Genomic DNA, 71,467 nt, shown 5'->3' with positions numbered 1-71,467 from the left:
GTGAGTGCTTTCCCAATTGAGTTGTATCAAACATTTTCGCTACATTTGAGAATGACGCTGTTAACGGTGTTTGAGAAAGCCCCGGAGCATGGTATTCTCCCAGAAACCATGCGTCAAGGCATGGTCTGCTTAATGCTTAAGCCTGGCGGAGATTCCGATGACCCCTCCTCTTATCGCCCGCTCACTATGCTCAATAGTGATGTCAACAATTCTGTGTACATTTTTGGCTAGTCGGCTACTATGGAGTGATTTGGGGTTTGGTACATGATGATCAATGTGGTTTTAATCTTGGTCGTAGTATGACTTACAACTTATGTCATTTGTCACATGTTTTTCATGAAATCATGTGGGCAGAGAATGAAATGGTGCTGGTGTCACAGGACATAGAGAAGACTTTTGAAACAGTGGAGTGGGGCTACTTGCTGGCGGTACTGCAGGGAATGGGATTTGGCCCCTATTTTTGTGCTTGGGTTCGTTTGTTGTTCACTGCTCTCACTGCTCGCGTTCGGGTAAGTGGAGAGCTTTCGGAATCCTGGGCGATTGGCAGGGGGAGCAAGCAGAGATGCCCACTTTCACTGCTTCTTTTTGCTTTAGTGGTGGAAGCCTTGGCAGTCTGGCTTCGTGAGGCATTGACATCCTGGGGCGTTCAGGTAGGAAAGGTTACTCATATTGTCTCCCACTCTAATGTCAATGGATGCTTGGAGAGTAGGAGGCTGCCTAGTGGCGGGTGACTTATACCCCAATGAGTTAATCTAAATTGCCTGGCGTGGGTGCTTTCCGAATTGAGTTGTATCAAACATTTTCGCTACATTTGAGAATGACGCTGTTAACGGTGTTTGAGAAAGCCCCGAAGCATGGTATTCTCCCAGAAACCAGGCGTCAAGGCATGGTCTGCTTAATGCTTAAGCCTGGCGGAGATTCCGATGACCCCTCCTCTTATCGCCCGCTCACTATGCTCAATAGTGATGTCAACAATTCTGTGTACATTTTTGGCTAGTCGGCTACTATGGAGTGATTTGGGGTTTGGTACATGATGATCAATGTGGTTTTAATCTTGGTCGTAGTATGACTTACAACTTATATCATTTGTCACATGTTTTGCATGAAATCATGTGGGCAGAGAATGAAATGGTGCTGGTGTCACAGGACCTAGAGAAGACTTTTGAAACGGTGGAGTGGGGCTACTTGCTGGCGGTGCAGCAGGGAATGGGATTTGGCCCCTATTTTTGTGCTTGGGTTCATTTGTTGGACACTGCTCCCACTGCTTGAGTTCGGGTAAGTGGAGAGCTTTCGGAATCCTGGGCGATTGGCAGGGGGACCAAGCAGGGATGCCCACTTTCACTGCTTCTTTTTGCTTTAGTGGTGGAAGCCGTGGCAGTCTGGCTTCGTGAGGCATTGACATCCTGGGACGTTCAGGTAGGAAAGTTTACTCATATTGTCTCCCACTCTAATGTCAATGGATGATTGGAGAGTAGGAGGCTGCCTAGTGGCGGGTGACTTATACCCCAATGGGGTCATCTAAATTGCCTGGCGTGAGTGCTTTCCCAATTGAGTTGTATCAAACATTTTCGCTACATTTGAGAATGACGCTGTTAACGGTGTTTGAGAAAGCCCCGGAGCATGGTATTCTCCCAGAAACCATGCGTCAAGGCATGGTCTGCTTAATGCTTAAGCCTGGCGGAGATTCCGATGACCCCTCCTCTTATCGCCCGCTCACTATGCTCAATAGTGATGTCAACAATTCTGTGTACATTTTTGGCTAGTCGGCTACTATGGAGTGATTTGGGGTTTGGTACATGATGATCAATGTGGTTTTAATCTTGGTCGTAGTATGACTTACAACTTATGTCATTTGTCACATGTTTTGCATGAAATCATGTGGGCAGAGAATGAAATGGTGCTGGTGTCACAGGACCTAGAGAAGACTTTTGAAATGGTGGAGTGGAGCTTCTTGCTGGCGGTGCTGCAGGGAATGGGATTTGGCCCCTATTTTTGTGCTTGGGTTCGTTTGTTGGACACTGCTCCCACTGCTCGAGTTCGGGTAAGTGGAGAGCTTTCGGAATCCTGGCCGATTGGCAGGGGGACCAAGCAGAGATGCCCACTTTCATTGCTTCTTTTTGCTTTAGTGGTGGAAGCCTTGGCAGTCTGGCTTCGTGAGGCATTGACATCCTGGGGCGTTCAGGTAGGAAAGGTTACTCATATTGTCTCCCACTCTAATGTCAATGGATGCTTGGAGAGTAGGAGGCTGCCTAGTGGCGGGTGACTTATACCACAATGGGGTAATCTAAGTCGCCTGGTGGGGGTGCTTTCCCAATTGAGTTGTATCAAACATTTTCGCTACATTTGAGAATGAGGCCGTTAACGGTGTTTGAGAAAGACCGGGAGCATGGTATTCTCCCAGAGACCATGCATCAAGGCATGGTCTGCTTAATGCTTAAGCCTGGCGGAGATTCCGATGACCCCTCCTCTTATCGCCCGCTCACTATGCTCAATAGTGATGTCATCAATTCTGTGTACATTTTTGGCTAGTCGGCTACTATGGAGTGATTTGGGGTTTGGTACATGATGATCAATGTGGTTTTAATCTTGGTCGTAGTATGACTTACAACTTATGTCATTTGTCACATGTTTTGCATGAAATCATGTGGGCAGAGAATGAAATGGTGCTGGTGTCACAGGACCTAGAGAAGACTTTTGAAATGGTGGAGTGGAGCTACTTGCTGGCGGTGCTGCAGGGAATGGGATTTGGCCCCTATTTTTGTGCTTGGGTTCGTTTGTTGGACACTGCTCCCACTGCTTGAGTTCGGGTAAGTGGAGAGCTTTCGGAATCCTGGGCGATTGGCAGGGGGACCAAGCAGGGATGCCCACTTTCACTGCTTCTTTTTGCTTTAGTGGTGGAAGCCGTGGCAGTCTGGCTTCGTGAGGCATTGACATCCTGGGACGTTCAGGTAGGAAAGTTTACTCATATTGTCTCCCACTCTAATGTCAATGGATGATTGGAGAGTAGGAGGCTGCCTAGTGGCGGGTGACTTATACCCCAATGGGGTCATCTAAATTGCCTGGCGTGAGTGCTTTCCCAATTGAGTTGTATCAAACATTTTCGCTACATTTGAGAATGACGCTGTTAACGGTGTTTGAGAAAGCCCCGGAGCATGGTATTCTCCCAGAAACCATGCGTCAAGGCATGGTCTGCTTAATGCTTAAGCCTGGCGGAGATTCCGATGACCCCTCCTCTTATCGCCCGCTCACTATGCTCAATAGTGATGTCAACAATTCTGTGTACATTTTTGGCTAGTCGGCTACTATGGAGTGATTTGTGGTTTGGTACATGATGATCAATGTGGTTTTAATCTTGGTCGTAGTATGACTTACAACTTATGTCATTTGTCACATGTTTTGCATGAAATCATGTGGGCAGAGAATGAAATGGTGCTGGTGTCACAGGACCTAGAGAAGACTTTTGAAATGGTGGAGTGGAGCTACTTGCTGGCGGTGCTGCAGGGAATGGGATTTGGCCCCTATTTTTGTGCTTGGGTTCGTTTGTTGGACACTGCTCCCACTGCTCGAGTTCGGGTAAGTGGAGAGCTTTCGGAATCCTGGCCGATTGGCAGGGGGACCAAGCAGAGATGCCCACTTTCATTGCTTCTTTTTGCTTTAGTGGTGGAAGCCTTGGCAGTCTGGCTTCGTGAGGCATTGACATCCTGGGGCGTTCAGGTAGGAAAGGTTACTCATATTGTCTCCCACTCTAATGTCAATGGATGCTTGGAGAGTAGGAGGCTGCCTAGTGGCGGGTGACTTATACCCCAATGGGGTAATCTAAATCGCCTGGTGGGGGTGCTTTCCCAATTGAGTTGTATCAAAAATTTTCGCTACATTTGAGAATGAGGCCGTTAACGGTGTTTGAGAAAGACCGGGAGCATGGTATTCTCCCAGAGACCATGCATCAAGGCATGGTCTGCTTAATGCTTAAGCCTGGCGGAGATTCCGATGACCCCTCCTCTTATTGCCCGCTCACTATGCTCAATTGTGATGTCAAGATTCTGTGTACATTTTTGGCTAGTCGGCTACTATGGAGTGATTTGGGGTTTGGTGCATGATGATCAATGTGGTTTTAATCTTGGTCGTAGTATGACTTACAACTTATGTCATTTGTCACATGTTTTGCATGAAATCATGTGGGCAGAGAATGAAATGGTGCTGGTGTCACAGGACCTAGAGAAGACTTTTGAAACAGTGGAGTGGGGCTACTTGCTGGCGGTACTGCAGGGAATGGGATTTGGCCCCTATTTTTGTGCTTGGGTTCGTTTGTTGTTCACTGCTCTCACTGCTCGCGTTCGGGTAAGTGGAGAGCTTTCGGAATCCTGGGCGATTGGCAGGGGGAGCAAGCAGAGATGCCCACTTTCACTGCTTCTTTTTGCTTTAGTGGTGGAAGCCTTGGCAGTCTGGCTTCGTGTGGCATTGACATCCTGGGGCGTTCAGGTAGGAAAGGTTTCTCATATTGTCTCCCACTCTAATGTCAATGGATGCTTGGAGAGTAGGAGGCTGCCTAGTGGCGGGTGACTTATACCCCAATGGGTTCATCTAAATTGCCTGGCGTGGGTGCTTTCAGAATTGAGTTGTATCAAACATTTTCGCTACATTTGAGAATGACGCTGTTAACGGTGTTTGAGAAAGCCCCGGAGCATGGTATTCTCCCAGAAACCATGCGTCAAGGCATGGTCTGCTTAATGCTTAAGCCTGGTGGAGATTCCGATGACCCCTCCTCTTATCGCCCGCTCACTATGCTCAATAGTGATGTCAACAATTCTGTGTACATTTTTGGCTAGTCGGCTACTATGGAGTGATTTGGGGTTTGGTACATGATGATCAATGTGGTTTTAATCTTGGTCGTAGTATGACTTACAACTTATATCATTTGTCACATGTTTTGCATGAAATCATGTGGGCAGAGAATGAAATGGTGCTGGTGTCACAGGACCTAGAGAAGACTTTTGAAACGGTGGAGTGGGGCTACTTGCTGGCGGTGCTGCAGGGAATGGGATTTGGCCCCTATTTTTGTGCTTGGGTTCATTTGTTGGACACTGCTCCCACTGCTTGAGTTCGGGTAAGTGGAGAGCTTTCGGAATCCTGGGTGATTGGCAGGGGGACCAAGCAGAGATGCCCACTTTCACTGCTTCTTTTTGCTTTAGAGGTGGTAGCCGTGGCAGTCTGGCTTCGTGAGGCATTGACATCCTGGGACGTTCAGGTAGGAAAGTTTACTCATATTGTCTCCCACTCTAATGTCAATGGATGATTGGAGAATAGGAGGCTGCCTAGTGGCGGGTGACTTATACCCCAATGGGGTCATCTAAATTGCCTGGCGTGAGTGCTTTCCCAATTGAGTTGTATCAAACATTTTCGCTACATTTGAGAATGACGCTGTTAACGGTGTTTGAGAAAGCCCCGGAGCATGGTATTCTCCCAGAAACCATGCGTCAAGGCATGGTCTGCTTAATGCTTAAGCCTGGCGGAGATTCCGATGACCCCTCCTCTTATCGCCCGCTCACTATGCTCAATAGTGATGTCAACAATTCTGTGTACATTTTTGGCTAGTCGGCTACTATGGAGTGATTTGGGGTTTGGTACATGATGATCAATGTGGTTTTAATCTTGGTCGTAGTATGACTTACAACTTATGTCATTTGTCACATGTTTTGCATGAAATCATGTGGGCAGAGAATGAAATGGTGCTGGTGTCACAGGACATAGAGAAGACTTATGAAACAGTGGAGTGGGGCTACTTGCTGGCGGTACTGCAGGGAATGGGATTTGGCCCCTATTTTTGTGCTTGGGTTCGTTTGTTGTTCACTGCTCTCACTGCTCGCGTTCGGGTAAGTGGAGAGCTTTCGGAATCCTGGGCGATTGGCAGGGGGAGCAAGCAGAGATGCCCACTTTCACTGCTTCTTTTTGCTTTAGTGGTGGAAGCCTTGGCAGTCTGGCTTCGTGAGGCATTGACATCCTGGGGCGTTCAGGTAGGAAAGGTTACTCATATTGTCTCCCACTCTAATGTCAATGGATGCTTGGAGAGTAGGAGGCTGCCTAGTGGCGGGTGACTTATACCCCAATGGGTTAATCTAAATTGCCTGGCGTGGGTGCTTTCCGAATTGAGTTGTATCAACAATTTTCGCTACATTTGAGAATGACGCTGTTAACGGTGTTTGAGAAAGCCCCGAAGCATGGTATTCTCCCAGAAACCATGCGTCAAGGCATGGTCTGCTTAATGCTTAAGGCTGGCGGAGATTCCGATGACCCCTCCTCTTATCGCCCGCTCACTATGCTCAATAGTGATGTCAACAATTCTGTGTACATTTTTCGCTAGTCGGCTACTATGGAGTGATTTGGGGTTTGGTACATGATGATCAATGTGGTTTTAATCTTGGTCGTAGTATGACTTACAACTTATATCATTTGTCACATGTTTTGCATGAAATCATGTGGGCAGAGAATGAAATTGTGCTGGTGTCACAGGACCTAGAGAAGACTTTTGAAACGGTGGAGTGGGGCTACTTGCTGGCGGTGCTGCAGGGAATGGGATTTGGCCCCTATTTTTGTGCTTGGGTTCATTTGTTGGACACTGCTCCCACTGCTTGAGTTCGGGTAAGTGGAGAGCTTTCGGAATCCTGGGCGATTGGCAGGGGGACCAAGCAGAGATGCCCACTTTCACTGCTTCTTTTTGCTTTAGTGGTGGTAGCCGTGGCAGTCTGGCTTCGTGAGGCATTGACATCCTGGGACGTTCAGGTAGGAAAGTTTACTCATATTGTCTCCCACTCTAATGTCAATGGATGATTGGAGAGTAGGAGGCTGCCTAGTGGCTTGTGACTTATACCCCAATGGGGTCATCTAAATTGCCTGGCGTGAGTGCTTTCCCAATTGAGTTGTATCAAACATTTTCGCTACATTTGAGAATGACGCTGTTAACGGTGTTTGAGAAAGCCCCGGAGCATGGTATTCTCCCAGAAACCATGCGTCAAGGCATGGTCTGCTTAATGCTTAAGCCTGGCGGAGATTCCGATGACCCCTCCTCTTATCGCCCGCTCACTATGCTCAATAGTGATGTCAACAATTCTGTGTACATTTTTGGCTAGTCGGCTACTATGGAGTGATTTGGGGTTTGGTACATGATGATCAATGTGGTTTTAATCTTGGTCGTAGTATGACTTACAACTTATGTCATTTGTCACATGTTTTGCATGAAATCATGTGGGCAGAGAATGAAATGGTGCTGGTGTCACAGGACATAGAGAAGACTTTTGAAACAGTGGAGTGGGGCTACTTGCTGGCGGTACTGCAGGGAATGGGATTTGGCCCCTATTTTTGTGCTTGGGTTCGTTTGTTGTTCACTGCTCTCACTGCTCGCGTTCGGGTAAGTGGAGAGCTTTCGGAATCCTGGGCGATTGGCAGGGGGAGCAAGCAGAGATGCCCACTTTCACTGCTTCTTTTTGCTTTAGTGATGGAAGCCTTGGCAGTCTGGCTTCGTGAGGCATTGACATCCTGGGGCGTTCAGGTAGGAAAGGTTACTCATATTGTCTCCCACTCTAATGTCAATGGATGCTTGGAGAGTAGGAGGCTGCCTAGTGGCGGGTGACTTATACCCCAATGGGTTAATCTAAATTGCCTGGCGTGGGTGCTTTCCGAATTGAGTTGTATCAAACATTTTCGCTACATTTGAGAATGACGCTGTTAACGGTGTTTGAGAAAGCCCCGAAGCATGGTATTCTCCCAGAAACCATGCGTCAAGGCATGGTCTGCTTAATGCTTAAGCCTGGCGGAGATTCCGATGACCCCTCCTCTTATCGCCCGCTCACTATGCTCAATAGTGATGTCAACAATTCTGTGTACATTTTTGGCTAGTCGGCTACTATGGAGTGATTTGGGGTTTGGTACATGATGATCAATGTGGTTTTAATCTTGGTCGTAGTATGACTTACAACTTATATCATTTGTCACATGTTTTGCATGAAATCATGTGGGCAGAGAATGAAATGGTGCTGGTGTCACAGGACCTAGAGAAGACTTTTGAAACGGTGGAGTGGGGCTACTTGCTGGCGGTGCAGCAGGGAATGGGATTTGGCCCCTATTTTTGTGCTTGGGTTCATTTGTTGGACACTGCTCCCACTGCTTGAGTTCGGGTAAGTGGAGAGCTTTCGGTATCCTGGGCGATTGGCAGGTGGACCAAGCAGGGATGCCCACTTTCACTGCTTCTTTTTGCTTTAGTGGTGGAAGCCGTGGCAGTCTGGCTTCGTGAGGCATTGACATCCTGGGACGTTCAGGTAGGAAAGTTTACTCATATTGTCTCCCACTCTAATGTCAATGGATGATTGGAGAGTAGGAGGCTGCCTAGTGGCGGGTGACTTATACCCCAATGGGGTCATCTAAATTGCATGGCGTGAGTGCTTTCCCAATTGAGTTGTATCAAACATTTTCGCTACATTTGAGAATGATGCTGTTAACGGTGTTTGAGAAAGCCCCGGAGCATGGTATTCTCCCAGAAACCATGCGTCAAGGCATGGTCTGCTTAATGCTTAAGCCTGGCGGAGATTCCGATGACCCCTCCTCTTATCGCTTGCTCACTATGCTCAATAGTGATGTCAACAATTCTGTGTACATTTTTGGCTAGTCGGCTACTATGGAGTGATTTGGGGTTTGGTACATGATGATCAATGTGGTTTTAATCTTGGTCGTAGTATGACTTACAACTTATGTCATTTGTCACATGTTTTGCATGAAATCATGTGGGCAGAGAATGAAATGTTGCTGGTGTCACACGACCTAGAGAAGACTTTTGAAATGGTGGAGTGGAGCTACTTGCTGGCGGTGCTGCAGGGAATGGGATTTGGCCCCTATTTTTGTGCTTGGGTTCGTTTGTTGGACACTGCTCCCACTGCTCGAGTTCGGGTAAGTGGAGAGCTTTCGGAATCCTGGCCGATTGGCAGGGGGACCAAGCAGAGATGCCCACTTTCATTGCTTCTTTTTGCTTTAGTGGTGGAAGCCTTGGCAGTCTGGCTTCGTGAGGCATTGACATCCTGGGGCGTTCAGGTAGGAAAGGTTACTCATATTGTCTCCCACTCTAATGTCAATGGATGCTTGGAGAGTAGGAGGCTGCCTAGTGGCGGGTGACTTATACCCCAATGGGGTAATCTAAATCGCCTTGTGGGGGTGCTTTCCCAATTGAGTTGTATCAAACATTTTCGCTACATTTGAGAATGAGGCCGTTAACGGTGTTTGAGAAAGACCGGGAGCATGGTATTCTCCCAGAGACCATGCATCAAGGCATGGTCTGCTTAATGCTTAAGCCTGGTGGAGATTCCGATGACCCCTCCTCTTATTGCCCGCTCACTATGCTCAATTGTGATGTCAAGATTCTGTGTACATTTTTGGCTAGTCGGCTACTATGGAGTGATTTGGGGTTTGGTGCATGATGATCAATGTGGTTTTAATCTTGGTCGTAGTATGACTTACAACTTATGTCATTTGTCACATGTTTTGCATGAAATCATGTGGGCAGAGAATGAAATGGTGCTGGTGTCACAGGACCTAGAGAAGACTTTTGAAACAGTGGAGTGGGGCTACTTGCTGGCGGTACTGCAGGGAATGGGATTTGGCCCCTATTTTTGTGCTTGGGTTCGTTTGTTGTTCACTGCTCTCACTGCTCGCGTTCGGGTAAGTGGAGAGCTTTCGGAATCCTGGGCGATTGGCAGGGGGAGCAAGCAGAGATGCCCACTTTCACTGCTTCTTTTTGCTTTAGTGGTGGAAGCCTTGGCAGTCTGGCTTCGTGAGGCATTGACATCCTGGGGCGTTCAGGTAGGAAAGGTTTCTCATATTGTCTCCCACTCTAATGTCAATGGATGCTTGGAGAGTAGGAGGCTGCCTAGTGGCGGGTGACTTATACCCCAATGGGTTCATCTAAATTGCCTGGCGTGGGTGCTTTCCGAATTGAGTTGTATCAAACATTTTCGCTACATTTGAGAATGACGCTGTTAACGGTGTTTGAGAAAGCCCCGGAGCATGGTATTCTCCCAGAAACCATGCGTCAAGGCATGGTCTGCTTAATGCTTAAGCCTGGCGGAGATTCCGATGACCCCTCCTCTTATCGCCCGCTCACTATGCTCAATAGTGATGTCAACAATTCTGTGTACATTTTTGGCTAGTCGGCTACTATGGAGTGATTTGGGGTTTGGTACATGATGATCAATGTGGTTTTAATCTTGGTCGTAGTATGACTTACAACTTATATCATTTGTCACATGTTTTGCATGAAATCATGTGGGCAGAGAATGAAATGGTGCTGGTGTCACAGGACCTAGAGAAGACTTTTGAAACGGTGGAGTGGGGCTACTTGCTGGCGGTGCTGCAGGGAATGGGATTTGGCCCCTATTTTTGTGCTTGGGTTCATTTGTTGGACACTGCTCCCACTGCTTGAGTTCGGGTAAGTGGAGAGCTTTCGGAATCCTGGGCGATTGGCAGGGGGACCAAGCAGAGATGCCCACTTTCACTGCTTCTTTTTGCTTTAGTGGTGGTAGCCGTGGCAGTCTGGCTTCGTGAGGCATTGACATCCTGGGACGTTCAGGTAGGAAAGTTTACTCATATTGTCTCCCACTCTAATGTCAATGGATGATTGGAGAGTAGGAGGCTGCCTAGTGGCGGGTGACTTATACCCCAATGGGGTCATCTAAATTGCCTGGCGTGAGTGCTTTCCCAATTGAGTTGTATCAAACATTTTCGCTACATTTGAGAATGACGCTGTTAACGGTGTTTGAGAAAGCCCCGGAGCATGGTATTCTCCCAGAAACCATGCGTCAAGGCATGGTCTGCTTAATGCTTAAGCCTGGCGGAGATTCCAATGACCCCTCCTCTTATCGCCCGCTCACTATGCTCAATAGTGATGTCAACAATTCTGTGTACATTTTTGGCTAGTCGGCTACTATGGAGTGATTTGGGGTTTGGTACATGATGATCAATGTGGTTTTAATCTTGGTCGTAGTATGACTTACAACTTATGTCATTTGTCACATGTTTTGCATGAAATCATGTGGGCAGAGAATGAAATGGTGCTGGTGTCACAGGACATAGAGAAGACTTTTGAAACAGTGGAGTGGGGCTACTTGCTGGCGGTACTGCAGGGAATGGGATTTGGCCCCTATTTTTGTGCTTGGGTTCGTTTGTTGTTCACTGCTTTCACTGCTCGCGTTCGGGTAAGTGGAGAGCTTTCGGAATCCTGGGCGATTGGCAGGGGGAGTAAGCAGAGATGCCCACTTTCACTGCTTCTTTTTGCTTTAGTGGTGGAAGCCTTGGCAGTCTGGCTTCGTGAGGCATTGACATCCTGGGGCGTTCAGGTAGGAAAGGTTACTCATATTGTCTCCCACTCTAATGTCAATGGATGCTTGGAGAGTAGGAGGCTGCCTAGTGGCGGGTGACTTATACCCCAATGGGTTAATCTAAATTGCCTGGCGTGGGTGCTTTCCGAATTGAGTTGTATCAAACATTTTCGCTACATTTGAGAATGACGCTGTTAACGGTGTTTGAGAAAGCCCCGAAGCATGGTATTCTCCCAGAAACCATGCGTCAAGGCATGGTCTGCTTAATGCTTAAGCCTGGCGGAGATTCCGATGACCCCTCCTCTTATCGCCCGCTCACTATGCTCAATAGTGATGTCAACAATTCTGTGTACATTTTTGGCTAGTCGGCTACTATGGAGTGATTTGGGGTTTGGTACATGATGATCAATGTGGTTTTAATCTTGGTCGTAGTATGACTTACAACTTATATCATTTGTCACATGTTTTGCATGAAATCATGTGGGCAGAGAATGAAATGGTGCTGGTGTCACAGGACCTAGAGAAGACTTTTGAAACGGTGGAGTGGGGCTACTTGCTGGCGGTGCAGCAGGGAATGGGATTTGGCCCCTATTTTTGTGCTTGGGTTCATTTGTTGGACACTGCTCCCACTGCTTGAGTTCGGGTAAGTGGAGAGCTTTCGGAATCCTGGGCGATTGGCAGGGGGACCAAGCAGAGATGCCCACTTTCACTGCTTCTTTTTGCTTTAGTGGTGGAAGCCGTGGCAGTCTGGCTTCGTGAGGCATTGACATCCTGGGACGTTCAGGTAGGAAAGTTTACTCATATTGTCTCCCACTCTAATGTCAATGGATGATTGGAGAGTAGGGGGCTGCCTAGTGGCGGGTGACTTATACCCCAATGGGGTCATCTAAATTGCCTGGCGTGAGTGCTTTCCCAATTGAGTTGTATCAAACATTTTCGCTACATTTGAGAATGACGCTGTTAACGGTGTTTGAGAAAGCCCCGGAGCATGGTATTCTCCCAGAAACCATGCGTCAAGGCATGGTCTGCTTAATGCTTAAGCCTGGCGGAGATTCCGATGACCCCTCCTCTTATCGCCTGCTCACTATGCTCAATAGTGATGTCAACAATTCTGTGTACATTTTTGGCTAGTCGGCTACTATGGAGTGATTTGGGGTTTGGTACATGATGATCAATGTGGTTTTAATCTTGGTCGTAGTATGACTTACAACTTATGTCATTTGTCACATGTTTTGCATGAAATCATGTGGGCAGAGAATGAAATGGTGCTGGTGTCACAGGACCTAGAGAAGACTTTTGAAATGGTGGAGTGGAGCTACTTGCTGGCGGTGCTGCAGGGAATGGGATTTGGCCCCTATTTTTGAGCTTGGGTTCGTTTGTTGGACACTGCTCCCACTGCTCGAGTTCGGGTAAGTGGAGAGCTTTCGGAATCCTGGCCGATTGGCAGGGGGACCAAGCAGAGATGCCCACTTTCATTGCTTCTTTTTGCTTTAGTGGTGGAAGCCTTGGCAGTCTGGCTTCGTGAGGCATTGACATCCTGGGGCGTTCAGGTAGGAAAGGTTACTCATATTGTCTCCCACTCTAATGTCAATGGATGCTTGGAGAGTAGGAGGCTGCCTAGTGGCGGGTGACTTATACCCCAATGGGGTAATCTAAATCGCCTGGTGGGGGTGCTTTCCCAATTGAGTTGTATCAAACATTTTCGCTACATTTGAGAATGAGGCCGTTAACGGTGTTTGAGAAAGACCGGGAGCATGGTATTCTCCCAGAGACCATGCATCAAGGCATGGTCTGCTTAATGCTTAAGCCTGGCGGAGATTCCGATGACCCCTCCTCTTATCGCCCGCTCACTATGCTCAATAGTGATGTCAACAATTCTGTGTACATTTTTGGCTAGTCGGCTACTATGGAGTGATTTTGGGTTTGGTACATGATGATCAATGTGGTTTTAATCTTGGTCGTAGTATGACTTACAACTTATGTCATTTGTCACATGTTTTGCATGAAATCATGTGGGCAGAGAATGAAATGGTGCTGGTGTCACACGACCTAGAGAAGACTTTTGAAACAGTGGAGTGGGGCTACTTGCTGGCGGTGCTGCAGGGAATGGGATTTGGCCCCTATTTTTGTGCTTGGGTTCGTTTGTTGTACACTGCTCCCACTGCTCGTGTTCAGGAAAGTGGAGAGCTTTCAGAATCCTGGGCGATTGGCAGGCGGACCAAGCAGGGATGCCCACTTTCACTGCTTCTTTTTGCTTTAGTGGTGGAAGTCTTGGCAGTCTGGCTTCGTGAGGCATTGACATCCTGGGGCATTCAGGTAGGAAAGCTTACTCATATTGTCTCCCACTCTAATGTCAATGGATGCTTGGAGAGTAGGAGGCTGCCTAGTGGCGGGTGACTTATACCCCAATGGGGTAATCTAAATCGCCTGGCGGGGGTGCTTTCCCAATTGAATTGTATCAAACATTTTCGCTACATTTGAGAATGAGGCTGTTAACGGTGTTTGAGAAAGCCCGCGAGCATGGTATTCTCCCAGAGACTATGCGTCAAGGCATGGTCTGCTTAATGCTTAAGCCTGGCGGAGATTCTGATGACCCCTCCTCTTATCGCCTGTTCACTATGCTCAATAGTGATGTCAAGATTCTGTGTACATTTTTGGCTAGTAGGCTACTATGGAGTGATTTGGGGTTTGGTACATGATGATCAATGTGGTTTTAATCTTGGTCGTAGTATGACTTACAACTTACAACTTATGTCATTTGTCACATGTTTTGCATGAAATCAAGTGGGCAGAGAATGAAATGGTGCTGGTGTCACAACACATAGAGAAGACTTTTGAAACGGTGGAGTGGGGCTACTTGCTGGCGGTACTGCAGGGAATGGGATTTGGCCCCTATTTTTGTGCTTGGGTTCGTTTGTTGGACACTGCTCCCACTGCTCGAGTTCGGGTAAGTGGAGAGCTTTCGGAATCCTGGGCGATTCACAGGGGGACCAAGCAGAGATGCCCACTTTCACTGCTTCTTTTTGCTTTAGTGGTGGAAGCCTTGGCAGTCTGGCTTCGTGAGGCATTGACATCCTGGGGCATTCAGGTAGGAAAGGTTACTCATATTGTCTCCCACTCTAATGTCAATGGATGCTTGGAGAGTAGGAGGCTGCCTGGTGGCGGGTGACTTATACCCCAATGGGATCATCTAAATTGCCTGGCGTGGGTGCTTTCCGAATTGAGTTGTATCAAACATTTTCGCTACATTTGAGAATGACGCTGTAAACGGTGTTTGAGAAAGCCCCGGAGCATGGTATTCTCCCAGAAACCATGCGTCAAGGCATGGTCTGCTTAATGCTTAAGCCTGGCGGAGATTCCGATGACCCCTCCTCTTATCGCCCGCTCACTATGCTCAATAGTGATGTCAACAATTCTGTGTACATTTTTGGCTAGTCGGCTACTATGGAGTGATTTGGGGTTTGGTACATGATGATCAATGTGGTTTTAATCTTGGTCGTAGTATGACTTACAACTTATGTCATTTGTCACATGTTTTGCATGAAATCATGTGGCAGAGAATGAAATGGTGCTGGTGTCACAGGACCTAGAGAAGACTTTTGAAACGGTGGAGTGCGGCTACTTGCTGGCGGTGCTGCAGGGAATGGGATTTGGCCCCTATTTTTGTGCTTGGGTTCGTTTGTTGGACACTGCTCCCACTGCTCGAGTTCGGGTAAGTGGAGAGCTTTCGGAAACCTGGGCGATTGGCAGGGGGACCAAGCAGAGATGCCCACTTTCACTGCTTCTTTTTGCTTTAGTGCTGGAAGCCTTGGCAGTCTGGCTTTGTGAGGCATTGACATCCTGGGGCGTTCAGGTAGGAAAGGTTACTCATATTGTCTCCCACTCTAATGTCAATGGATGCTTGGAGAGTAGGAGGCTGCCTAGTGGCGGGTGACTTATACCCCAATGGGGTAATCTAAATCGCCTGGCGGGGGTGCTTTCCCAATTGAGTTGTATCAAACATTTTCGCTACATTTGAGAATGAGGCCGTTAACGGTGTTTGAGAAAGCCCGGGATCATGGTATTCTCCCAGAGACCATGCATCAAGGCATGGTCTGCTTAATGCTTAAGCCTGGCGGAGATTCCGATGACCCCTCCTCTTATTGCCCGCTCAGTATGCTCAATAGTGATGTCAAGATTCTGTGTACATTTTTGGCTAGTCGGCTACTATGAAGTGATTTGGGGTTTGATGCATGATGATCAATGTGGTATTTATCTTGGTCGTAGTATGACTTACAACTTATGTCATTTTTCACATGTTTTGCATGAAATCATGTGGGCAGAGAATGAAATGGTGCTGGTGTCACAGGACATAGAGAAGACTTTTGAAACGGTGGAGTGGGGCTACTTGCTGGCGGTACTGCAGGGAATGGGATTTGGCCCCTATTTTTGTGCTTGGGTTCGTTTGTTGGACACTGCTCCCACTGCTCGAGTTCGGGTAACTGGAGAGCTTTCAGAATCCTGGGCGATTGGCAGGGGGAGCAAGCAGAGATGCCCACTTTCACTGCTTCTTTTTGCTTTAGTGGTGGAAGTCTTGGCAGTCTGGCTTCGTGAGGCATTGACATCCTGGGGCATTCAGGAAGGAAAAGTTACTCATATTGTCTCCCACTCTAATGTCAATGGATGCTTGGAGAGTAGGAGGCTGCCTAGTGGCAGGTGACTTATACCCCAATGGGGTAATCTAAATCGCCTGGCAGGGGTGCTTTCCCAATTGAATTGTATCAAACATTTTTGCTACATTTGAGAATGAGGCTGTTAACGGTGTTTGAGAAAGCCGCGAGCATGGTATTCTCCCAGAGACTATGCGTCAAGGCATGGTCTGCTTAATGCTTAAGCCTGGCGGAGATTCCAATGACCCCTCCTCTTATTGCCCGCTCACTATGCTCAATAGTGATGTCAAGATTCTGTGTACATTTTTGGCTAGTCGGCTACTATGGAGTGATTTGGGGTTTGGTGCATGATGATCAATGTGGTTTTAATCTTAGTCGTAGTATGACTTACAACTTATGTCATTTTTCACATGTTTTGCATGAAATCATGTGGGCAGAGAATGAAATGGTGCTGGTGTCACAGGACATAGAGAAGACTTTTGAAACGGTGGAGTGGGGCTACTTGCTGGCGGTACTGCAGGGAATGGGATTTGGCCCCTATTTTTGTGCTTGGGTTCGTTTGTTGTACACTGCTCTCACTGCTCGCGTTCGGGTAAGTGGAGAGCTTTCGGAATCCTGGGCGATTGGCAGGGGGAGCAAGCAGAGATGCCCACTTTCACTGCTTCTTTTTGCTTTAGTGGTGGAAGCCGTGGCAGTCTGGCTTCGTGAGGCATTGACATCCTGGGGCGTTCAGGTAGGAAAGGTTACTCATATTGTCTCCCACTCTAAGGTCAATGGATGCTTGGAGAGTAGGTGGCTGCCTAGTGGCAGGTGACTTATACCCCAATGGGGTCATCTTAACTGCCTGGCGTGGGTGCTTTCCGAATTGAGTTGTATCAAACATTTTCGCTACATTTGAGAATGACGCTGTTAACGGTGTTTGAGAAAGCCCCGGAGCATGGTATTCTCCCAGAAACCATGCGTCAAGGCATGGTCTGCTTAATGCTTAAGCCTGGCGGAGATTCCGATGACCCCTCCTCTTATCGCCCGCTCACTATGCTCAATAGTGATGTCAACAATTCTGTGTACATTTTTGGCTAGTCGGCTACCATGGAGTGATTTGGGGTTTGGTACATGATGATCAATGTGGTTTTAATCTTGGTCGTAGTATGACTTACAACTTATGTCATTTGTCACATGTTTTGCATGAAATCATGTGGGCAGAGAATGAAATGGTGCTGGTGTCACAGGACCTAGAGAAGACTTTTGAAACAGTGGAGTGGGGCTACTTGCTGGCGGTGCTGCAGGGAATGGGATTTGGCCCCTATTTTTGTGCTTGGGTTCGTTTGTTGGACACTGCTCCCACTACTCGAGTTCGGGAAAGTGGAGAGCTTTCGGAATCCTGGGCGATTGGCAGGGGGACCAAGCAGAGATGCCCACTTTCACTGCTTCTTTTTGCTTTAGTGCTGGAAGCCTTGGCAGTCTGGCTTTTTGAGGCATTGACATCCTGGGGCGTTCAGGTAGGAAAGGTTACTCATATTGTCTCCCACTCTAATGTCAATGGACGCTTGGAGAGTAGGAGGCTGCCTAGCGGCGCGTGACTTATACCCCAATGGGGTAATCTAAATCGCCTGGCGGTGGTGCTTTCCCAATTGAGTTGTATCAAACATTTTCGCTACTATTGAGAATGAGGCCGTTAACGGTGTTTGAGAAAGCCGGGGAGCATGGTATTCTCCCAGAGACCATGCATCAAGGCATGGTCTGCTTAATGCTTAAGCCTGGCGGAGATTCCGATGACCCCTCCTCTTATTGCCCGCTCACTATGCTCAATAGTGATGTCAAGATTCTGTGTACATTTTTGGCTAGTCGGCTACTATGGAGTGATTTGGGGTTTGGTGCATGATGATCAATGTGGTTTTAATCTTGGTCGTAGTATGACTTACAACTTATGTCATTTTTCACTTGTTTTGCATGAAATCATGTGGGCAGAGAATTAAATGGTGCTGGTGTCACAGGACATAGAGAAGACTTTTGAAACGGTGGAGTGGGGCTACTTGCTGGCGGTACTGCAGGGAATGGGATTTGGCCCCTATTTTTGTGCTTGGGTTCGTTTGTTGTAAACTGCTCTCACTGCTCGCGTTCGGGTGAGTGGAGAGCTTTCGGAATCCTGGGCGATTGGCAGGGGGAGCAAGCAGAGATGCCCACTTTCACTGCTTCTTTTTGCTTTAGTGGTGGAAGTCGTGGCAGTCTGGCTTCGTGAGGCATTGACATCCTGGGGCATTCAGGTAGGAAAGGTTACTCATATTGTCTCCCACTCTAATGTCAATGGATGCTTGGAGAGTAGGAGGCTGCCTAGTGGCGGGTGACTTATACCCCAATGGGGTCATCTAAATTGCCTGGCGTGGGTGCTTTCCCAATTGAGTTGTATCAAACATTTTCGCTACATTTGAGAATGATGCTGTTAACGGTGTTTGAGAAAGCCCCGGAGCATGGTATTCTCCCAGAAACCATGCGTCAAGGCATGGTCTGCTTAATGCTTAAGCCTGGCGGAGATTCCGATGACCCCTCCTCTTATCGCCCGCTCACTATGCTCAATAGTGATGTCAACAATTCTGTGTACATTTTTGGCTAGTCGGCTACTATGGAGTGATTTGGGGTTTGGTACATGATGATCAATGTGGTTTTAATCTTGGTCGTAGTATGACTTACAACTTATGTCATTTGTCACATGTTTTGCATGAAATCATGTGGGCAGAGAATGAAATGGTGCTGGTGTCACAGGACCTAGAGATGACTTTTGAAACGGTGGAGTGGGGCTACTTGCTGGCGGTGCTGCAGGGAATGGGATTTGGCCCCTATTTTTGTGCTTGGGTTCGTTTGTTGGACACTGCTCCCACTGCTCGAGTTCGGGTAAGTGGAGAGCTTTCAGAATCCTGGGCGATTGGCAGGGGGACCAAGCAGAGATGCCCACTTTCACTGCTTCTTTTTGCTTTAGTGGTGGAAGTCTTGGCAGTCTGGCTTCGTGAGGCATTGACATCCTGGGGCATTCAGGTAGGAAAGGTTACTCATATTGTCTCCCACTCTAATGTCAATGGATGCTTGGAGAGTAGGAGGCTGCCTAGTGGCGGGTGACTTATACCCCAATGGGGTAATCTAAATCGCCTGGCGGGGGTGCTTTCCCAATTGAATTGTATCAAACATTTTCGCTACATTTGAGAATGAGGCTGTTAACGGTGTTTGAGAAAGCCCGCGAGCATGGTATTCTCCCAGAGACCATGCGTCAAGGCATGGTCTGCTTAATGCTTAAGCCTGGTGGAGATTCTGATGACCCCTCCTCTTATCGCCCGCACACTATGCTCAATAGTGATGTCAAGATTCTGTGTACATTTTTGGCTAGTCGGCTACTATGGAGTGATTTGGGGTTTGGTACATGATGATCAATGTGGTTTTAATCTTGGTCGTAGTATGACTTACAACTTATGTCATTTGTCACATGTTTTGCATGAAATCATGTGGGCAGAGAATGAAATGGTGCTGGTGTCACAGGACATAGAGAAGACTTTTGAAGCGGTGGAGTGGGGCTACTTGCTGGCGGTACTGCAGGGAATGGGATTTGGCCCCTATTTTTGTGCTTGGGTTTGTTTGTTGTTCACTGCTCTCACTGCTCGCGTTCGGGTAAGTGGAGAGCTTTCGGAATCCTGGGCGATTGGCAAGGGGAGGAAGCAGAGATGCCCACTTTCACTGCTTCTTTTTGCTTTAGTGGTGGAAGCCTTGGCAGTCTGGCTTCGTGAGGCATTGACATCCTGGGGCGTTCAGGTAGGAAAGGTTACTCATATTGTCTCCCACTCTAATGTCAATGGATGCTTGGAGAGTAGGAGGCTGCCTAGTGGCGGGTGACTTATACCCCAATGGGTTCATCTAAATTGCCTGGCGTGGGTGCTTTCCGAATTGAGTTGTAACAAACATTTTCGCTACATTTGAGAATGACGCTGTTAACGGTGTTTGAGAAAGCCCCGGAGCATGGTATTCTCCCAGAAACCATGCGTCAAGGCATGGTCTGCTTAATGCTTAAGCCTGGCGGAGATTCTGATGACCCCTCCTCTTATCGCCCGCTCACTATGCTCAATAGTGATGTCAACAATTCTGTGTAAATTTTTGGCTAGTTGGCTACTATGGAGTGATTTGGGGTTTGGTACATGATGATCAATGTGGTTTTAATCTTGGTCGTAGTATGACTTACAACTTATGTCATTTGTCACATGTTTTGCATGAAATCATGTGGGCAGAGAATGAAATGGTGCTGGTGTCACAGGACCTAGAGAAGACTTTTGAAATGGTGGAGTGGGGCTACTTGCTGGCGGTGCTGCAGGGAATGGGATTTGGCCCCTATTTTTGTGCTTGGGTTCGTTTGTTGGACACTGCTCCCACTGCTCGAGTTCGGGTAAGTGGAGTGCTTTCGGAATCCTGGGCGATTGGCAGGGGGAGCAAGCAGAGATGCCCACTTTCACTGCTTCTTTTTGCTTTAGTGGTGGAAGCCGTGGCAGTCTGGCTTCGTGAGGCATTGACATCCTGGGGCGTTCAGGTAGGAAAGGTTACTCATATTGTCTCCCACTCTAATGTCAATGGATGCTTGGAGAGTAGGAGGCTGCCTAGTGCCGGGTGACTTATGCCCCAATGGGGTCATCTAAATTGCCTGGCGTGGGTGCTTTCCCAATTGAGTTGTATCAAACATTTTTGCTACATTTGAGAATGACGCTGTTAACGGTGTTTGAGAAAGCCCCGGAGCATGGTATTCTCCCAGAAACCATGCGTCAAGGCATGGTCTGCTTAATGCTTAAGCCTGGCGGAGATTCCGATGACCCCTCCTCTTATCGCCCGCTCACTATGCTCAATAGTGATGTCAACAATTCTGTGTAAATTTTTGGCTAGTCGGCTACTATGGAGTGATTTGGGGTTTGGTACATGATGATCAATGTGGTTTTAATCTTGGTCGTAGTATGACTTACAACTTATGTCATTTGTCACATGTTTTGCATGAAATCATGTGGGCAGAGAATTAAATGGTGCTGGTGTCACAGGACCTAGAGAAGACTTTTGAAACGGTGGAGTGGGGCTACTTGCTGGCGGTGCTGCAGGGAATGGGATTTGGCCCCTATTTTTGTGCTTGGGTTCGTTTGTTGGACACTGCTCCCACTGCTCGAGTTTGGGTAAGTGGAGAGCTTTCAGTATCCTGGGCGATTGGCAGGGGGACCAAGCAGAATTGCCCACTTTCACTGCTTCTTTTTGCTTTAGTGGTGGAAGTCTTGGCAGTCTGGCTTCGTGAGGCATTGACATCCTGGGGCATTCAGGTAGGAAAGGTTACTCATATTGTCTCCCACTCTAATGTCAATGGATGCTTGGAGAGTAGGAGGCTGCCTAGTGGCGGGTGACTTATACCCCAATGGGGTAATCTAAATCGCCTGGCGGGGGTGCTTTCCCAATTGAATTGTATCAAACATTTTCGCTACATTTGAGAATGAGGCTGTTAACGGTGTTTGAGAAAGCCCGCGAGCATGGTATTCTCCCAGAGACCATGCGTCAAGGCATGGTCTGCTTAATGCTTAAGCCTGGCGGAGATTCTGATGACCCCTCCTCTTATCGCCCGCTCACTATGCTCAATAGTGATGTCAACAATTCTGTGTACATTTTTAGCTAGTTGGCTACTATGGAGTGATTTGGGGTTTGGTACATGATGATCAATGTGGTTTTAATCTTGGTCGTAGTATGACTTACAACTTATGTCATTTGTCACATGTTTTGCATGAAATCATGTGGGCAGAGAATGAAATGGTGCTGGTGTCACAGGACCTAGAGAAGACTTTTGAAATGGTGGAGTGGGGCTACTTGCTGGCGGTGCTGCAGGGAATGGGAATTGGCCCCTATTTTTGTGCTTGGGTTCGTTTGTTGGACACTGCTCCCACTGCTCGAGTTCGGGTAAGTGGAGTGCTTTCGGAATCCTGGGCGATTGGCAGGGGGACCAAGCAGAGATGCCCACTTTCACTGCTTCTTTTTGCTTTAGTGGTGGAAGCCTTGGCAGTCTGGCTTTGTAAGGCATTGACATCCTGGGGCGTTCAGGTAGGAAAGGTTACTCATATTGTCTCCCACTCTAATGTCAATGGATGCTTGGAGAGTAGGAGGCTGCCTAGTGGCGGGTGACTTATACCCCAATGGGGTAATCTAAATCGCCTGGCGGGGGTGCTTTCCCAATTGAGTTGTATCAATCATTTTCGCTACATTTGAGAATGAGGCCGTTAACGGTGTTTGAGAAAGCCCGGGAGCATGGTATTCTCCCAGAGACCATGCATCAAGGCATGGTCTGCTTAATGCTTAAGCCTGGCGGAGATTCCGATGACCCCTCCTCTTATTGCCCGCTCACTATGCTCAATAGTGATGTCAAGATTCTGTGTACATTTTTGGCTAGTCGGCTACTATGGAGTGATTTGGGTTTGGTGCATGATGATCAATGTGATTTTAATCTTGGTCGTAGTATGACTTACAACTTATGTCATTTTTCTTATGTTTTGCATGAAATCATGTGGGCAGAGAATGAAATGGTGCTGGTGTCACAGGACATAGAGAAGACTTTTGAAACGGTGGAGTGGGGCTACTTGCTGGCGGTACTGCAGGGAATGGGATTTGGCCCCTATTTTTGTGCTTGGGTTCGTTTGTTGTACACTGCTTTCACTGCTCGCGTTCGGGTAAGTGGAGAGCTTTCGGAATCCTGGGCGATTGGCAGGGGGAGCAAGCAGAGATGCCCACTTTCACTGCTTCTTTTTGCTTTAGTGGTGGAAGCCGTGGCAGTCTGGCTTCGTGAGGCATTGACATCCTGGGGCGATCATGGAAGGAAAGGTTACTCATACTGTCTCCCACTCTAATGTCAATGGATGCTTGGAGAGTAGGAGGCTGCCTGGTGGCGGGTGACTTATACCCCAATGGGGTCATCTAAATTGCCTGGCGTGGGTGCTTTCCCAATTGAGTTGTATCAAACATTTTCGCTACATTTGAGAATGACGCTGTTAACGGTGTTTGAGAAAGCCCCGGAGCATGGTATTCTCCCAGAAACCATGCGTCAAGGCATGGTCTGCTTAATGCTTAAGCCTGGCGGAGATTCCGATGACCCCTCCTCTTATCGCCCGCTCACTATGCTCAATAGTGATGTTAACAATTCTGTGTACATTTTTGGCTAGTCGGCTACTATGGAGTGATTTGGGGTTTGGTACATGATGATCAATGTGGTTTTAATATTGGTCGTAGTATGACTTACAACTTATGTCATTTGTCACATGTTTTGCATGAAATCATTTGGGCAGAGAATGAAATGGTGCTGGTGTCACAGGACCTAGAGAAGACTTTTGAAACTGTGGAGTGGGGCTACTTGCTGGCGGTGCTGCAGGGACTGGGATTTGGCCTTTATTTTTGTGCTTGGGTTCGTTTGTTGGACACTGCTCCCACTGCTCGAGTTCGGGTAAGTGGAGAGCTTTCGGAATCCTGGGCGATTGGCAGGGGGACCAAGCAGAGATGCCTACTTTCATTGCTTTTTTTTGCTTTAGTGGTGGAAGCCTTGGCAGTCTGGCTTCGTGAGGCATTGACATCCTGGGGCATTCAGGTAGGAAAGGTTACTCATATTGTCTCCCACTCTAATGTCAATGGATGCTTGGAGAGTAGGAGGCTGCCTAGTGGCGGGTGACTTTTACCCCAATGGGGTAATCTAAATCGCCTGGCGGGGGTGCTTTCCCAATTGAGTTGTATCAAACATTTTCGCTACATTTGAGAATGAGGCCGTTAACGGTGTTTGAGAAAGCCCGGGAGCATGGTATTCTCCCAGAGACCATGCATCAAGGCATGGTCTGCTTAATGCTTAAGCCTGGCGGAGATTCCGATGACCCCTCCTCTTATTGCCCGCTCACTATGCTCAATAGTGATGTCAAGATTCTGTGTACATTTTTGGCTAGTCGGCTACTATGGAGTGATTTGGGGTTTGGTGCATGATGATCAATGTGGTTTTAATCTTGGTCGTAGTATGACTTACAACTTATGTCATTTTTCACATGTTTTGCATGAAATCATGTGGGCAGAGAATGAAATGGTGCTGGTGTCACAGGACATAGAGAAGACTTTTGAAACGGTGGAGTGGGGCTACTTGCTGGCGGTACTGCAGGGAATGGGATTTGGCTCCTATTTTTGTGCTTGGGTTCGTTTGTTGTACACTGCTCTCACTGCTCGCGTTTGGGTAAGTGGAGAGCTTTCTGAATCCTGGGCGATTGGCAGGGGGAGCAAGCAGAGATGCCCACTTTCACTGCTTCTTTTTGCTTTAGTGGTGGAAGCCGTGGCAGTCTGGCTTCGTGAGGCATTGACATCCTGGGGCGATCATGGAAGGAAAGGTTACTCATATTGTCTCCCACTCTAATGTCAATGGATGCTTGGAGAGTAGGAGGCTGCCTGGTGGCGGGTGACTTATACCCCAATGAGGTCATCTAAATTGCCTGGCGTGGGTGCTTTCCGAATTGAGTTGTATCAAACATTTTCGCTACATTTGAGAATGACGCTGTTAACGGTGTTTGAGAAAGCCCCGGAGCATGGTATTCTCCCAGAAACCATGCGTCAAGGCATGGTCTGCTTAATGCATAAGCCTGGCGGAGATTCCGATGACCCCTCCTCTTATCGCCCGCTCACTATGCTCAATAGTGATGTTAACAATTCTGTGTACATTTTTGGCTAGTCGGCTACTATGGAGTGATTTGGGGTTTGGTACATGATGATCAATGTGGTTTTAATCTTGGTCGTAGTATGACTTACAACTTATGTCATTTGTCACATGTTTTGTATGAAATCATGTGGGCAGAGAATGAAATGGTGCTGGTGTCACAGGACCTAAAGAAGACTTTTGAAACGGTGGAGTGGGGCTACTTGCTGGCGGTGCTGCAGGGAATGGGATTTGGCCCCTATTTTTGTGCTTGGTTTCATTTGTTGTACACTGCTCCCACTGCTCGCGTTCGGGTAAGAGGAGAGCTTTTGGAATCCTGGGCGATTGGCAGGGGGACCAAGCAGAGATGCCCACTTTCACTTCTTCTTTTTGCTTTAGTGGTGGAAGCCTTGGCAGTCTGGCTTCGTGAGGCATTGACATCCTGGGGCGTTCAGGTAGGAAAGGTTACTCATATTGTCTCCCACTCTAATGTCAATGGATGCTTGGAGAGTAGGAGGCTGCCTAGTGGCGGGTGACTTATACCCCAATGGGGTAATCTAAATCACCTGGCGGGGGTGCTTTCCCAATTGAGTTGTATCAAACATTTTCGCTACATTTGAGAATGAGGCTGTTAACGCTGTTTGAGAAAGCCTGGGAGCATGGTATTCTCCCAGAGACCATGCGTCAAGGCATGGTCTGCTTAACCCCTTCTGAGCCCAGGACGTAATGATTATGTCCTGAGGCACAGTGCTGCTGTGCCCAGGACGTAACCATTATGTCCTGTGCACAGAGCCCAGAGGGAGCGCTCTCGCTCCCTCTGTGGGGTTCCCCCCCACCCCCCCAAGTCAGGGATGGAAGAGGAAGCCCTTCCCCTCCCACCCCCGACCCCCCCAACCCCCCCTGTGACGTCAGCGCGCGAGCGCGTGCTGATTAGTCACAGGGTCTCCCCCATCGCGCTGGAAGCAGAGCTTCCAGCGCGATTGAAAAAGAAATGCTTTTGCATTTCTTTTTCAATCCCATGGGGGAGGCCCTGAGAGGCTTCAAAGGGAAGGAAATGTATTTCCTTCCCTTTGAAGTCTCTCACAGGTTTCAAAAGCCGGATTGCTTGCAATCCGGCTTTTGAAACCCCACTAGACACCAGGGATTTTTTTTTTTTCCTTGAAATTGGCAAAAGGGAGCGACCCCTTGGGCAAGGGTCGCTCCCAGGGGGGCATTTTTTTAGGAAGGCCTGATTGGCCTATTATTAGGCCGATCTGTCCCCAGGGGGGGCAGAAACCTCTAGGCACCAGGGACCTTTTTTTTTTTTGTGATGATTTCTTTTTTTTTAGGTGGGGAGCTATCCCTTAGGCAAGGGTCGCTCCCCTACTGGGCAATATATATTTAGGCCATTTCTGCCCCCCTTGGGGGCAGATTGGCCTATTTTGATAAGGCCAATCTGCCCCCAAGGGGGGCAGAAACCATTAGACACCAGGGAGTTTGTTTTTGCGCGTGAATGTCACGCAACAAAGCGACCCCTTTGGCAAGGGTCGCTCCCAGGGGGGGCATTTTTTTGGGAAGGCCTTTTCTGCCCCCCCGGGAACAGATCGGCCTATTATTAGGCCGATCTGCCCCCAGGGGGGGCAGAAACCTCTAGGCACCAGGGATCTTTTTTTTTTTTTTTTTTTTTGTTATGTTTTCTTTTTTTTTTAGGTGGGGAGCGACCCCTTAGGCAAGGGTCGCTCCCCTAGGGGGCAAATTATATTTAGGCCATTTCTGCCCCCCTTGGGGGCAGATTGGCCTATTTTGATGAGGCCAATCTGCCCCCAAGGGGGGCAGAAACCATTAGACACCAGGGAGTTTTTTTTTTTTGTGTGAATTTCACGCAAGGGGAGCGACCCCTTAGGCAAGGGTCGCTCCCTGGGGGGGGGGTGGGGGGGGGATTATTTTAGGCCATTTCTGCCCCCCTGGGGGGGTAGATCAGCCTATTTTGATTCGGCTGATCTGCCCCCAAGGGGGGCAGAAACCACTAGGCACCAGGGATTTTTTTGTTTTTCTGTTTTACAGATGGGGAGCGACCCCCTTGGACAAGGGTCGCTCCCCTGGAGGGGCAAAATGTATTTAGGCCATTTCTGCCCGCTTTGGGGGCAGATCAGCCGATATTAGGTCAATCTGCCCCCAAGGGGGGCAGAAACCACTAGGCACCAGGGATCTTTTTTTTGCGCCGTCACACAAGGGGAGCGACCTTGTAGTCAAGGGTCGCTCCCCGGGGGGGGGTAGGGGTTGGGGGGGCAAAATTATTTTAGGCCATCTCTGCCCCCCCTGGGGGCAGATCGGCCTATTGGTATTAGGCCGGTCTACCCCCAGGGGGGGCAGAAACCTCTAGGCGCCAGGGCAATTTTTTTTTTGTGTTTTTTTTATTGGTTTGGTGTTTTTTTTAGAGAAGGGGAGCGACCCATCAGGCAAGGGTCGTTCCCCTGTGGGGCAAATTCTGTTTAGCCCATTTCTGCCCCCCTTGGGGGCAGTTTGGTCGATTTTAGGTCAATCTGCCCCAAGGGGGCAGAAATCACTAGGCATCGGGGATTTGTTTTTTGGCGCCAATGTCACGCAGGGGGAGCGACCCCGTAGGCAATGGTCGCTCCGGGGGGGGGGTGGGGGTTCAGGGGGCAAATTTATTTTAGGCCATTTCTGCCCCCCCTGGGGGCAGATCGGCCTATTATTAGGCCGATCTGCCCCCAGGGGAGGCTGAAACCTCTTGTTGCCAGGGCAAAAAAAAAAATTGAGTTTTTTTTTTGTTTGTTTGGTTTTTTTTATAGATGGGGAGCGATCCATCAGGCAAGGGTCGCTCCCCTGGGGGGCAAATTGTGTTTAGACCATTTTTGCCCCCCTTGGGGGCAGATTGGTAGATTTTAGGTCAATCTGCCCCAAGGGGGCAGAAACCACTAGGCACCGGGGATTTGTTTTTTGGCGCCAATGTCACGCAGGGGGAGCGACCCCGTAGGCAATGATCGCTCCGGGGAGGGGGTGGGGGTTCAGGGGCAAATTTATTTTAGGCCATTTCTGCCCCCCCTCGGGGCAGATCGGCCTATTATTAGGCCGATCTGCCACCAGGGGGGGGGCAGAAACCTCTAGGCGCCAGGGCAAATTTTTTTGGTGTGTTTTTTTTTTTTGTATGTTTGTTTTTTAAGAGATGGGGAGCGACCCATCAGGCAAGGGTCGCTCCCCTGGGGGGCAAACTGTGTTTAGACCATTTCTGCCCCCCTTGGGGGCAGATTGGTCGATTTTAGGTCAATCTGCCCCCAAGGGGGCAGAAACCACTAGGCACCGGGAATTTGTTTTTTGGCGCCAATGTCACGCAGGGGTATCGACCCCGTAGGCAAGGGTCGCACCTGGGCAGGGGGGGTTTGGGGGGGTGGGGGGTCAAATTTATTTTAGGGCATTTCCCCCCCCCCCGGGGCCGGCTGAGCTAGAGGCCAAAATCCACAGGTAGGCACTTTGCAAAAAACACCTCTGTTTTCTGTGAAAAAATATGTTGTGTCCATGTTGTGTTTTGGGCCATTTCCTTTTGTGGGCGCTAGGCCTACCCACACAAGTGAGGTACCATTTTTATGGAGAGACTTAGGGGAACGCTGGGTGGAAGGAAATTTGTGGCTCCTCTCAGATTCCAGAACTTTCTGTCACCGAAATGAGAGGAAAAAGTGTTTTTTAGCCAGATTTTGATGTTTGCAAAGGATTCTGGGTAACAGAACCTGGTCAGAGCCCCGCAAATCACCCCATCTTGGATTCCCCTAGGTCTCTAGTTTTCAAAAATGCGCTGGTTTGCTAGGTTTCCCCAGGTGCCGGCTGAGCTAGAGGCCAAAATCCACACGTAGGCACTTTTTTCTATGAAAAAATGTGATGTGTCCACGTTGTGTTTTGGGCCATTTCCTGTCGCGAGCGCTAGGCCTACCCACACAAGTGAGGTATCATTTTTATCGGGAGACGTGGGGGAACGCTGGGTGGAAGGAAATTTGTGGCTCCTCTCAGATTGTAGAACTTTCTGCCACAAAAATGTGAGGGACATGTGTTTTTTTAGCCAAATTTTGAGGTTTGCAAAGGATTCTGGGTAACAGAACCTGGTCCGAGCCACACAAGTCACCCCATCTTGGATTCCCCTAGGTCTCTAGTTTTCAGAAATGCACAGGTTTGGTAGGTTTCCCTAGGTGGCGGCTGAGCTACAGGCCAAAATCTACAGGTAGGCACTTTGCTAAAAACAGGTCTGTTTTCTGTGATGTGTCCACGTTGCGCTTTGGGGTGTTTCCTGTTGCGGGCGCTAGGCCTACCCACACAAGTGAGGTATCATTTTTATCGGGAGACGTGGGGGAACGCTGGGTGGAAGGAAATTTGTAGCTCCTCTCAGATTCCAGAACTTTCTGCCACAAAAATGTGAGGGACATGAGTTTTTTTAGCCAAATTTTGAGGTTTGCAAAGGATTCTGGGTAACAGAACCTGGTCCGAGCCCCGCAAGTCACCCCTCCTTGGATTCCCCTAGGTCTCTAGTTTTCAGAAATGCACAGGTTTGGTAGGTTTCCCTAGGTGCCGGCTGAGCTAGAGGCCAAAATCTACAGGTAGGCACTTCGCAAAAAACACCTCTGTTTTTTTCCAAAATTTAGGATGTGTCCACGTTGCGCTTTGGGGTGTTTCCTGTCGCCGGCGCTAGGCCTACCCACGCAAGTGAGGTATCATTTTTATCGGGAGACTTGGGGGAACGCTGGGTGGAAGGAAATTTGTAGCTCCTCTCAGATTCCAGAACTTTCTGCCACAGAAATGTGAGGGACATGTGTTTTTTTAGCCAAATTTTGAGGTTTGCAAAGGATTCTGGGTAACAGAACCTGGTCCGAGCCCCGCAAGTCACCCCTCCTTGGATTCCCCTAGGTCTCTAGTTTTCAGAAATGCACAGGTTTGGTAGGTTTCCCTAGGTGCCGGCTGAGCTAGAGGCCAAAATCTACAGGTAGGCACTTCGCAAAAAACACCTCTGTTTTTTTCCAAAATTTAGGATGTGTCCACGTTGCGCTTTGGGGTGTTTTCTGTCGCCGGCGCTAGGCCTACCCACGCAAGTGAGGTATCATTTTTATCGGGAGACTTGGGGGAACGCTGGGTGGAAGGAAATTTGTAGCTCCTCTCAGATTCCAGAACTTTCTGCCACAGAAATGTGAGGGACATGTGTTTTTTTAGCCAAATTTTGAGGTTTGCAAAGGATTCTGGGTAACAGAACCTGGTCCGAGCACCGCAGGTCACCCCTCCTTGGATTCCCCTAGGTCTCTAGTTTTCAGAAATGCACAGGTTTGGTAGGTTTCCCTAGGTGCCGGCTGAGCTAGAGGCCAAAATCTACAGTTAGGCACTTCGCAAAAAACACCTCTGTTTTTTTTCCAAAATTTAGGATGTGTCCACGTTGCGCTTTGGGGTGTTTCCTGTCGCCGGCACTAGGCCTACCCACGCAAGTGAGGTATCATTTTAATCGGGAGACTTGGGGGAACGCTGGGTGGAAGGAAATTTGTAGCTCCTCTCAGATTCCAGAACTTTCTGCCACAGAAATGTGAGGGACATGTGTTTTTTTAGCCAAATTTTGAGGTTTGCAAAGGATTCTGGGTAACAGAACCTGGTCCGAGCCCCGCAAGTCACCCCTCCTTGGATTCCCCTAGGTCTCTAGTTTTCAGAAATGCACAGGTTTGGTAGGTTTCCCTAGGTGCCGGCTGAGCTAGAGGCCAAAATCTACAGGTAGGCACTTCGCAAAAAACACCTCTGTTTTTTTCCAAAATTTAGGATGTGTCCACGTTGCGCTTTGGGGGGTTTCCTGTTGCCGGCGCTAGGCCTACCCACGCAAGTGAGGTATCATTTTTATCGGGAGACTTGGGGGAACGCTGGGTGGAAGGAAATTTGTAGCTCCTCTCAGATTACAGAACTTTCTGCCACAGAAATGTGAGGGACATGTGTTTTTTTAGCCAAATTTTGAGGTTTGCAAAGGATTCTGGGTAACAGAACCTGGTCCGAGCCCCGCAAGTCACCCCTCCTTGGATTCCCCTAGGTCTCTAGTTTTCAGAAATGCACAGGTTTGGTAGGTTTCCCTAGGTGCCGGCTGAGCTAGAGGCCAAAATCTACAGGTAGGCACTTTGCAAAAAACACCTCTGTTTTTTTCCAAAATTTAGGATGTGTCCACGTTGCGCTTTGGGGTGTTTCCTGTCGCCGGCGCTAGGCCTACCCACGCAAGTGAGGTATAATTTTTATCGGGAGACTTGGGGGAACGCTGGGTGGAAGGAAATTTGTAGCTCCTCTCAGATTCCAGAACTTTCTGCCACAAAAATGTGAGGGACATGTGTTTTTTTAGCCAAATTTTGAGGTTTGCAAAGGATTCTGGGTAACAGAACCTGGTCCGAGCCCCGCAAGTCACCCCTCCTTGGATTCCCCTAGGTCTCTAGTTTTCAGAAATGCACAGGTTTGGTAGGTTTCCCTAGGTGCCGGCTGAGCTAGAGGCCAAAATCCACAGGTAGGCACTTCGCAAAAAACACCTCTGTTTTTTTCCAAAATTTAAGATGTGTCCACGTTGCGCTTTGGGGTGTTTCCTGTCGCCGGCGCTAGGCCTACCCACGCAAGTGAGGTATCATTTTTATCGGGAGACTTGGGGGAACGCTGGGTGGAAGGAAATTTGTAGTTCCTCTCAGATTCCAGAACTTTCTGCCACAGAAATATGAGGGACCTGTGTTTTTTTAGCCAAATTTTGAGGGTTGCAAAGGATTCTGGGTAACAGAACCTGGTCTGAGCCCCGCAAGTCACCTCTCCTTGGATTCCCCTAGGTCTCTAGTTTTCAGAAATGCACAGGTTTGGTAGGTTTCCCTAGGTGCTGGCTGAGCTAGAGGCCAAAATCTACAGGTAGGCACTTCGCAAAAAACACCTCTGTTTTTTTCCAAAATTTAGGAGGTGTCCACGTTGCGCTTTGGGGTGTTTCCTGTCGCCGGCGCTAGGCCTACCCACGCAAGTGAGGTATCATTTTTATCAGGAGACTTGGGGGAACGCTGGGTGGAAGGACATTTGTAGCTCCTCTCAGATTCCAGAACTTTCTGCCACAAAAATGTGAGGGACATGTGTTTTTTTAGCCAAATTTTGAGGTTTGCAAAGGATTCTGGGTAACAGAACCTGGTCCGAGCCACACAAGTCACCCCATCTTGGATTCCCCTAGGTCTCTAGTTTTCAGAAATGCACAGGTTTGGTAGGTTTCCCTAGGTGGCGGCTGAGCTACAGGCCAAAATCTACAGGTAGGCACTTTGCTAAAAACAGGTCTGTTTTCTGTGATGTGTCCACGTTGCGCTTTGGGGTGTTTCCTGTTGCGGGCGCTAGGCCTACCCACACAAGTGAGGTATCATTTTTATCGGGAGACGTGGGGGAACGCTGGGTGGAAGGACATTTGTAGCTCCTCTCAGATTCCAGAACTTTCTGCCACAGAAATGTGAGGGACATGTGTTTTTTTAGCCAAATTTTGAGGTTTGCAAAGGATTCTGGGTAACAGAACCTGGTCCGAGCACCGCAGGTCACCCCTCCTTGGATTCCCCTAGGTCTCTAGTTTTCAGAAATGCACAGGTTTGGTAGGTTTCCCTAGGTGCCGGCTGAGCTAGAGGCCAAAATCTACAGTTAGGCACTTCGCAAAAAACACCTCTGTTTTTTTTCCAAAATTTAGGATGTGTCCACGTTGCGCTTTGGGGTGTTTCCTGTCGCCGGCACTAGGCCTACCCACGCAAGTGAGGTATCATTTTAATCGGGAGACTTGGGGGAACGCTGGGTGGAAGGAAATTTGTAGCTCCTCTCAGATTCCAGAACTTTCTGCCACAGAAATGTGAGGGACATGTGTTTTTTTAGCCAAATTTTGAGGTTTGCAAAGGATTCTGGGTAACAGAACCTGGTCCGAGCCCCGCAAGTCACCCCTCCTTGGATTCCCCTAGGTCTCTAGTTTTCAGAAATGCACAGGTTTGGTAGGTTTCCCTAGGTGCCGGCTGAGCTAGAGGCCAAAATCTACAGGTAGGCACTTCGCAAAAAACACCTCTGTTTTTTTCCAAAATTTAGGATGTGTCCACGTTGCGCTTTGGGGGGTTTCCTGTTGCCGGCGCTAGGCCTACCCACGCAAGTGAGGTATCATTTTTATCGGGAGACTTGGGGGAACGCTGGGTGGAAGGAAATTTGTAGCTCCTCTCAGATTACAGAACTTTCTGCCACAGAAATGTGAGGGACATGTGTTTTTTTAGCCAAATTTTGAGGTTTGCAAAGGATTCTGGGTAACAGAACCTGGTCCGAGCCCCGCAAGTCACCCCTCCTTGGATTCCCCTAGGTCTCTAGTTTTCAGAAATGCACAGGTTTGGTAGGTTTCCCTAGGTGCCGGCTGAGCTAGAAGCCAAAATCTACAGGTAGGCACTTTGCAAAAAACACCTCTGTTTTTTTCCAAAATTTAGGATGTGTCCACGTTGCGCTTTGGGGTGTTTCCTGTCGCCGGCGCTAGGCCTACCCACGCAAGTGAGGTATAATTTTTATCGGGAGACTTGGGGGAACGCTGGGTGGAAGGAAATTTGTAGCTCCTCTCAGATTCCAGAACTTTCTGCCACAAAAATGTGAGGGACATGTGTTTTTTTAGCCAAATTTTGAGGTTTGCAAAGGATTCTGGGTAACAGAACCTGGTCCGAGCCCCGCAAGTCACCCCTCCTTGGATTCCCCTAGGTCTCTAGTTTTCAGAAATGCACAGGTTTGGTAGGTTTCCCTAGGTGCCGGCTGAGCTAGAGGCCAAAATCCACAGGTAGGCACTTCGCAAAAAACACCTCTGTTTTTTTCCAAAATTTAAGATGTGTCCACGTTGCGCTTTGGGGTGTTTCCTGTCGCCGGCGCTAGGCCTACCCACGCAAGTGAGGTATCATTTTTATCGGGAGACTTGGGGGAACGCTGGGTGGAAGGAAATGTGTAGTTCCTCTCAGATTCCAGAACTTTCTGCCACAGAAATATGAGGGACCTGTGTTTTTTTAGCCAAATTTTGAGGGTTGCAAAGGATTCTGGGTAACAGAACCTGGTCTGAGCCCCGCAAGTCACCTCTCCTTGGATTCCCCTAGGTCTCTAGTTTTCAGAAATGCACAGGTTTGGTAGGTTTCCCTAGGTGCCGGCTGAGCTACAGGCCAAAATCTACAGGTAGGCACTTTGCTAAAAACAGGTCTGTTTTCTGTGATGTGTCCACGTTGCGCTTTGGGGTGTTTCCTGTTGCGGGCGCTAGGCCTACCCACACAAGTGAGGTATCATTTTTATCGGGAGACTTGGGGGAACGCTGGGTGGAAGGACATTTGTAGCTCCTCTCAGATTCCAGAACTTTCTGCCACAAAAATATGAGGGACATGTGTTTTTTTAGCCAAATTTTGAGGTTTGCAAAGGATTCTGGGTAACAGAACCTGGTCCGAGCCACACAAGTCACCCCATCTTGGATTCCCCTAGGTCTCTAGTTTTCAGAAATGCACATGTTTGGTAGGTTTCCCTAGGTGCCGGCTGAGCTAGAGGCCAAAATCTACAGGTAGGCACTTCGCAAAAAACACCTCTGTTTTTTTCCAAAATTTAGGATGTGTCCACGTTGCGCTTTGGGGTGTTTCCTGTCGCCGGCGCTAGGTCTACCCACGCAAGTGAGGTATCATTTTTATCGGGAGACTTGGGGGAACGCTGGGTGGAAGGAAATTTGTAGCTCCTCTCAGATTCCAGAACTTTCTGCCACAGAAATGTGAGGGACATGTGTTTTTTTAGCCAAATTTTGAGGTTTGCAAAGGATTCTGGGTAACAGAACCTGGTCCGAGCCCCGCAAGTCACCCCTCCTTGGATTCCCCTAGGTCTCTAGTTTTCAGAAATGCACAGGTTTGGTAGGTTTCCCTAGGTGCCGGCTGAGCTAGAGGCCAAAATCTACAGGTAGGCACTTCGCAAAAAACACCTCTGTTTTTTTCCAAAATTTAGGATGTGTCCACGTTGCGCTTTGGGGTGTTTCCTGTCGCCGGCGCTAGGCCTACCCACGCAAGTGAGGTATCATTTTTATCGGGAGACTTGGGGGAACGCTGGGTTGAAGGAAATTTGTAGCTCCTCTCAGATTCCAGAACTTTCTGCCACAGAAATGTGAGTGACATGTGTTTTTTTAGCCAAATTTTGAGGTTTGCAAAGGATTCTGGGTAACAGAACCTGGTCCGAGCCCCGCAAGTCACCCCTCCTTGGATTCCCCTAGGTCTCTAGTTTTCAGAAATGCACAGGTTTGGTAGGTTTCCCTAGGTGCCGGCTGAGCTAGAGGCCAAAATCTACAGGTAGGCACTTTGCAAAAAACACCTCTGTTTTTTTCCAAAATTTAGGATGTGTCCACGTTGCGCTTTGGGGTGTTTCCTGTCGCCGGCGCTAGGCCTACCCACGCAAGTGAGGTATCATTTTTATCGGGAGACTTGGGGGAACGCTGGGTGGAAGGAAATTTGTAGCTCCTCTCAGATTCCAGAACTTTCTGCCACAAAAATGTGAGGGACATGTGTTTTTTTAGCCAAATTTTGAGGTTTGCAAAGGATTCTGGGTAACAGAACCTGGTCCGAGCCCCGCAAGTCACCCCTCCTTGGATTCCCCTAGGTCTCTAGTTTTCAGAAATGCACAGGTTTGGTAGGTTTCCCTAGGTGCCGGCTGAGCTAGAGGCCAAAATCCACAGGTAGGCACTTCGCAAAAAACACCTCTGTTTTTTTCCAAAATTTAAGATGTGTCCACGTTGCGCTTTGGGGTGTTTCCTGTCGCCGGCGCTAGGCCTACCCACGCAAGTGAGGTATCATTTTTATCGGGAGACTTGGGGGAACGCTGGGTGGAAGGAAATTTGTAGTTCCTCTCAGATTCCAGAACTTTCTGCCACAGAAATATGAGGGACCTGTGTTTTTTTAGCCAAATTTTGAGGGTTGCAAACGATTCTGGGTAACAGAACCTGGTCTGAGCCCCGCAAGTCACCTCTCCTTGGATTCCCCTAGGTCTCTAGTTTTCAGAAATGCACAGGTTTGGTAGGTTTCCCTAGGTGCCGGCTGAGCTAGAGGCCAAAATCTACAGGTAGGCACTTCGCAAAAAACACCTCTGTTTTTTTCCAAAATTTAGGAGGTGTCCACGTTGCGCTTTGGGGTGTTTCCTGTCGCCGGCGCTAGGCCTACCCACGCAAGTGAGGTATCATTTTTATCAGGAGACTTGGGGGAACGCTGGGTGGAAGGACATTTGTAGCTCCTCTCAGATTCCAGAACTTTCTGCCACAAAAATGTGAGGGACATGTGTTTTTTTAGCCAAATTTTGAGGTTTGCAAAGGATTCTGGGTAACAGAACCTGGTCCGAGCCACACAAGTCACCCCATCTTGGATTCCCCTAGGTCTCTAGTTTTCAGAAATGCACAGGTTTGGTAGGTTTCCCTAGGTGGCGGCTGAGCTACAGGCCAAAATCTACAGGTAGGCACTTTGCTAAAAACAGGTCTGTTTTCTGTGATGTGTCCACGTTGCGCTTTGGGGTGTTTCCTGTTGCGGGCGCTAGGCCTACCCACACAAGTGAGGTATCATTTTTATCGGGAGACGTGGGGGAACGCTGGGTGGAAGGACATTTGTAGCTCCTCTCAGATTCCAGAACTTTCTGCCACAGAAATGTGAGGGACATGTGTTTTTTTAGCCAAATTCTGAGGTTTGCAAAGGATTCTGGGTAACAGAACCTGGTCCGAGCCCCGCAAGTCACCCCTCCTTGGATTCCCCTAGGTCTCTAGTTTTCAGAAATGCACAGGTTTGGTAGGTTTCCCTAGGTGCCGGCTGAGCTAGAGGCCAAAATCTACAGGTAGGCACTTCGCAAAAAACACCTCTGTTTTTTTCCAAAATTTAGGATGTGTCCACGTTGCGCTTTGGGGTGTTTTCTGTCGCCGGCGCTAGGCCTACCCACGCAAGTGAGGTATCATTTTTATCGGGAGACTTGGGGGAACGCTGGGTGGAAGGAAATTTGTAGCTCCTCTCAGATTCCAGAACTTTCTGCCACAGAAATGTGAGGGACATGTGTTTTTTTAGCCAAATTTTGAGGTTTGCAAAGGATTCTGGGTAACAGAACCTGGTCCGAGCACCGCAGGTCACCCCTCCTTGGATTCCCCTAGGTCTCTAGTTTTCAGAAATGCACAGGTTTGGTAGGTTTCCCTAGGTGCCGGCTGAGCTAGAGGCCAAAATCTACAGTTAGGCACTTCGCAAAAAACACCTCTGTTTTTTTTCCAAAATTTAGGATGTGTCCACGTTGCGCTTTGGGGTGTTTCCTGTCGCCGGCACTAGGCCTACCCACGCAAGTGAGGTATCATTTTAATCGGGAGACTTGGGGGAACGCTGGGTGGAAGGAAATTTGTAGCTCCTCTCAGATTCCAGAACTTTCTGCCACAGAAATGTGAGGGACATGTGTTTTTTTAGCCAAATTTTGAGGTTTGCAAAGGATTCTGGGTAACAGAACCTGGTCCGAGCCCCGCAAGTCACCCCTCCTTGGATTCCCCTAGGTCTCTAGTTTTCAGAAATGCACAGGTTTGGTAGGTTTCCCTAGGTGCCGGCTGAGCTGGAGGCCAAAATCTACAGGTAGGCACTTCGCAAAAAACACCTCAGTTTTTTTCCAAAATTTAGGATGTGTCCACGTTGCGCTTTGGGGGGTTTCCTGTTGCCGGCGCTAGGCCTACCCACGCAAGTGAGGTATCATTTTTATCAGGAGACTTGGGGGAACGCTGGGTGGAAGGAAATTTGTAGCTCCTCTCAGATTACAGAACTTTCTGCCACAGAAATGTGAGGGACATGTGTTTTTTTAGCCAAATTTTGAGGTTTGCAAAGGATTCTGGGTAACAGAACCTGGTCCGAGCCCCGCAAGTCACCCCTCCTTGGATTCCCCTAGGTCTCTAGTTTTCAGAAATGCACAGGTTTGGTAGGTTTCCCTAGGTGCCGGCTGAGCTAGAAGCCAAAATCTACAGGTAGGCACTTTGCAAAAAACACCTCTGTTTTTTTCCAAAATTTAGGATGTGTCCACGTTGCGCTTTGGGGTGTTTCCTGTCGCCGGCGCTAGGCCTACCCACGCAAGTGAGGTATAATTTTTATCGGGAGACTTGGGGGAACGCTGGGTGGAAGGAAATTTGTAGCTCCTCTCAGATTCCAGAACTTTCTGCCACAAAAATGTGAGGGACATGTGTTTTTTTAGCCAAATTTTGAGGTTTGCAAAGGATTCTGGGTAACAGAACCTGGTCCGAGCCCCGCAAGTCACCCCTCCTTGGATTCCCCTAGGTCTCTAGTTTTCAGAAATGCACAGGTTTGGTAGGTTTCCCTAGGTGCCGGCTGAGCTAGAGGCCAAAATCCACAGGTAGGCACTTTGCAAAAAACACCTCTGTTTTTTTCCAAAATTTAAGATGTGTCCACGTTGCGCTTTGGGGTGTTTCCTGTCGCCGGCGCTAGGCCTACCCACGCAAGTGAGGTATCATTTTTATCGGGAGACTTGGGGGAATGCTGGGTGGAAGGAAATTTGTAGTTCCTCTCAGATTCCAGAACTTTCTGCCACAGAAATATGAGGGACCTGTGTTTTTTTAGCCAAATTTTGAGGGTTGCAAAGGATTCTGGGTAACAGAACCTGGTCTGAGCCCCGCAAGTCACCTCTCCTTGGATTCCCCTAGGTCTCTAGTTTTCAGAAATGCACAGGTTTGGTAGGTTTCCCTAGGTGCCGGCTGAGCTAGAGGCCAAAATCTACAGGTAGGCACTTCGCAAAAAACACCTCTGTTTTTTTCCAAAATTTAGGAGGTGTCCACGTTGCGCTTTGGGGTGTTTCCTGTCGCCGGCGCTAGGCCTACCCACGCAAGTGAGGTATCATTTTTGTCAGGAGACTTGGGGGAACGCTGGGTGGAAGGACATTTGTAGCTCCTCTCAGATTCCAGAACTTTCTGCCACAAAAATGTGAGGGACATGTGTTTTTTTAGCCAAATTTTGAGGTTTGCAAAGGATTCTGGGTAACAGAACCTGGTCCGAGCCACACAAGTCACCCCATCTTGGATTCCCCTAGGTCTCTAGTTTTCAGAAATGCACAGGTTTGGTAGGTTTCCCTAGGTGGCGGCTGAGCTACAGGCCAAAATCTACAGGTAGGGACTTTGCTAAAAACAGGTCTGTTTTCTGTGATGTGTCCACGTTGCGCTTTGGGGTGTTTCCTGTTGCGGGCGCTAGGCCTACCCACACAAGTGAGGTATCATTTTTATCGGGAGACGTGGGGGAACGCTGGGTGGAAGGACATTTGTAGCTCCTCTCAGATTCCAGAACTTTCTGCCACAGAAATGTGAGGGACATGTGTTTTTTTAGCCAAATTTTGAGGTTTGCAAAGGATTCTGGGTAACAGAACCTGGTCCGAGCCACACAAGTCACCCCATCTTGGATTCCCCTAGGTCTCTAGTTTTCAGAAATGCACATGTTTGGTAGGTTTCCCTAGGTGCCGGCTGAGCTAGAGGCCAAAATCTACAGGTAGGCACTTCGCAAAAAACACCTCTGTTTTTTTCCAAAATTTAGGATGTGTCCACGTTGCGCTTTGGGGTGTTTCCTGTCGCCGGCGCTAGGTCTACCCACGCAAGTGAGGTATCATTTTTATCGGGAGACTTGGGGGAACGCTGGGTGGAAGGAAATTTGTAGCTCCTCTCAGATTCCAGAACTTTCTGCCACAGAAATGTGAGGGACATGTGTTTTTTTAGCCAAATTTTGAGGTTTGCAAAGGATTCTGGGTAACAGAACCTGGTCCGAGCCCCGCAAGTCACCCCTCCTTGGATTCCCCTAGGTCTCTAGTTTTCAGAAATGCACAGGTTTGGTAGGTTTCCCTAGGTGCCGGCTGAGCTAGAGGCCAAAATCTACAGGTAGGCACTTCGCAAAAAACACCTCTGTTTTTTTCCAAAATTTAGGATGTGTCCACGTTGCGCTTTGGGGTGTTTCCTGTCGCCGGCGCTAGGCCTACCCACGCAAGTGAGGTATCATTTTTATCGGGAGACTTGGGGGAACGCTGGGTGGAAGGAAATTTGTAGCTCCTCTCAGATTCCAGAACTTTCTGCCACAGAAATGTGAGTGACATGTGTTTTTTTAGCCAAATTTTGAGGTTTGCAAAGGATTCTGGGTAACAGAACCTGGTCCGAGCCCCGCAAGTCACCCCTCCTTGGATTCCCCTAGGTCTCTAGTTTTCAGAAATGCACAGGTTTGGTAGGTTTCCCTAGGTGCCGGCTGAGCTAGAGGCCAAAATCTACAGGTAGGCACTTTGCAAAAAACACCTCTGTTTTTTTCCAAAATTTAGGATGTGTCCACGTTGCGCTTTGGGGTGTTTCCTGTCGCCGGCGCTAGGCCTACCCACGCAAGTGAGGTATCATTTTTATCGGGAGACTTGGGGGAACGCTGGGTGGAAGGAAATTTGTAGCTCCTCTCAGATTCCAGAACTTTCTGCCACAAAAATGTGAGGGACATGTGTTTTTTTAGCCAAATTTTGAGGTTTGCAAAGGATTCTGGGTAACAGAACCTGGTCCGAGCCCCGCAAGTCACCCCTCCTTGGATTCCCCTAGGTCTCTAGTTTTCAGAAATGCACAGGTTTGGTAGGTTTCCCTAGGTGCCGGCTGAGCTAGAGGCCAAAATCTACAGGTAGGCACTTCGCAAAAAACACCTCTGTTTTTTTCCAAAATTTAGGATGTGTCCACGTTCCGCTTTGGGGTGTTTCCTGTCGCCGGCGCTAGGCCTACCCACGCAAGTGAGGTATCATTTTTATCAGGAGACTTGGGGGAACGCTGGGTGGAAGGACTTTTGTAGCTCCTCTCAGATTCCAGAACTTTCTGCCACAGAAATGTGAGGGACATGTGTTTTTTTAGCCAAATTTTGAGGTTTGCAAAGGATTCTGGGTAACAGAACCTGGTCCGAGCCCCGCAAGTCACCCCTCCTTGGATTCCCCTAGGTCTCTAGTTTTCAGAAATGCACAGGTTTGGTAGGTTTCCCTAGGTGCTGGCTGAGCTAGAGGCCAAAATCTACAGGTAGGCACTTCGCAAAAAACACCTCTGTTTTTTCCCAAAATTTAGGATGTGTCCACGTTGCGCTTTGGGGTGTTTCCTGTCGCCGGAGCTAGGCCTACCCACGCAAGTGAGGTATCATTTTTATCGGGAGACGTGGGGGAACGCTGGGTGGAAGGAAATTTGTGGCTCCTCTCAGATTGTAGAACTTTCTGCCACAGAAATGTGAGGAACATGTGTTTTTTTAGCCAAATTTTGAGGTTTGCAAAGGATTCTGGGTAACAGAACCTGGTCCGAGCCACACAAGTCACCCCATCTTGGATTCCCCTAGGTCTCTAGTTTTCAGAAATGCACAGGTTTGGTAGGTTTCCCTAGGTGGCGGCTGAGCTACAGGCCAAAACCTACAGGTAGGCACTTTGCTAAAAACAGGTCTTCCAAAAATTTGGATGTGTCCACGTTGCGCTTTGGGGCGTTTCCTGTCGCGGGCGCTAGGCCTACCCACATAAGTGAGGTATCTTTTTTATCGGGAGACTTGGGGGAACATAGATTAGCAAAACAAGTGTTATTGCCCCTTGTCTTTCTCTTCATTTTTTCCTTCCAAATATAGGAGAGTGTGTAAAAAAGACATCTATTTGAGAAATGCCCTGTAATTCACATGCTAGTTTGGTCACCCCGGAATTCAGATATGTGCAAATAACCACTGCTCCTCAACACCTTATCTTGTGCCCTTTTTGGAAATACAAAGGTTTTCTTGATAGCAATTTTTTACTCTTTATATTTCAGCAAATGAATTGCTTTATACCCGGTATAGATTGAAAACGCATGTCAGGGTGCAGCTCATTTATTGGCTCTGGGTTCCTTGGGTTCTTGATGAACCTACAAGCCCTATATATCCCCGCAACCAGAGGAGTCCAGCAGACGTAACGGTATATTGCTTTCGATAATCTGACATTGCAGGGAAAAGTTACAGAGTAAAACGTAGAGAGACATTTATGTTTTTTTCTCCTCAATTTCAATATTTTTCTTTTTCAGTTGTTATTTTCTGTAGGAAACCCTTGTAGGATCTACACAAATGACCCCTTGCTGAATTCAGAATTTTGTCTACTTTTCAGAAATGTTTAGGTTTCTGGTATCCAGCATTGGTTTCATGCCCATTTCTGTCACTAACTGGAAGGAGGCTGAAAGCACAAAAAACTGTAAAAATGGGGTATGTCCCAGTAAAATGCCAAAATTGTGTTGAAAATTTGGGTTTTCTGATTCAAGTCTGCCTGTTCCTGAAAGCTGGGAAGCTGCTGAGTTTAGCACCGCAAACCCTTTGTTGATGCCATTTTCAGGGGAAAAACCACAAGCCTTTTTCTGCAGCCACTTTTTCCAATTTTTTTGAAAAAAACGAAATTTTCACTGTATTTTGGCCAATTTCTTGGCCTCCTTCAAGTGAACCCACAAAGTCTGGGTACCTCTAGAATCCCTAGGATGTTGGAAAAAAAGGACGCAAATTTGGCTTGGTTAGCTTATGTGGACAAAAAGTTATGAGGGCCTAAGCGCGAACTGCCCGAAATAGGCAAAAAAAGGCCCGGCACAGGAGGGGGAAAAGGCCTGGCAGCGAAGGGGTTAATGCTTAAGCCTGGCGGAGATTCTGATGACCCCTCCTCTTATCGCCCGCTCACTATGCTCAATAGTGATGTCAAGATTCTTTGTACATTTTTGGCTAGTCGGCTACTATGGAGTGATTTGGGGTTTGGTACATGGTGATCAATGTGGTTTTAATCTTGGTCGTAGTATGACTTACAACTTATGTTATTTGTCACATGTTTTGCATGAAATCATGTGGGCAGAGAATTAAATGGTGCTGGTGTCACAGGACCTAGAGAAGACTTTTGAAACGGTGGAGTGGGGCTACTTGCTGGCGGTGCTGCAGGGAATGAGATTTGGCCCCTATTTTTGTGCTTGGGTTCCTTTGTTGTACACTGCTCCCACTGCTCGCGTTCGGGTAAGTGGAGAGCTTTCAGAATCCTGGGCGATTGGCAGGGGTACCAAGCAGAGATGCCCACTTTCACTGCTTCTTTTTGCTTTAGTGGTGGAAGCCTTGGCAGTCTGGCTTCGTGAGGCATTGACATCCTGGGGCGTTCAGGTAGGAAAGGTTACTTATATTGTCTCCCACTCTAATGTCAATGGATGCTTGGAGAGTAGGAGGCTGCCTAGTGGCGGGTGACTTATACCCCAATGGGGTAATCTAAATTGCCTGGCGGGGGTACTTTCCCAATTGAGTTGTATCAAACATTTTCGCTACATTTGAGAATGAGGCTGTTAACGGTGTTTGAGAAAGCCCAGGAGCATGGTATTCTCCCAGAGACCATGCGTCAAGGCATGGTCTTCTTAATGCTTAAGCCTGGCGGAGATTCCGATGACCCCTCCTCTTATCGCCCGCTCACTATGCTCAATAGTGATGTCAAGATTCTGTGTACATTTTTGGCTAGTCGGCTACTATGGAGTGATTTGGGGTTTGGTACATGATGAATAATGTGGTTTTAATCTTGGTGTAGTATGACTTACAACTTATGTCATTTGTCACATGTTTTGCATGAAATCATGTGGGCAGAGAATGAAATGGTGCTGGTGTCACAGGACCTAGAGAAGACTTTTGAAATGGTGGAGTAGGGCTACTTGCTGGCGGTGCTGCAGGGAATGGGATTTGGCCCCTATTTTTGTGCTTGGGTTCGTTTGTTGTACACTGCTCCCACTGCTCGCGTTCAGTTAAGTGGAGAGCTTTCGGAATCCTGGGCGATTGGCAGGGGGACCAAGCAGAGATGCCCACTTTCACTGCTTCTTTTTGCTTTAGTGGTGCAAGCCTTGGCAGTCTGGCTTCGTGAGGCATTGACATCCTGGGACGTTCAGGTAGGAAAGGTTAGTCATATTGTCTCCCACTCTAATGTCAATGGATGCTTGGAGAGTAGGAGGCTGCCTAGTGGCGGGTGACTTATACCCCAATGGGGTAATCTAAATCACCTGGCGGGGGTGCTTTCCCAATTGAGTTGTATCAAACATTTTCGCTACATTTGAGAATGAGGCTGTTAACGGTGTTTGAGAAAGCCTGGGAGCATGGTATTCTCCCAGAGACCATGCGTCAAGGCATGGTCTGCTTATCCCCTTCTGAGCCCAGGACGTAATGATTACGTCCTGAGGCACAGTGCTGCTGTGCCCAGGACGTAACCATTACGTCCTGTGCACAGAGCCCAGAGGGAGCGCTCTCGCTCCCTCTGTGGGGTTCCCCCCCACCCCCCCAAGTCAGGGATGGAAGAGGAAGCCCTTCCCCTCCCACCCCCGACCCCCCCAACCCCCCCTGTGACGTCAGCGCGCGAGCGCGCGCTGATTAGTCACAGGGTCTCCCCCATCGCGCTGGAAGCAGAGCTTCCAGCGCGATTGAAAAAGAAATGCTTTTGCATTTCTTTTTCAATCCCATGGGGGAGGCCCCGAGAGGCTTCAAAGGGAAGGAAATGTATTTCCTTCCCTTTGAAGTCTCTCACAGGTTTCAAAAGCCGGATTGCTTGCAATCCGGCTTTTGAAACCCCACTAGACACCAGGGTTTTTTTTTTTTTCCTTGAAATTGGCAAAAGGGAGCGACCCCTTGGGCAAGGGTCGCTCCCAGGGGGGCATTTTTTTTGGAAGGCCTTTTCTGCCCCCCCTGGGGGCAGATTGGCCTATTATTAGGCCGATCTGCCCCCAGGGGGGGCAGAAACCTCTAGGCACCAGGGACCTTTTTTTTGTTTTTGTTTTTTTTGTGATGATTTCTTTTTTTTTAGGTGGGGAGCGATCCCTTAGGCAAGGGTCGCTCCCCTACGGGGCAATATATATTTAGGCCATTTCTGCCCCCCTTGGGGGCAGATTGGCCTATTTTGATAAGGCCAATCTGCCCCCAAGGGGGGCAGAAACCATTAGACACCAGGGAGTTTGTTTTTGCGCGCGAATGTCACGCAACAAAGCGACCCCTTTGGCAAGGGTCGCTCCCAGGGGGGGCATTTTTTTGGGAAGGCCTTTTCTGCCCCCCCTGGGGACAGATCGACCTATTATTAGGCCGATCTGCCCCCAGGGGAGGCTGAAACCTCTTGTTGCCATGGCAAAAAAAAAAATTGTGTTTTTTTTTTGTTTGTTTGGGTTTTTTTAGAGATGGGGAGCGATCCATCAGGCAAGGGTCGCTCCCCTGGGGGGCAAATTGTGTTTAGACCATTTCTGCCCCCCTTGGGGGCAGATTGGTAGATTTTAGGTCAATCTGCCCCAAGGGGGCAGAAACCACTAGGCACCGGGGATTTGTTTTTTGGCGCCAATGTCACGCAGGGGGAGCGACCCCGTAGGCAATGATCGCTCCGGGGAGGGGGTGGGGGTTCAGGGGGCAAATTTATTTTAGGCCATTTCTGCCCCCCCTCGGGGCAGATCGGCCTATTATTAGGCCGATCTGCCACCAGGGGGGGGGCAGAAACCTCTAGGCGCCAGGGCAAATTTTTTTTATGTGTTTTTTTTTTTTGTATGTTTGTTTTTTAAGAGATGGGGAGCGACCCATCAGGCAAGGGTCGCTCCCCTGGGGGGCAAACTGTGTTTAGACCATTTCTGCCCCCCTTGGGGGCAGATTGGTCGATTTTAGGTCAATCTGCCCCCAAGGGGGCAGAAACCACTAGGCACCGGGAATTTGTTTTTTGGCGCCAATGTCACGCAGGGGTATCGACCCCGTAGGCAAGGGTCGCACCTGGGCAGGGGGGTTTGGGGGGGTGGGGGGTCAAATTTATTTTAGGGCATTTCCCCCCCCCGGGGCCGGCTGAGCTAGAGGCCAAAATCCACAGGTAGGCACTTTGCAAAAAACACCTCTGTTTTCTGTGAAAAAATATGTTGTGTCCATGTTGTGTTTTGGGCCATTTCCTTTTGTGGGCGCTAGGCCTACCCACACAAGTGAGGTACCATTTTTATGGAGAGACTTAGGGGAACGCTGGGTGGAAGGAAATTTGTGGCTCCTCTCAGATTCCAGAACTTTCTGTCACCGAAATGAGAGGAAAAAGTGTTTTTTAGCCAGATTTTGATGTTTGCAAAGGATTCTGGGTAACAGAACCTGGTCAGAGCCCCGCAAATCACCCCATCTTGGATTCCCCTAGGTCTCAAGTTTTCAAAAATGCGCTGGTTTGCTAGGTTTCCCCAGGTGCCGGCTGAGCTAGAGGCCAAAATCCACACGTAGGCACTTTTTTCTATGAAAAAATGTGATGTGTCCACGTTGTGTTTTGGGCCATTTCCTGTCGCGAGCGCTAGGCCTACCCACACAAGTGAGGTATCATTTTTATCGGGAGACGTGGGGGAACGCTGGGTGGAAGGAAATTTGTGGCTCCTCTCAGATTGTAGAACTTTCTGCCACAAAAATGTGAGGGACATGTGTTTTTTTAGCCAAATTTTGAGGTTTGCAAAGGATTCTGGGTAACAGAACCTGGTCCGAGCCACACAAGTCACCCCATCTTGGATTCCCCTAGGTCTCTAGTTTTCAGAAATGCACAGGTTTTGTAGGTTTCCCTAGGTGGCGGCTGAGCTACAGGCCAAAATCTACAGGTAGGCACTTTGCTAAAAACAGGTCTGTTTTCTGTGATGTGTCCACGTTGCGCTTTGGGGTGTTTCCTGTTGCGGGCGCTAGGCCTACCCACACAAGTGAGGTATCATTTTTATCGGGAGACGTGGGGGAACGCTGGGTGGAAGGAAATTTGTAGCTCCTCTCAGATTCCAGAACTTTCTGCCACAAAAATGTGAGGGACATGTGTTTTTTTAGCCAAATTTTGAGGTTTGCAAAGGATTCTGGGTAACAGAACCTGGTCCGAGCCCCGCAAGTCACCCCTCCTTGGATTCCCCTAGGTCTCTAGTTTTCAGAAATGCACAGGTTTGGTAGGTTTCCCTAGGTGCCGGCTGAGCTAGAGGCCAAAATCTACAGGTAGGCACTTCGCAAAAAACACCTCTGTTTTTTTCCAAAATTTAGGATGTGTCCACGTTGCGCTTTGGGGTGTTTCCTGTCGCCGGCGCTAGGCCTACCCACGCAAGTGAGGTATCATTTTTATCGGGAGACTTGGGGGAACGCTGGGTGGAAGGAAATTTGTAGCTCCTCTCAGATTCCAGAACTTTCTGCCACAGAAATGTGAGGGACATGTGTTTTTTTAGCCAAATTTTGAGGTTTGCAAAGGATTCTGGGTAACAGAACCTGGTCCGAGCCCCGCAAGTCACCCCTCCTTGGATTCCCCTAGGTCTCTAGTTTTCAGAAATGCACAGGTTTGGTAGGTTTCCCTAGGTGCCGGCTGAGCTAGAGGCCAAAATCTACAGGTAGGCACTTCGCAAAAAACACCTCTGTTTTTTTCCAAAATTTAGGATGTGTCCACGTTGCGCTTTGGGGTGTTTTCTGTCGCCGGCGCTAGGCCTACCCACGCAAGTGAGGTATCATTTTTATCGGGAGACTTGGGGGAACGCTGGGTGGAAGGAAATTTGTAGCTCCTCTCAGATTCCAGAACTTTCTGCCACAGAAATGTGAGGGACATGTGTTTTTTTAGCCAAATTTTGAGGTTTGCAAAGGATTCTGGGTAACAGAACCTGGTCCGAGCCCCGCAAGTCACCCCTCCTTTGATTCCCCTAGGTCTCTAGTTTTCAGAAATGCACAGGTTTGGTAGGTTTCCCTAGGTGCCGGCTGAGCTAGAGGCCAAAATCTACAGGTAGGCACTTCGCAAAAAACACCTGTTTTTTTCCAAAATTTAGGATGTGTCCACGTTGCGCTTTGGGGTGTTTCCTGTTGCCGGCGCTAGGCCTACCCACGCAAGTGAGGTATCATTTTTATCGGGAGACTTGGGGGAACGCTGGGTGGAAGGAAATTTGTAGCTCCTCTCAGATTACAGAACTTTCTGCCACAGAAATGTGAGGGACATGTGTTTTTTTAGCCAAATTTTGAGGTTTGCAAAGGATTCTGGGTAACAGAACCTGGTCCGAGCCCCGCAAGTCACCCCTCCTTGGATTCCCCTAGGTCTCTAGTTTTCAGAAATGCACAGGTTTGGTAGGTTTCCCTAGGTGCCGGCTGAGCTAGAGGCCAAAATCTACAGGTAGGCACTTCGCAAAAAACACCTGTTTTTTTCCAAAATTTAGGATGTGTCCACGTTGCGCTTTGGGGTGTTTCCTGTTGCCGGCGCTAGGCCTACCCACGCAAGTGAGGTATCATTTTTATCGGGAGACTTGGGGGAACGCTGGGTGGAAGGAAATTTGTAGCTCCTCTCAGATTACAGAACTTTCTGCCACAGAAATGTGAGGGACATGTGTTTTTTTAGCCAAATTTTGAGGTTTGCAAAGGATTCTGGGTAACAGAACCTGGTCCGAGCCCCGCAAGTCACCCCTCCTTGGATTCCCCTAGGTCTCTAGTTTTCAGAAATGCACAGGTTTGGTAGGTTTCCCTAGGTGCCGGCTGAGCTAGAGGCCAAAATCTACAGGTAGGCACTTTGCAAAAAACACCTCTGTTTTTTTCCAAAATTTAGGATGTGTCCACGTTGCGCTTTGGGGTGTTTCCTGTCGCCGGCGCTAGGCCTACCCACGCAAGTGAGGTATAATTTTTATCGGGAGACTTGGGGGAACGCTGGGTGGAAGGAAATTTGTAGCTCCTCTCAGATTCCAGAACTTTCTGCCACAAAAATGTGAGGGACATGTGTTTTTTTAGCCAAATTTTGAGGTTTGCAAAGGATTCTGGGTAACAGAACCTGGTCCGAGCCCCGCAAGTCACCCCTCCTTGGATTCCCCTAGGTCTCTAGTTTTCAGAAATGCACAGGTTTGGTAGGTTTCCCTAGGTGCCGGCTGAGCTAGAGGCCAAAATCTACAGGTAGGCACTTCGCAAAAAACACCTCTGTTTTTTTCCAAAATTTAGGATGTGTCCACGTTGCGCTTTGGGGTGTTTCCTGTCGCCGGCGCTAGGCCTACCCACGCAAGTGAGGTATCATTTTTATCAGGAGACTTGGGGGAACGCTGGGTGGAAGGACATTTGTAGCTCCTCTCAGATTCCAGAACTTTCTGCCACAGAAATGTGAGGGACATGTGTTTTTTTAGCCAAATTTTGAGGTTTGCAAAGGATTCTGGGTAACAGAACCTGGTCCGAGCCCCGCAAGTCACCCCTCCTTGGATTCCCCTAGGTCTCTAGTTTTCAGAAATGCACAGGTTTGGTAGGTTTCCCTAGGTGCTGGCTGAGCTAGAGGCCAAAATCTACAGGTAGGCACTTCGCAAAAAACACCTCTGTTTTTTCCCAAAATTTAGGATGTGTCCACGTTGCGCTTTGGGGTGTTTCCTGTCGCTGGAGCTAGGCCTACCCACGCAAGTGAGGTATCATTTTTATCGGGAGACGTGGGGGAACGCTGGGTGGAAGGAAATTTGTGGCTCCTCTCAGATTGTTGAACTTTCTGCCACAGAAATGTGAGGAACATGTGTTTTTTTAGCCAAATTTTGAGGTTTGCAAAGGTTTCTGGGTAACAGAACCTGGTCCGAGCCACACAAGTCACCCCATCTTGGATTCCCCTAGGTCTCTAGTTTTCAGAAATGCACAGGTTTGGTAGGTTTCCCTAGGTGGCGGCTGAGCTACAGGCCAAAATCTACAGGTAGGCACTTTGCTAAAAACAGGTCTTCCAAAAATTTGGATGTGTCCACGTTGCGCTTTGGGGCGTTTCCTGTCGCGGGCGCTAGGCCTACCCACACAAGTGAGGTATCTTTTTTATCGGGAGACTTGGGGGAACATAGATTAGCAAAACAAGTGTTATTGCCCCTTGTCTTTCTCTTCATTTTTTCCTTCCAAATATAGGAGAGTGTGTAAAAAAGACATCTATTTGAGAAATGCCCTGTAATTCACATGCTAGTTTGGTCACCCCGGAATTCAGATATGTGCAAATAACCACTGCTCCTCAACACCTTATCTTGTGCCCTTTTTGGAAATACAAAGGTTTTCTTGATAGCAATTTTTTACTCTTTATATTTCAGCAAATGAATTGCTTTATACCCGGTATAGATTGAAAACGCACGTCAGGGTGCAGCTCATTTATTGGCTCTGGGTTCCTTGGGTTCTTGATGAACCTACAAGCCCTATATATCCCCGCAACCAGAGGAGTCCAGCAGACGTAACGGTATATTGCTTTCGATAATCTGACATTGCAGGGAAAAGTTACAGAGTAAAACGTAGAGAAACATTTATGTTTTTTTCACCTCAATTTCAATATTTTTCTTTTTCAGTTGTTATTTTCTGTAGGAAACCCTTGTAGGATCTACACAAATGACCCCTTGCTGAATTCAGAATTTTGTCTACTTTTCAGAAATGTTTAGGTTTCTGGTATCCAGCATTGGTTTCATGCCCATTTCTGTCACTAACTGGAAGGAGGCTGAAAGCACAAAAAACTGTAAAAATGGGGTATGTCCCAGTAAAATGCCAAAATTGTGTTGAAAATTTGGGTTTTCTGATTCAAGTCTGCCTGTTCCTGAAAGCTGGGAAGCTGCTGAGTTTAGCACCGCAAACCCTTTGTTGATGCCATTTTCAGGGGGAAAACCACAAGCCTTTTTCTGCAGCCACTTTTTCCAATTTTTTTGAAAAAAACGAAATTTTCACTGTATTTTGGCCAATTTCTTGGCCTCCTTCAAGTGAACCCACAAAGTCTGGGTACCTCTAGAATCCCTAGGATGTTGGAAAAAAAGGACGCAAATTTGGCTTGGTTAGCTTATGTGGACAAAAAGTTATGAGGGCCTAAGCGCGAACTGCCCGAAATAGGCAAAAAAAGGCCCGGCACAGGAGGGGGAAAAGGCCTGGCAGTGAAGGGGTTAATGCTTAAGCCTGGCGGAGATTCTGATGACCCCTCCTCTTATCGCCCGCTCACTATGCTCACTAGTGATGTCAAGATTCTTTGTACATTTTTGGCTAGTCGGCTACTATGGAGTGATTTGGGGTTTGGTACATGGTGATCAATGTGGTTTTAATCTTGGTCGTAGTATGACTTACAACTTATGTTATTTGTCACATGTTTTGCATGAAATCATGTGGGCAGAGAATGAAATGGTGCTGGTGTCACAGGACCTAGAGAAGACTTTTGAAACGGTGGAGTGGGGCTACTTGCTGGCGGTGCTGCAGGGAATGGGATTTGGCCCCTATTTTTGTGCTTGGGTTCCTTTGTTGTACACTGCTCCCACTGCTCGCGTTCGGGTAAGTGGAGAGCTTTCGGAATCCTGGGCGATTGGCAGGGGTACCAAGCAGAGATGCCCACTTTCACTGCTTCTTTTTGCTTTAGTGGTGGAAGCCTTGGCAGTCTGGCTTCGTGAGGCATTGACATCCTGGGGCGTTCAGGTAGGAAAGGTTACTTATATTGTCTCCCACTCTAATGTCAATGGATGCTTGGAGAGTAGGAGGCTGCCTAGTGGCGGGTGACTTATACCCCAATGGGGTAATCTAAATCGCCTGGCGGGGGTACTTTCCCAATTGAGTTGTATCAAACATTTTCGCTACATTTGAGAATGAGGCTGTTAACGGTGTTTGAGAAAGCCCAGGAGCATGGTATTCTCCCAGAGACCATGTGTCAAGGTATGGTCTTCTTAATGCTTAAGCCTGGCGGAGATTCCGATGACCCCTCCTCTTATCGCCCGCTCACTATGCTCAATAGTGATGTCAAGATTCTGTGTACATTTTTGGCTAGTCGGCTACTATGGAGTGATTTGGGGTTTGGTACATGATGAATAATGTGGTTTTAATCTTGGTCGTAGTATGACTTAAAACTTATGTCATTTGTCACATGTTTTGCATGAAATCATGTGGGCAGAGAATGAAATGGTGCTGGTGTCACAGGACCTAGAGAAGACTTTTGAAATGGTGGAGTAGGGCTACTTGCTGGCGGTGCTGCAGGGAATGGGATTTGGCCCCTATTTTTGTGCTTGGGTTAGTTTGTTGTACACTGCTCCCACTGCTCGCGTTCAGTTAAGTGGAGAGCTTTCGGAATCCTGGGCGATTGGCAGGGGGACCAAGCAGAGATGCCCACTTTCACTGCTTCTTTTTGCTTTAGTGGTGCAAGCCTTGGCAGTCTGGCTTCGTGAGGCATTGACATCCTGGGACGTTCAGGTAGGAAAGGTTACTCATATTGTCTCCCACTCTAATGTCAATGGATGCTTGGAGAGTAGGAGGCTGCCTAGTGGCGGGTGACTTATACCCCAATGGGGTAATCTAAATCACCTGGCGGGGGTGCTTTCCCAATTGAGTTGTATCAAACATTTTCGCTACATTTGAGAATGAGGCTGTTAACGGTGTTTGAGAAAGCCTGGGAGCATGGTATTCTCCCAGAGACCATGCATCAAGGCATGGTCTGCTTAACCCCTTCTGAGCCCAGGACGTAATGATTACGTCCTGAGGCACAGTGCTGCTGTGCCCAGGACGTAACCATTACGTCCTGTGCACAGAGCCCAGAGGGAGCGCTCTCGCTCCCTCTGTGGGGTTCCCCCCCACCCCCCCAAGTCAGGGATGGAAGAGGAAGCCCTTCCCCTCCCACCCCCGACCCCCCCAACCCCCCCTGTGACGTCAGCGCGCGAGCGCGCGCTGATTAGTCACAGGGTCTCCCCTGCTTTTGCATTTCTTTTTCAATCCCATGGGGGAGGCCCCGAGAGGCTTCAAAGGGAAGGAAATGTATTTCCTTCCCTTTGAAGTCTCTCACAGGTTTCAAAAGCCGGATTGCTTGCAATCCGGCTTTTGAAACCCCACTAGACACCAGGGTTTTTTTTTTTTTCCTTGAAATTGGCAAAAGGGAGCGACCCCTTGGGCAAGGGTCGCTCCCAGGGGGGCATTTTTTTAGGAAGGCCTTTTCTGCCCCCCCTGGGGGCAGATTGGCCTATTATTAGGCCGATCTGCCCCCAGGGGGGGCAGAAACCTCTAGGCACCAGGGACCTTTTTTTTTTTTTTTTTTTTTTGTGATGATTTCTTTTTTTTTAGGTGGGGAGCGATCCCTTAGGCAAGGGTCGCTCCCCTACGGGGCAATATATATTTCGGCCATTTCTGCCCCCCTTGGGGGCAGATTGTCCTATTTTGATAAGGCCAATCTGCCCCCAAGGGGGGCAGAAACCATTAGACACCAGGGAGTTTGTTTTTGCGCGCGAATGTCACGCAACAAAGCGACCCCTTTGGCAAGGGTCGCTCCCAGGGGGGGCATTTTTATGGGAAGGCCTTTTCTGCCCCCCCTGGGGATAGATCGGCCTATTATTAGGCCGATCTGCCCCCAGGGGGGGCAGAAACCTCTAGGCACCAGGGATCTTTTTTTTTTTTTTTTTTTTTTTAATGTTTTCTTTTTTTTTTAGGTGGGGAGCGACCCCTTAGGCAAGGGTCGCTCCCCTAGGGGGCAAATTATATTTAGGCCATTTCTGCCCCCCTTGGGGGCAGATTGGCCTATTTTGATGAGGCCAATCTGCCCCCAAGGGGGGCAGAAACCATTAGACACCAGGGAGTTTTTTTTTTTTTGCGTGAATTTCACGCAAGGGGAGCGACCCCTTAGGCAAGGGTCGCTCCCTGGGGGGGGGGGTGGGGGGGGATTATTTTAGGCCATTTCTGCCCCCCTGGGGGGGTAGATCAGCCTATTTTGATTCAGCTGATCTGCCCCCAAGGGGGGCAGAAACCACTAGGCACCAGGGATTTTTTTGTTTTTCTGTTTTACAGATGGGGAGCGACCCCCTTGGACAAGGGTCGCTCCCCTGGAGGGGCAAAATGTATTTAGGCCATTTCTGCCCGCTTTGGGGGCAGATCGGCCGATTTTAGGTCAATCTGCCCCCAAGGGGGGCAGAAACCACTAGGCACCAGGGATCTTTTTTTTGCGCCGTCACACAAGGGGAGCGACCTTGTAGTCAAGGGTCGCTCCCCGGGGGGGGGTAGGGGTTGGGGGGGCAAAATTATTTTAGGCCATCTCTGCCCCCCCTGGGGGCAGATCGGCCTATTGGTATTAGGCCGGTCTACCCCCAGGGGGGGCAGAAACCTCTAGGCGCCAGGGCAAATTTTTTTTTTGTGTTTTTTTTATTGGTTTGGTGTTTTTTTTTAGAGAAGGGGAGCGACCCATCAGGCAAGGGTCGTTCCCCTGTGGGGCAAATTCTGTTTAGCCCATTTCTGCCCCCCTTGGGGGCAGATTGGTCGATTTTAGGTCAATCTGCCCCAAGGGGGCAGAAACCACTAGGCACCGGGGATTTGTTTTTTGGCGCCAATGTCACGCAGGGGGAGCGACCCCGTAGGCAATGGTCGCTCCGGGGGGGGGTGGGGGTTCAGGGGGCAAATTTATTTTAGGCCATTTCTGCCCCCCCTGGGGGCAGATCGGCCTATTATTAGGCCGATCTGCCCCCAGGGGAGGCTGAAACCTCTTGTTGCCAGGGCAAAAAAAAAATGTGTGTTTTTTTTTTTTTTGTTTGGGTTTTTTTAGAGATGGGGAGCGATCCATCAGGCAAGGGTCGCTCCCCTGGGGGGCAAATTGTGTTTAGACCATTTCTGCCCCCCTTGGGGGCAGATTGGTAGATTTTAGGTCAATCTGCCCCAAGGGGGCAGAAACCACTAGGCACCGGGGATTTGTTTTTTGGCGCCAATGTCACGCAGGGGGAGCGACCCCGTAGGCAATGATCGCTCCGGGGAGGGGGTGGGGGTTCAGGGGGCAAATTTATTTTAGGCCATTTCTGCCCCCCCTCGGGGCAGATCGGCCTATTATTAGGCCGATCTGCCACCAGGGGGGGGGCAGAAACCACTAGGCACCGGGAATTTGTTTTTTGGCGCCAATGTCACGCAGGGGTATCGACCCCGTAGGCAAGGGTCACACCTGGGCAGGGGGGGTTTGGGGGGTGGGGGGTCAAATTTATTTTAGGGCATTTCCCCCCCCCCCCGGGGCCGGCTGAGCTAGAGACCAAAATCCACAGGTAGGCACTTTGCAAAAAACACCTCTGTTTTCTGTGAAAAAATATGTTGTGTCCATGTTGTGTTTTGGGCCATTTCCTTTTGTGGGCGCTAGGCCTACCCACACAAGTGAGGTACCATTTTTATGGAGAGACTTAGGGGAACGCCGGGTGGAAGGAAATTTGTGGCTCCTCTCAGATTCCAGAACTTTCTGTCACCGAAATGAGAGGAAAAAGTGTTTTTTAGCCAGATTTTGATGTTTGCAAAGGATTCTGGGTAACAGAACCTGGTCAGAGCCCCGCAAATCACCCCATCTTGGATTCCCCTAGGTCTCTAGTTTTCAAAAATGCGCTGGTTTGCTAGGTTTCCCCAGGTGCCGGCTGAGCTAGAGGCCAAAATCCACACGTAGGCACTTTTTTCTATGAAAAAATGTGATGTGTCCACGTTGTGTTTTGGGCCATTTCCTGTCGCGAGCGCTAGGCCTACCCACACAAGTGAGGTATCATTTTTATCGGGAGACATGGGGGAACGCTGGGTGGAAGGAAATTTGTGGCTCCTCTCAGATTGTAGAACTTTCTGCCACAAAAATGTGAGGGACATGTGTTTTTTTAGCCAAATTTTGAAGTTTGCAAAGGATTCTGGGTAACAGAACCTGGTCCGAGCCACACAAGTCACCCCATCTTGGATTCCCCTAGGTCTCTAGTTTTCAGAAATGCACAGGTTTGGTAGGTTTCCCTAGGTGGCGGCTGAGCTACAGGCCAAAATCTACAGGTAGGCACTTCGCAAAAAACACCTCTGTTTTTTTCCAAAATTTAGGATGTGTCCACGTTGCGCTTTGGGGTGTTTCCTGTTGCCGGCGCTAGGCCTACCCACGCAAGTGAGGTATCATTTTTATCGGGAGACTTGGGGGAACGCTGGGTGGAAGGAAATTTGTAGCTCCTCTCAGATTACAGAACTTTCTGCCACAGAAATGTGAGGGACATGTGTTTTTTTAGCCAAATTTTGAGGTTTGCAAAGGATTCTGGGTAACAGAACCTGGTCCGAGCCCCGCAAGTCACCCCTCCTTGGATTCCCCTAGGTCTCTAGTTTTCAGAAATGCACAGGTTTGGTAGGTTTCCCTAGGTGCCGGCTGAGCTAGAGGCCAAAATCTACAGGTAGGCACTTTGCAAAAAACACCTCTGTTTTTTTCCAAAATTTAGGATTTGTCCACGTTGCGCTTTGGGGTGTTTCCTGTCGCCGGCGCTAGGCCTACCCACGCAAGTGAGGTATAATTTTTATCGGGAGACTTGGGGGAACGCTGGGTGGAAGGAAATTTGTGGTTCCTCTCAGATTCCAGAACTTTCTGCCACAGAAATATGAGGGACCTTTGTTTTTTTAGCCAAATTTTGAGGGTTGCAAAGGATTCTGGGTAACAGAACCTGGTCCGAGCCCCGCAAGTCACCCCTCCTTGGATTCCCCTAGGTCTCTAGTTTTCAGAAATGCACAGGTTTGGTAGGTTTCCCTAGGTGCCGGCTGAGCTAGAGGCCAAAATCTACAGGTAGGCACTTCGCAAAAAACACCTCTGTTTTTTTCCAAAATTTAGGATGTGTCCACGTTGCGCTTTGGGGTGTTTCCTGTCGCCGGCGCTAGGCCTACCCACGCAAGTGAGGTATCATTTTTATCGGGAGACTTGGGGGAACGCTGGGTGGAAGGACATTTGTAGCTCCTCTCAGATTCCAGAACTTTCTGCCACAAAAATGTGAGGGACATGTGTTTTTTTAGCCAAATTTTGAGGTTTGCAAAGGATTCTGGGTAACAGAACCTGGTCCGAGCCACACAAGTCACCCCATCTTGGATTCCCCTAGGTCTCTAGTTTTCAGAAATGCACAGGTTTGGTAGGTTTCCCTAGGTGGCGGCTGAGCTACAGGCCAAAATCTACAGGTAGGCACTTTGCTAAAAACAGGTCTGTTTTCTGTGATGTGTCCACGTTGCGCTTTGGGGTGTTTCCTGTTGCGGGCGCTAGGCCTACCCACACAAGTGAGGTATCATTTTTATCGGGAGACGTGGGGGAACACTGGGTGGAAGGAAATTTGTAGCTCCTCTCAGATTCCAGAACTCTCTGCCACAAAAATGTGAGGGACATGTGTTTTTTTAGCCAAATTTTGAGGTTTGCAAAGGATTCTGGGTAACAGAACCTGGTCCGAGCCCCGCAAGTCACCCCTCCTTGGATTCCCCTAGGTCTCTAGTTTTCAGAAATGCACAGGTTTGGTAGGTTTCCCTAGGTGCCGGCTGAGCTAGAGGAAAAAAACTACAGGTAGGCACTTCGCAAAAAACACCTCTGTTTTTTTCCAAAATTTAGGATGTGTCCACGTTGCGCTTTGGGGTGTTTCCTGTCGCCGGCGCTAGGCCTACCCACGCAAGTGAGGTATCATTTTTATCGGGAGACTTGGGGGAATGCTGGGTGGAAGGAAATTTGTAGCTCCTCTCAGATTCCAGAACTTTCTGCCACAAAAATGTGAGGGACATGTGTTTTTTTAGCCAAATTTTGAGGTTTGCAAAGGATTCTGGGTAACAGAACCTGGTCCGAGCCCCGCAAGTCACCCCTCCTTGGATTCCCCTAGGTCTCTAGTTTTCAGAAATGCACAGGTTTGGTAGGTTTCCCTAGGTGCCGGCTGAGCTAGAGGCCAAAATCTACAGGTAGGCACTTCGCAAAAAACACCTCTGTTTTTTTCCAAAATTTAGGATGTGTCCACGTTGCGCTTTGGGGTGTTTTCTGTCGCCGGCGCTAGGCCTACCCACGCAAGTGAGGTATCATTTTTATCGGGAGACTTGGGGGAACGCTGGGTGGAAGGAAATTTGTAGCTCCTCTCAGATTCCAGAACTTTCTGCCACAGAAATGTGAGGGACATGTGTTTTTTTAGCCAAATTTTGAGGTTTGCAAAGGATTCTGGGTAACAGAACCTGGTCCGAGCCCCGCAAGTCACCCCTCCTTGGATTCCCCTAGGTCTCTAGTTTTCAGAAATGCACAGGTTTGGTAGGTTTCCCTAGGTACCGGCTGAGCTAGAGGCCAAAATCTACAGGTAGGCACTTCGCAAAAAACACCTCTGTTTTTTTCCAAAATTTTGGATGTGTCCACGTTGCGCTTTGGGGTGTTTCCTGTCGCCGGCGCTAGGCCTACCCACGCAAGTGAGGTATCATTTTTATCGGGAGACTTGGGGGAACGCTGGGTGGAAGGAAATTTGTAGCTCCTCTCAGATTCCAGAACTTTCTGCCACAGAAATGTGAGGGACATGTGTTTTTTTAGCCAAATTTTGAGGTTTACAAAGGATTCTGGGTAACAGAACCTGGTCCGAGCCCCGCAAGTCACCCCTCCTTGTATTCCCCTAGGTCTCTAGTTTTCAGAAATGCACAGGTTTGGTAGGTTTCCCTAGGTGCCGGCTGAGCTAGAGGCCAAAATCTACAGGTAGGCACTTCGCAAAAAACACCTCTGTTTTTTTCCAAAATTTAGGATGTGTCCACGTTGCGCTTTGGGGTGTTTCCTGTTGCCGGCGCTAGGCCTAGCCACGCAAGTGAGGTATCATTTTTATCGGGAGACTTGGGGGAACGCTGGGTGGAAGGAAATTTGTAGCTCCTCTCAGATTACAGAACTTTCTGCCACAGAAATGTGAGGGACATGTGTTTTTTTAGCCAAATTTTGAGGTTTGCAAAGGATTCTGGGTAACAGAACCTGGTCCGAGCCCCTCAAGTCACCCCTCCTTGGATTCCCCTAGGTCTCTAGTTTTCAGAAATGCACAGGTTTGGTAGGTTTCCCTAGGTGCCGGCTGAGCTAGAGGCCAAAATCTACAGGTAGGCACTTCGCAAAAAACACCTCTGTTTTTTTCCAAAATTTAGGATGTGTCCACGTTGCGCTTTGGGGTGTTTCCTGTTGCCGGCGCTAGGCCTACCCACGCAAGTGAGGTATCATTTTTATCGGGAGACTTGGGGGAACGCTGGGTGGAAGGAAATTTGTAGCTCCTCTCAGATTACAGAACTTTCTGCCACAGAAATATGAGGGACATGTGTTTTTTTAGCCAAATTTTGAGGGTTGCAAAGGATTCTGGGTAACAGAACCTGGTCCGAGCCCCGCAAGTCACCCCTCCTTGGATTCCCCTAGGTCTCTAGTTTTCAGAAATGCACAGGTTTGGTAGGTTTCCCTAGGTGCCGGCTGAGCTAGAGGCCAAAATCTACAGGTAGGCACTTTGCAAAAAACACCTCTGTTTTTTTCCAAAATTTAGGATGTGTCCACGTTGCGCTTTGGGGTGTTTCCTGTCGCCGGCGCTAGGCCTACCCACGCAAGTGAGGTATAATTTTTATCGGGAGACTTGGGGGAACGCTGGGTGGAAGGAAATTTGTAGTTCCTCTCAGATTCCAGAACTTTCTGCCACAGAAATATGAGGGACCTTTGTTTTTTTAGCCAAATTTTGAGGGTTGCAAAGGATTCTGGGTAACAGAACCTGGTCCGAGCCCCGCAAGTCACCCCTCCTTGGATTCCCCTAGGTCTCTAGTTTTCAGAAATGCACAGGTTTGGTAGGTTTCCCTAGGTGCCGGCTGAGCTAGAGGCCAAAATCTACAGGTAGGCACTTCGCAAAAAACACCTCTGTTTTTTTCCAAAATTTAGGATGTGTCCACGTTGCGCTTTGGGGTGTTTCCTGTTGCCGGCGCTAGGCCTACCCACGCAAGTGAGATATCATTTTTATCGGGAGACTTGGGGGAACGCTGGGTGGAAGGAAATTTGTAGCTCCTCTCAGATTACAGAACTTTCTGCCACAGAAATGTGAGGGACATGTGTTTTTTTAGCCAAATTTTGAGGTTTGCAAAGGATTCTGGGTAACAGAACCTGGTCCGAGCCCCGCAAGTCACCCCTCCTTGGATTCCCCTAGGTCTCTAGTTTTCAGAAATGCACAGGTTTGGTAGGTTTCCCTAGGTGCCGGCTGAGCTAGAGGCCAAAATCTACAGGTAGGCACTTTGCAAAAAACACCTCTGTTTTTTTCCAAAATTTAGGATGTGTCCACGTTGCGCTTTGGGGTGTTTCCTGTCGCCGGCGCTAGGCCTAACCACGCAAGTGAGGTATAATTTTTATCGGGAGACTTGGGGGAACGCTGGGTGGAAGGAAATTTGTAGTTCCTCTCAGATTCCAGAACTTTCTGCCACAGAAATATAAGGGACATTTGTTTTTTTAGCCAAATTTTGAGGGTTGCAAAGGATTCTGGGTAACAGAACCTGGTCCGAGCCCCGCAAGTCACCCCTCCTTGGATTCCCCTAGGTCTCTAGTTTTCAGAAATGCACAGGTTTGGTAGGTTTCCCTAGGTGCCGGCTGAGCTAGAGGCCAAAATCTACAGGTAGGCACTTCGCAAAAAACACCTCTGTTTTTTTCCAAAATTTAGGATGTGTCCACGTTGCGCTTTGGGGTGTTTCCTGTCGCCGGCGCTAGGCCTACCCACGCAAGTGAGGTATCATTTGTATCGGGAGACTTGGGGGAACGCTGGGTGGAAGGACATTTGTAGCTCCTCTCAGATTCCAGAACTTTCTGCCACAAAAATGTGAGGGACATGTGTTTTTTTTGCCAAATTTTGAGGTTTGCAAAGGATTCTGGGTAACAGAACCTGGTCCGAGCCACACAAGTCACCCCATCTTGGATTCCCCTAGGTCTCTAGTTTTCAGAAATGCACAGGTTTGGTAGGTTTCCCTAGGTGGCGGCTGAGCTACAGGCCAAAATCTACAGGTAGGCACTTTGCTAAAAACAGGTCTGTTTTCTGTGATGTGTCCACGTTGCGCTTTGGGGTGTTTCCTGTTGCGGGCGCTAGGCCTACCCACACAAGTGAGGTATCATTTTTATCGGGAGACGTGGGGGAACGCTGGGTGGAAGGAAATTTGTAGCTCCTCTCAGATTCCAGAACTTTCTGCCACAAAAATGTGAGGGACATGTGTTTTTTTAGCCAAATTTTGAGGTTTGCAAAGGATTCTGGGTAACAGAACCTGGTCCGAGCCCCGCAAGTCACCCCTCCTTGGATTCCCCTAGGTCTCTAGTTTTCAGAAATGCACAGGTTTGGTAGGTTTCCCTAGGTGCCGGCTGAGCTAGAGGCCAAAATCTACAGGTAGGCACTTCGCAAAAAACACCTCTGTTTTTTTCCAAAATTTAGGATGTGTCCACGTTGCGCTTTGGGGTGTTTCCTGTCGCCGGCGCTAGGCCTACCCACGCAAGTGAGGTATCATTTTTATCGGGAGACTTGGGGAAACGCTGGGTGGAAGGAAATTTGTAGCTCCTCTCAGATTCCAGAACTTTCTGCCACAGAAATGTGAGGGACATGTGTTTTTTTAGCCAAATTTTGAGGTTTGCAAAGGATTCTGGGTAACAGAACCTGGTCCGAGCCCCGCAAGTCACCCCTCCTTGGATTCCCCTAGGTCTCTAGTTTTCAGAAATGCACAGGTTTGGTAGGTTTCCCTAGGTGCCGGCTGAGCTAGAGGCCAAAATCTACAGGTAGGCACTTCGCAAAAAACACCTCTGTTTTTTTCCAAAATTTAGGATGTGTCCACGTTGCGCTTTGGGGTGTTTTCTGTCGCCGGCGCTAGGCCTACCCACGCAAGTGAGGTATCATTTTTATCGGGAGACTTGGGGGAACGCTGGGTGGAAGGAAATTTGTAGCTCCTCTCAGATTCCAGAACTTTCTGCCACAGAAATGTGAGGGACATGTGTTTTTTTAGCCAAAGTTTGAGGTTTGCAAAGGATTCTGGGTAACAGAACCTGGTCCGAGCCCCGCAAGTCACCCCTCCTTGGATTCCCCTAGGTCTCTAGTTTTCAGAAATGCACAGGTTTGGTAGGTTTCCCTAGGTGCCGGCTGAGCTAGAGGCCAAAATCTACAGGTAGGCACTTTGCAAAAAACACCTCTGTTTTTTTCCAAAATTTAGGATGTGTCCACGTTGCGCTTTGGGGTGTTTCCTGTCGCCGGCGCTAGGCCTACCCACGCAAGTGAGGTATCATTTTTATCGGGAGACTTGGGGGAACGCTGGGTGGAAGGAAATTTGTAGCTCCTCTCAGATTCCAGAACTTTCTGCCACAAAAATGTGAGGGACATGTGTTTTTTTAGCCAAATTTTGAGGTTTGCAAAGGATTCTGGGTAACAGAACCTGGTCCGAGCCCCGCAAGTCACCCCTCCTTGGATTCCCCTAGGTCTCTAGTTTTCAGAAATGCACAGGTTTGGTAGGTTTCCCTAGGTGCCGGCTGAGCTAGAGGCCAAAATCTACAGGTAGGCACTTCGCAAAAAACACCTCTGTTTTTTCCCAAAATTTAGGATGTGTCCACGTTGCGCTTTGGGGTGTTTCCTGTCGCCGGAGCTAGGCCTACCCATGCAAGTGAGGTATCATTTTTATCGGGAGACGTGGGGGAACGCTGGGTGGAAGGAAATTTGTGGCTCCTCTCAGATTGTAGAACTTTCTGCCACAGAAATGTGAGGAACATGAGTTTTTTTAGCCAAATTTTGAGGTTTGCAAAGGATTCTGGGTAACAGAACCTGGTCCGAGCCACACAAGTCACCCCATCTTGGATTCCCCTAGGTCTCTAGTTTTCAGAAATGCACAGGTTTGGTAGGTTTCCCTAGGTGGCGGCTGAGCTACAGGCCAAAATCTACAGGTAGGCACTTTGCTAAAAACAGGTCTTCCAAAAATTTGGATGTGTCCACGTTGCGCTTTGGGGCGTTTCCTGTCGCGGGCGCTAGGCCTACCCACACAAGTGAGGTATCTTTTTTATCGGGAGACTTGGGGGAACATAGATTAGCAAAATAAGTGTTATTGCCCCTTGTCTTTCTCTTCATTTTTTCCTTCCAAATATAGGAGAGTGTGTAAAAAAGACATCTATTTGAGAAATGCCCTGTAATTCACATGCTAGTTTGGTCACCCCGGAATTCAGATATGTGCAAATAACCACTGCTCCTCAACACCTTATCTTGTGCCCTTTTTGGAAATACAAAGGTTTTCTTGATAGCAATTTTTTACTCTTTATATTTCAGCAAATGAATTGCTCTATACCCGGTATAGATTGAAAACGCACGTCAGGGTGCAGCTCATTTATTGTCTCTGGGTTCCTTGGGTTCTTGATGAACCTACAAGCCCTATATATCCCCGCAACCAGAGGAGTCCAGCAGACGTAACGGTATATTGCTTTCGATAATCTGACATTGCAGGGAAAAGTTACAGAGTAAAACGTAGAGAAACATTTATGTTTTTTTCACCTCAATTTCAATATTTTTCTTTTTCAGTTGTTATTTTCTGTAGGAAACCCTTGTAGGATCTACACAAATGACCCCTTGCTGAATTCAGAATTTTGTCTACTTTTCAGAAATGTTTAGGTTTCTGGTATCCAGCATTGGTTTCATGCCCATTTCTGCCACTAACTGGAAGGAGGCTGAAAGCACAAAAAACTGTAAAAATGGGGTATGTCCCAGTAAAATGCCAAAATTGTGTTGAAAATTTGGGTTTTCTGATTCAAGTCTGCCTGTTCCTGAAAGCTGGGAAGCTGCTGAGTTTAGCACCGCAAACCCTTTGTTGATGCCATTTTCAGGGGAAAAACCACAAGCCTTTTTCTGCAGCCACTTTTTCCAATTTTTTTGAAAAAAACGAAATTTTCACTGTATTTTGGCCAATTTCTTGGCCTCCTTCAAGTGAACCCACAAAGTCTGGGTACCTCTAGAATCCCTAGGATGTTGGAAAAAAAGGACGCAAATTTGGCTTGGTTAGCTTATGTGGACAAAAAGTTATGAGGGCCTAAGCGCGAACTGCCCCAAATAGGCAAAAAAAGGCCCGGCACAGGAGGGGGAAAAGGCCTGGCAGCGAAGGGGTTAATGCTTAAGCCTGGCGGAGATTCTGATGACCCCTCCTCTTATCGCCCGCTCACTATGCTCAATAGTGATGTCAAGATTCTTTGTACATTTTTGGCTAGTCGGCTACTATGGAGTGATTTGGGGTTTGGTACATGGTGATCAATGTGGTTTTAATCTTGGTCGTAGTATGACTTACAACTTATGTTATTTGTCACATGTTTTGCATGAAATCATGTGGGCAGAGAATGAAATGGTGCTGGTGTCACAGGACCTAGAGAAGACTTTTGAAACGGTGGAGTGGGGCTACTTGCTGGCGGTGCTGCAGGGAATGGGATTTGGCCCCTATTTTTGTGCTTGGGTTCCTTTGTTGTACACTGCTCCCACTGCTCGCGTTCGGGTAAGTTGAGAGCTTTCGGAATCCTGGGCGATTGGCAGGGGTACCAAGCAGAGATGCCCACTTTCACTGCTTCTTTTTGCTTTAGTGGTGGAAGCCTTGGCAGTCTGGCTTCGTGAGGCATTGACATCCTGGGGCATTCAGGTAGGAAAGGTTACTTATATTGTCTCCCACTCTAATGTCAATGGATGCTTGGAGAGTAGGAGGCTGCCTAGTGGCGGGTGACTTATACCCCAATGGGGTAATCTAAATCGCCTGGCGGGGGTACTTTCCCAATTGAGTTGTATCAAACATTTTCGCTACATTTGAGAATGAGGCTGTTAACGGTGTTTGAGAAAGCCCAGGAGCATGGTATTCTCCCAGAGACCATGCGTCAAGGCATGGTCTTCTTAATGCTTAAGCCTGGCGGAGATTCCGATGACCCCTCCTCTTATCGCCCGCTCACTATGCTCAATAGTGATGTCAAGATTCTGTGTACATTTTTGGCTAGTCGGCTACTATGGAGTGATTTGGGGTTTGGTACATGATGAATAATGTGGTTTTAATCTTGGTCGTAGTATGACTTACAACTTATGTCATTTGTCACATGTTTTGCATGAAATCATGTGGGCAGAGAATGAAATGGTGCTGGTGTCACAGGACCTAGAGAAGACTTTTGAAATGGTGGAGTAGGGCTACTTGCTGGCGGTGCTGCAGGGAATGGGATTTGGCCCCTATTTTTGTGCTTGGGTTCGTTTGTTGTACACTGCTCCCACTGCTCACGTTCAGTAAAGTGGAGAGCTTTCGGAATCCTGGGCGATTGGCAGGGGGACCAAGCAGAGATGCCCACTTTCACTGCTTCTTTTTGCTTTAGTGGTGCAAGCCTTGGCAGTCTGGCTTCGTGAGGCATTGACATCCTGGGACGTTCAGGTTGGAAAGGTTACTCATATTGTCTGCCACTCTAATGTCAATGGATGCTTGGAGAGTAGGAGGCTGCCTAGTGGCGGGTGACTTATACCCCAATGGGGAGTTTATTTCCTTACAGGAGGCACGAACTACATTTGGATTGAGTACTGGTCAGTTCTTGCAGCATGCCAAGATGGAGACCGTGGCTCGAGAAATCTGGTCTGGATTCCCGGTGGCCCCCTGACTTCAAAGGTATTGAATGGGCTGATAAATTGGGGTGAGGAGTCCCACTTGATCACCCCGTTTTATAAAGCACTACGGGGGATCAATCAAGGATGGAGTGTGTAGTTTGCAGGGCTTGGTATTGAGATCTGAAGGACGTGGACTGGGATGTGGCACTGTCGCTGGTGCGCAGAGTTTCTTGTAACAGCAGATTTAAGCTACTGCATTTTAATTTTGTTAATCGTGAATTTTTTAACCTTGTCATCTTAAGAAGATTGACCCAACAAGAGAAACCAGGTGTCCTAGATGTGGGGAGATAGGTGCCTCCTTTCTCCACTTGCTCTGTCCTGCAGGGAGGTGCAGCGATTTTGGAGGGTGGTGGTTCGAAAGATAGACCGGGTCACCTGTTTGGGCCTCGCATCAACACCTCTGACTTGTTTATTAGGTGTACTGCAGAGACCATGTGGAAGGTGCATCCCATATAGATTTGCACAGCTCGCTCTGGTGCTGGCTAAGCTTAGGGTGGCTATAGTCTGGATGAGTACACAAAGCCCATATATTTGTTATTGGGTCCGTGATTTACTGGAATGGGGTGTTGCTGAAGAGCAATACATGAGGATGACAAGTAGGGAGGAGGGGGCACTGACGGACATAATGGTCTGGGGTACACTATTAGAACACTTCTTAGGGGTAGAGGAGTCCAGCTCTGACTGGAGTACTGATGATGATGGCTGACCAATGGAATGTTATGTTTTTCATAAAAGGTGACTGTGGTGATGTAACACTGGTAATTATTGTATATGAACAAATTGGTTACATGGGAGGTCCTTGGGTATGGGAGACTGGGGGTATGTACTGCTGCAATGATTGGATTTGCTCCATATTTCTGTCTGTATATGTCATCTCCAACCGGTCAGGGGATAACTAGATATTGTGGTATCTTGCACTGATATACACTGCACAGCTTTTATCTTTTTGTTGTTCTATATTATAAACTCAATAAAATAGAGTTATAAAAAACAAATAGTTACAGTGTTACAGGATAAGGCTGACGATCATCGTCATCAATAATTCATCCTTATTTAATCCAAAAGATGCAATTAGTGCCAAAATTCCATTCTTTAATTGAAATACAAAATTGTGAATTCCTTAAATATTCCCAAAGTGTGCTTCACTACTTTTAAACAAACAGCTAACACGTGTTTCACCCCTAATGGCTTGCAAGCCTGGGTCTTCTTCAAGACCAATGATGCATCATATTCAAAGCACCAATAGAGAAATATTTATGGCAACCATCCATAAGTATCACAGTGACAAAGGTTCAGGAAACTCAACAGAGTCCACAATTTAAACAGTACAGACCATAAAACGTCAATATGAAAAGGTAACCAAATAAGAAAGAAAGCAAAATAATTAGAGGTGGGAATCAATGTGAAACGAGTGAATACATCAATAAATGACATCAATATATGACATAATGCAATTGGCGCAAATATACCCCATTAGAGCTGAAAATATCCAAAAATTATAAAATCGCAGAATTTGCAGAAAATACAAAATCTCATATACAAACTGATGTTCACATTAATAATAATACACAGTAAAAATGGAATTTATCAACACTATAATCAAACATAGGTATGATTCCAATATGACATACATAACCAATTGGGATTTAAGACAGTATGTTGTTCCAAGTCCAAATGTTCACCATAAGGGATACCAGTCAGATTTCCACAAGACAAGGATGGAGTGCTACAGAGGAGGAAAGCACATAATTTTGTCATCAATTAGGAATCAAAGTCTCTAAGCAAGAAGAGCCTATAGAAGTCCAAAAGTTAGTGGTTATCCTGGAACACTAACATAACGCTGTAGGCTAATGATGTCACAGAGATACCAAGATAGTGCAGTCTCAAATGAGAACCTTCACCTTGACGGGCAGACCATAATATAGTCCCAGTTCCAAAGATGCCAATGTGTTGTGTTAGGGATATGCAGTGATAAAAAGGAATGTAGGGTAAAGGTTTAAAAGTGACTGGAATAGGCAGGGAGTCAAAATGGTGGGAATATGGCCCACAAAGCCATGCTAGGCACAAAACAGAAAACATCACAGCCTCTAGTGATCCCAGGAAGACAATGTTCCTTGTATGGCAGTATCATAGCTGCCAATGTTTCATATTGCTATGTATGACATTTTCATAATTTCTGTGTAAATATGAGGGACATTTCAATGACTATGAGTGAACTTTCTTGCAAGCAAAATCAAGCAATGAAGACGAGGGAACTATATAAATATCGTAATATATCATGATCCTATACCTTCCGTTGTACACCAGCGCCCCCTTGTGGCCTTTGATAAACACTGCTCGGAGGTTACCTAGCAAAGTGAGAAACTGGAACAAGAATGTTTTACTGCACTTCAGGACTTGCGTGATAATCTCTCTAAGCAGTGCGGTAGTGCCGAACATGACCAGGAGTGCATCATTCTAATGTGAGATGCATGACACTTGGCAGTGCTGCATTAGGGCCATGTTACCCCTGCACAGTGTCGGGCATGAAACAGCAATCTAGATAATCTACGAAAAAGGAAAAGTGTGCAACGTTATAGTATGTTGCAACCAAAGCATAACAAAGACTAAGCAGTCCCATAAGGGGAAGTTTAGTTACCTCTTGCCATCCCATAAAAGCAAAAGTCCCTGTGCAGTTATCTGTTTTGGTTCAAATGGGGTCTCATATTGTAGTACTGAGCAAACCATATACATACGTTGGGGACATTGAGTGTAAGACATGACTGCACTGCGTTTAAACACTAGGGATTAGCAAATATATGGCACCATATTGAGAATACTATGCAGACAGCCTCCACCTATAGATTGCATTCATCCTAAATCATAGTGAAAGTAGGTGCCAATTAAAAAACGAAACCGTGTTATCTACAGATTGAAAAAGGCAAATAAAGGGGTAAAGTAAAGCGGGCATAAATTGAAGCCACCATTAGGAAATCTTATGAAATTCAGAAGTACATCAGCAACATGGCGGCCATCATAAAGCTGGGCCATTGATATATAACAATACAGTCAAGGAGACAATATCAATGTCCATAAACAAGAACTACAGTCAGGCATCTATTCCCAAAACCAAATCTGAACTGAGTCATAATCAATTCTATGTAAATATACATATCCAGACTGTGTGGTCCACCAAAAACAATTGAATGGAATTACAGCAGGAAAACAGGAAAGAAACCATCACATACAGATTTTTAAAAAACTCCTAGAAAAATCTGGCAACACAGTGGCCATCTTAAAGAGAAAAAAACAAATGTAATACTGAGGAGGGCTACTCAATCAGGGTAGAGGTCGCCATGGTGTCAGAGTATTAGAAGAACCTACAGAATGTATAATAAATGAGAATGAAATATCAAGTGTCTATTACCAAGAACGAGAGGATACATTGCATATGTGCAGCCCAAAGAAGAGGTACATGTAGAATAGCACAAGGTATCCAACTGGATGTAGGGGCAGGATATAGGAGCTTACAAACAAAAGAAGGTAAAAGATTATGTAGAAAATAGGGTGTCAGTGGAAAAAGAAGAAATGGCAAGTAGTGCAATGAGGACAAACTAGTCCACAAAATGTTTAGTCATGCATAGAAATCCATTATATGACATCCACAAATATATGCAAGAAAAATTGTTCACAAGTTTAGAGCATGTATGCTCTTTCTTGACAGGTAATTTTATTAATTGTCATGAGAAAAAAGAACATATCATTGTAGAAGGCTGACTCTCTATATAGTGTACAAAAATGACATGCACTGTGCAGAGAGTCCAAACAACCCCACTTTGGTATTTAGAGGTAAAAGGCAGACCGCTTAATGCCATGTTTTGTTTTTGTGGTAGTGTGAGCGAGCAGTTAGGCTAATCCAGGAGATGTGCTGAGCATTTGTTGTACTCACAGTATCAATAATGTGGCCACACTCTCGGAAGAATAACTCAAGACTAATTTACAAAATATTTCAGATTTTTATAAATTGTTTAAGACCAAGATCATCAATTACTGTAAGTACTTCTTTTTCTCATGATTTTTCAAAATTTGGAAAATGTTCTGTTTTTGTTTGTAATTATGTACCACTGGAACCAATGGGAAAACAAATAAAAATGCCCAAAAAACAGACAATGCTCTCACAAATGTCACCTTCTATTTTTAGGTTGAGGTCCCTGGAATGTATAATGGGCCAACTGGAAAACTTCTGGTGGTTCCCGGTTCAAGCGGGAGCATCGGCTGAATGTCTTGGAGCTGGCACCCAAAAGAGAAGGGGACCACTTGAAAACACACTGAAAGGTTAGTCTGCTGGGTCCTCTTGGAGGGAGATGGTTTCAAGTGGTTAGAGGCCACTAAAGCAAAGCTGACTGTTCGATGCAATGCCCAGGGATGCCAGGTGCAGTTCAGAAAGGTCAGCCAGAAGTTGTGGATCCTGGAGTCCTTAAAGGCAGGAGTAGGTCACTTGAAGGGTGAATTGCATTTTATCAGGGCCACTCAGGGGGGTGGTTCTTGGGTGTCTTGAAGTCCTTCACCTGGTGCTTGCTTTTGGGCTTTTGGAAGTCTGAAGTAGACTTTGCTTCTGGGCATCCGATTTTGGGGGACCGCTAACCTGGTGAGTGGTATGCCTCAGTCCTGGAAAGTTGCAGTGCCACCAAATGTGGCACAGTGGCAGGTCTTGTCTTTAAAAGCTGTTGTACAGATCTTGGCTGGGATGCTGGGTCCGGATTGTTGGTCAGCAGCTGGTCACTTTACCAGACTTCATGGGTTCCTTGCCTGCAGGGTGCAGGAGCGTGATATCTTAACTCTGAGGGAGGTTCTTGGCAATTTTTAGAAGGCTGGAGGTTTTGTAGAGTCCTTCAGGTTTCCAGGCGACACCTCAGCAGCGACGGTCGCGTTCTTGGAGCAGCAGTTAGTTCTCTATCTGCAGCAGGGCTTCAGTTCTTGTGCCTTGGGTCTTCTCTGTCCTGGTTTTCTTTGTGTCCATTGAATCTGTGGTTTTTATCTGGGGATGCCCACTAAATACTGTATTGAGGGGGTATTTGGGGAGTACCTGGTAGTGGCCAATGGACCACGTACCTTAGGGTGGCTACACCCGCTAAGTGACCATTTCCTGTCGGAAGGGGTCACATCCCGAACTCTGATTTGCTATTCTCCTACCATCCAAGATGGAGGAAAATTAAATGGAGTGGTCACCTCACATGCCACACCTGAGGGGCGGTGCAGGCAGGGGATGGCCACTCCTGCCTGGGGAGGAGGTTTGGCACCTCGGCCAAGGAAATACTTTTTTTTCTGGCTCGTGAGAGTACGGGCTCTCACCCCAGGCGTCCAGAATCATGTTAGATGGTGGCAAACTAGTTAGGACCAGACAACAACCATGCCAGGGCTGTTATGATTTTCAGGGGGCACCTCTGAGGTGTCCTCTGTTTAAATTTTATAATAGTTTCACCACTGGCATCAATATGGGTTTCTTATTCTGTGCTTGTTGATACCAAACCACCCTGGGTTCAGAGAGGCCATCATGTAGCTGGGGAACTCATAATGACCAGTTAACAGCACATGCATTTACTATAACTTCTCTGTACACTGTCTAGGAGTTAGCAAAGACACAGAAGGATCATATTTGCTCTTGCACACTTATACCCTCTCATACATTAAAGGGCACCCTGCCTTAGGGCTGTAAGGCCTGCCAGAGGGGTGACTTATCTATATTGCATGTTGTGTTTAGTGGACAGTGCACTCTTGGTGAGGGTCATGTTGACTTTGCAACTTTGGATACATCTTGTCTTGCATTTGTAATGGCAGTCTGCATGAGGCTGGTGTAGGGCCTCCCAGAGTGGCACAATTGGTGCTGAAGCTCTGATAGTCCCACTTCAGTATCCATGCCCTAGGTACCAGAGGTATCATTTACTAGCAACTTACAAATGTGGCTGAAGTGCCAAACGCAGTACAGTTTTGGGAAAAGCTAACTTGCCCTCGGAATCTGTTTAGCAGGGGTCCAGGGCACTTACAGTTCAAAACCACACCATTTTCCAGGCAATATGAGGGGTACTAACCATTGTGAGAAAACAGGGCTGATTGCAGAGGCCCCCTAACTTTTTGCCCCCAATTTTCACTTTTGGCTGGTGTTTTCCTGACTCTGATGGTGCCCTGGGTACTGCTAACCAGTCCCAGGGCCTGTTCTTTGTGTAAAATCAATATGCAAATTAGGCTAATTATAATTGGCTACGTTAACTTACCTATAAGTCCCTAGTATATGGTAGGGCATGTAGGTTTAGGGACAACAGCATAGGTAGTGCACCCATAGGTGCACTGCTGAGGTGCCCAGTGTCATTTTAAAGGCAGTCATACCTTGCTGGCTGCTTTTAAATTAAAGTTATATGCAAATTCGACTTTGGAATTAAAAGTAGTTCCAAAGTCTTAAACTACGTTATTTTTACATATAAGTCACCCCTAAGGTGTGCCCTATGTG

The sequence above is a fragment of the Pleurodeles waltl genome, chromosome 2_1 (assembly GCF_031143425.1).
Source record: "Pleurodeles waltl isolate 20211129_DDA chromosome 2_1, aPleWal1.hap1.20221129, whole genome shotgun sequence".
Lineage (NCBI taxonomy): Eukaryota > Metazoa > Chordata > Amphibia > Caudata > Salamandridae > Pleurodeles > Pleurodeles waltl.
Note: the sequence above shows the minus strand (reverse complement) of the source record.